A 72,089-nucleotide genomic window follows, 5' to 3' on the forward strand; every position below is an offset into this window, starting at 1 on the left:
AATACGGAGACATTAATTCTCATTTTCACGCTTGAGAAGATATAAATAAAAATTTGAAACCAACGTCATTGCATGAATATCCACCTCAAAAGTGGGTCTGACTCATTATTTTATATTTAATTTTCTGGGCTTCGTATCTCTAAGCGATATTTCGAAAACCAAAGATTCAATTCAATTTTTTAAATTATTGATGTGGCGGAAAACCCTACTAAATTTCCGCATTTCTACGCTAAAATCGGCAATTTTAACATTGATCTCTATGGGGGATCATCCCATGGAGGAAAGAGTAACAGGAGGTGACGCGACCAGCGCCTCCGTTGAGAAAGCATGGGGAATCTGAGTTGCCGGATGAAGCCTTAAAGGGACCAAGTAAGCCCAAACAAACCGTGGCTTCCCATGCTTTCCAATGAGAAACATCCCCGTTTTTAAAAATCATTTAAAAATTTACTATTCACTTTAGGAACTCGATTTTTTTCCTCAAATTCTTTGGATATATTTATACAATTGAACGAGAGCTTTTACAATTTTAGTTGTTATTTGTTTTCGAATATTAGCTTCAACAACATGGAACCTTTTACAAAAATAACCAAAATTTACCCATATCTTGTGCCCCAAAATTCCCTCTCGGCATTTTAATTTAAAAAAAATTATGCCAAAGTATGTAACACCTCAGTGCTGAGAGAAAGACAATGTTTAAAGACACTTGAACAAGCGGTGTTTGAAAAAATCTGACTTTTTTTGCGAAAAACATTATACATATATGCAAAACATTAGCATATATAATGCCTTTCAGCTGTTTATATTAAAATATTGTAGAAATATTTCTCCATTCCGACACAATTTTAGATTTCAAATTCAATTCGAAACTTTTTTGTCAAATTTTCGTACACATACCACTTTAAAAGCAAAGTAATTGGTACAAAATGAAGAGAAAAAAAAAACAGCCCAGATTATTTTTCTAAATACTATTGGCCAGAGAGATGACTTATCGCGGCTCCTAAAAAAAGTTTTTTATTTTTTAATATTTTTTTCTCAATATATCTACGTAGCGGAAAGTTCGGATGGGCGGCATATATTTTCAGTAATACGTATTCAAGAATATGAGAGTGGAACGGAAGAAGGGTGGCGAAATTTGTACAGCCTACAGGCAGCAAAACCATAAATACACTGTGGCGGAAGACGTTCGAGCACTTCCACTACTTTGAGGCATGGGGGCGGCAAAATGCTGTTTGCCCCGGGTGGAAAAAATCCTAGCTACGGCCCTGTCAGAAGGTGCTCGAGCACCTCAGAAATCAAAATTCCTCATGTAAAGTTTAAGACGAACGTCTACGGGCCTGAAAAACTTTCGAAATGTCCCGGATCTATCATAATGATGAACGAAACAAAAAGGCAAGATAAACAGTTAAAATAAAAAAATTATGAAATTGCATTTTATTGAAGCTTCATATTATTTTAATTAATCATATTCCCATAGACATTAATGTGATGCATCAAATTTTTAAAATAAATTGAAGCACTGAATTAAAAACTTATGACGAGTCGAGTGAAAAATGATCTTCCCCTTTTTCAAAAATAAATTAAAAATATAACAACCCCTTATATAAGGAGAAGATTTTGTTTTTCCCCTTTATTAGATCATGTAGATTACCTAAAGACGTATTAAATGGTCGTGGTGCTTAAATTTATTTAGGTATTAATATTTTAAGAGAATTTTCGATCCGGCAAAACACATGTTAAGTATAGGGTTAAGAGCGGTTTGTTTGGGCTTACTAGTCAGCCCATAGGGTTGCCACAACTAAGACGAGCGGAACCATCAGGCATTCTGGTCCTCGCCGCATGTTCACGATATCTACAGACAAAATGTTCGGAAGCCCGTATTCTGTTCCCTGATTGGTTAATTTAGTAGAGGGTGGTCAGGCCTGGCCATTTATCGTTGGCGACAAAATAACGTTAGCAAATATCCAGACATAAATACCACGGGAAAAAAATACTTAAAGCATAATAGCTAGGGATACGTAAATTTCGTATTTAAGAAATAACCGCGATAAATGCGAAATTTACGAAATAAATGCGGTAAATGCGAAATTTACGAAATAAACGCGGTAAATGCGAAATTTGCTAACTTTGACGAATAAATGCTGAAATTTGCTAACTTTGACGAATAAATGCTGAAATTTGCTAACTTTGACGAATAAATGCTGAAATTGATTTTTTTACTCCTTTTTCGCGAAATCTAGGTAATTTACACTTTTTGAAGTGGAAAATCGTAATTTTGCTCAGTACTTGTGAGCGTGCTTGAAAGGGAAACCACAAGCATCACTTTTTCCCTCTTTGGCGTTGTGTTAGATGTAAATACAGTCAAGTTCGGTTACAACATAGCCCTAGGTGATTCGAGAAGTGTATGTAATAACCGGCGTGTATGTTATAGAGAGGCGTTGAAATTAGATTACGTAGCACTGATATATATGCATTATTGAGATTGTCGTGGAAAAAATAAGCTTATACCTCACATAATTGAACTATAATATAGCATGAATATATAGTTTTTGATTGGTACCTGGAAATTTATTTACAAAACGAGATAATATACAACAACATGCAGATATTTTTTGAAATGTTAATGAGAGAGAGATTTTTTTGAGTTTATGCTAATGGTTTTTCCCTTCGAAGTTGACAGTATTGTACAATTAAAAAATTCAGAAAAAATAATCCCACTCTGTGATGTTCATGAATTCCCCAATTAATAATACACTTGAATTGGCCACCAATTTCAACTTGAATTGAGACCACGAATAAAAAAAGATCACAAAGTTATAAAAACAAGTAAAAATTCCATATAATTCGAAAAGCATAGACGATAAAGTCCTGCACAGCAAGATAGGATTTTATAAAATGTCAAAATTTCATTGCCAAAATAGTTACATTTATTATCGACAGATGACGCTAAAGTTTTCCAATTATAATATTCAGTGCTATCTGTTGGTTAGGAAGTATAAATATTCCATCCATGTATTTTCGCGTTTATTGAAAAAATTTAGGTCTAAGATATCACCCGTGTACAATGAATGTTGTCCATAAAAGGCTGTGTTTTTGACTATATAATAGAATATAAAGGGGGGGGGCTATGTTTTGACTATATAATTTTTTTTTTTTGCAGTATTATATCTGGAGTATTTTTTTTTTTGGTTAAATTAATAGAAAATATACTTCTTTTTTTTTTAATTGCGCAATTTTTGATTTAAACCGTTTCATTTATTCGAGTTGTTCTTCGCGTGTGTGTGTGTGAACGAAAGTGAATTTTTTTTCATTTGGAATTCGATATTGTGAATAAATGCGAAATATATATATATATTTCTGATTTCAACATTTTTTTTTTTTTGCGAAATTTACGTATCCCTAAGAATAGCAAATATTGAAAAGAAAAGCCCCCCCCCCCTGCCTTTTCATTGGATTTTTTGTGATATGAATATTAATTTCAAGAAATAATCATTTTTTTTCATTTCATCGCTTTTTCTCTCCCTTCTTTATTATGTAAACAGGAAAAAATATGTGGATATGCAAACGATGGAACAGATGCGCCAAGCTAGGAAAATACAAACACCTAGCATAATTAAGTTTTTTTACGTTTCTGCCGACCAGAAATGGTCCTATTCAGTTCACGCGGATTTATAAATGCAGATTATATAATGAAAAAAAATTCCCTTCCCCCAAGAGTTGAGGGGTGGGGGTTATTTAATGTCTGCTTTGCCCAAGGACATGGTCCTCACATCCTGCAGCAGGGCTCCCTAGGCTGGGATCTTTCACGGGCCCCTATATGATGAATTTATAACGTGAAAAATACTGAGAAGCGTCCCAAGCCATCTCGTCCATATTCCTGGGCCCCAGGGCTGGAGATCTGTCATCCCCACTCTCGTGGGGGCCATGCCCAGAGTCCCTTGCAAAAGTTGGTTCCTAAGTTGTATACCCCGAACAGGGCCGCAACTAGATACTTTGTCATCCGAAGCAAGCCGGCATTTTGGCGCCCCTTGATGTAGAAGAAACAGTTAAAAGGTGAATTCGGCGCCCCCTTCTGGTTCAGCGGCCATGGCCCCCCACATCCTGGAGCAGGGCCCCTAGGCTGGGATCTCGCCTCCTCAGTCAGACTTCCCACGGGTCCTTCTATAGTTAATTTATAGCGTGAAAAATCAAAAAATTATGAGAATTGTCTCGAGCCCCAGAGCTAGAGTCCTGTCAGCCTCGCCCATGTGGGAGCCGTGGTTGCGGCCCTGAGATCCCAGGCATATATATATAATATATGAATTGACGTCATCGTATTCCCCCAGATGTTCAAGTCTGTCTCCGCCTATGCTGGTTGACCATGTCCACCCACAATTACGGGTCTGACAGAGCTCAGGATGATTCTTTTAACTTTTTTATATTTTTCACAGAACAAATTTATTGTGGGGGATGGGACGCCAAAGATCCCAGCTGAAGGATGTGGGGTAACCTATACATATTTTGTGTAAGCTACCGTAAATGTAATAAATCCGGTGATTATGGACCATCATGGCCCCCACAGCCTGAAGCAAGGCCCCTAGGCTGCGATATTTTGTGGGCCCACAGACCAAACTTTCATGGGCCCTTCCTTCAACAGTGAATTTGTAGCATGAAGAGAAATGATTGTCCCGGGCCCTACCTAACCTTGCGGGGCCATGGCGACCATTATATATTGCATATCATCGTGCCCTTCCCCCAGAACTTCTCTATGTATGCCTTACACGGGTGGAACAGTGTCATCTTAACACAATCTCACCTGAGCCTGGAGGGACAGTCTTCAAATTTTCTTTAGTATACATGTAAATTCATAAGCAGACCATTTTTATTCAGGTAGGACCTCAGAAAAATCTTGGCCAGACATCCACCTGCGTCTCAGGTAGCTATTTAAGATCTGAAGTTCTCTTACATAGCCAGAAATTTTTTCTGCGGGGAGAGAGAAATCTACCCCTTTCAATGACCTTGCTTTGACTACACCCAGCATAATGTTAATTCTTGAAGTGGTTTCCAATTGGGCTGTTGAACAGCACTCTTGGGTACTAGCAAGCAATAGGCGAGATGAGTTTTAAATCATTAATTTATAGGGAAATTCAAAGGCATCTCGTTACAGCCTTTGCTCCTCTGGACCGGTGATTGGTTGAGAACGAGGAAAAAATTTTAAGTTTGGGAAACTGGTTTGTTCAATTCTCCATGGTGTCAGAAGTATTTCAATCATGTGGGTGATTGTCTTGAGCTTCACATAGGAAATTTTTAATTTCTGAATCGATTCTGGAATTATTTATTCTAATAATTCAGGATTCTCATCAGTTTTGGAATTATCTCTATCATTAATTCTGAATTCTCGATTAGTTTTGGAATAATTTCTTAACTAAATTTTAGATTTCTTTCATTCATTCCTAGAATTATTTCCTTCATTTATTCTAGAATTATTTCTTTTATAAATTCCGAAATTACAGTATTTATTTCTTCTTGCATAAATTCTGAAATTACTTTTTTCATTGATTTCGAAATTATTCTTCAATGAATTCTGTGGAATAAATCGTTTTTCAATGTTTTCAACTATTTTCAGAAAATGATCAGCGGACCACACGTTGAAGACAAAGCGAGAAAATTTGCCGAGAGAAATGTATAAAGAACGTGATGGCAACCTCTACTAGTAAAATTTCCCGCAAAACATTTCCCTTTTGACTAAATTTTTCCCACGCATTCCAAAAAATGAGCTGCCATCTGCCGGTGAAAATTAGTCAAGTATTTTACAATAAAAAAAGTATCGCACAACATTAATATTTTTTATTTTTATTCAAAAAATTCTTTTGCTTGATGAACTCTCAAAATTTCCCACAAATGCTAAGAAATTTCCCACTTGGCCAAATTTTCCCACGAAATTTCCCATGAGTTACTATCACATCAATTAAAGAATGACACGACATGGCCAAGCAAAGGGAAAGTAGCCAAACAGACAGCGCTCCGGCAACCTTTGTTTCGTCCAATCAGGGCGCAGAATCTGGACTCTCGAACATTTTGTCTGTGGATATGGTGAACTTGCGTCCTCGCCGAAGGGTTGCCGCACGAAATCGTCGCTTCGGAAATGACCGCCAAACAGAGGGGAAAAAAAATCGCTTCGGTAAATCTGGCATAGCAACCTAACAGAATTCCCCGCGCGCTAAAAATGCTTGGCAAATGCGTATGGAAAATTCAATTTGTGGGAGAAACGAGGAATTTCAAGGAACGGATTTACTATGGGAAATAAACCACGTTTCACGAAATTATGATTAATCACGAAATTATTGGTAAACAGGTTGAATTCGTAACAGTTCGTGTGATGACGATCAAGTGATTAATCTTAAACACAAAAGTATATAGCAAAAAAAAAAAAAATTAACTTTTTTTTCAGGTTTTTAGTGAAAATAAAATATTCCTATATATCCCTTACACCGATCCTTAATTTCAGGATAAAAGTGGCATACAAAAATATATATATATAGTCAATTTAGATTACATTAAGAACATTTCTTCTGGGTATTAAATAATTGTGTGAAGTTAAGGATTTGATAAACTACTGTCTGTAGATATTGGAAATTTAGTAAAAAAATTCTTAAATATTTTAGGAGCATTTATTTTATCAGTATTTTATTCAATAAATTACAAATTCTGAATAGCACACACAGGTTCAATAATGTAAATTGACGAGCTCAATGAGTGAATAAATTTATTTATTAAAAAAATATTCAAACATAATGTACATAACTGATGAAAGCAAGATTTTACAAATATTCACAATTTCACATATTTTTCTACACTAAGTAATTAATTACTACGCTGCTTTAGAGTACCAGTAAACTTTGGGAATTACAAAAAAAATATGCTTAAATAATAGAAATATAGTTCTTTTCTTGAAACTGCGTGACCCAACAGCAATTAATCTGAAAAAGAAAAAATATATATATTCAAAAGCAATACTTTAAGAGAGCCAAGATAAAAACTCTACTGAAAATTGAAAATTACAATTATGGCAAAAAATAGTCTACGCGTACATGGTAAATACCCATATTTCGTTATCTGTGTGACCCTAGTAATAGGTCAATACAGGGGCGCAACAAAATACTTTGTCCCCCGGGCCAGCCAGAATTTTGGTACCCCCTTACATGCAGAAACAGTTAAAGGGTGAATTCTGCATCCCTTCTGGTCCAGCACCTGGGGCACCAGACCCACATGCCGCCCCCCCCCGGGTTGCAGCCATGGGCCAATAATAAGCTAATCTTAAAATCCTAATAAATGTATAAAAACATCACATTAGGATAGATAATCACCAATAAAATGCACACATTGATTCCTTTTAATAAATATATTTGTCTGTAGCTAGTATCTTCCGAACCAAGCTTTCTCTCCTCATCTAAAAAGTAAACAAATAAGCAATGGCGAGTAAAAATGAAACACAAACTTTTCTTAAAAATATAAAGACACTGAGGCTCTATAACATTATTAGTGTAAGTGCATAATGTAATTTTTTCTGACACCACACAGTAATTCATTGTGTACAATACAAATACAAATACAAATACAACGCCACAACAGGCAAAATGCCCATAGGGCCGATACGTATAGATACGATAGATGCCGATACGTATAGCAAACTATTTTCAGAATTTTACCATTACTCATCCAATAATTTAAAAGAATAATATAGAAATTGCCGGTGACTAAAAGATGAAAAAGACAAATATTTAAGATACCAAAAAAAATACGAGAAAGACATATTTATGTAAAGATATTCAGATAAATTTCACTTAGTTTTAGAATCTTTCAAATTTCTCGTATTCAGAGGAATGAATGTGTGAAATGATGTTGGCAGAGTGATAAATAGTTACACCTGCACACTCACTAAAGTGGGGGAGCCTATTTTACAACTTCAGTACCTAGATTGAGTGTATATATATAGCTTAGTTACTATATAGCAGGTATTATATTTCTTAAGATAGTTCACTAGACCCAATAATTAAGAATCTGTCTTTCATTATATATTGGTCATTTCAACGAATTATGACAAAAATATATAAAAAAAAGTTATCCATATATAAGTTCACCAAACAATCCAAAAACGAATTCTAAGGAACACCTCCTCCTCCTTCTTGGCTAATAAATGAAATATAGTCAGCAATGAGGTTTGTTAAAAATTCATGATGGAAAAAAATTTAATTTAACCATGTTGAGGGACAGGGAAATCCAACAAGGCATTTTACCTGTTTCAGCAATTAACTTGCTATTTATGCTTCACACTCGTAACATGTCCCATATATGTACTTTGGTATTTAATTTCCAATTTGGACAAGCACATACGCTGAATTATTTTTTTATCCATTGCATTTTCATTTCTTTTGTCCTTAATCTTTTTTTTTTGTCAATTTTATGGGAGATGACAGTTTTCTAATTTGTCTCCTCTTTGCTAGAGCAGGAGTAGCATTCGCAAAAGAAAGTCGTTAGATGAAGCATTACTGCAGCTAGATGTTCCAATCAAGGAATTTGTATTTTGTTTACTTTTTTCCCAGTTGACTTATGATCAAACCTTTCTTCTTGTTCCTCATGGCAGAAGAAAGACGTTTTCACATGTTTCTCACAATACCGGTCCAAAAATATATGTGCACGTATAAAGCATGTATGTGCTTTTCAGAAATGATAGATTTCTGAATTGAAGCATGTGGTAAAGAGGAAGTAATTTTCAATTCATATTTCCAACTAAAAAAATAGCCAGGAGACAGGCATTTGATAAAAACACTCCTCTTTTTTCCTGAGAATGAACCTAGTTAGTTTCTGAATTAATTCACCATTCTAACTGATTTAAAAGGAGATTCAAGTGATGGCTATATTCGTGAAAGGATGACGTCACTCTCAGCTACCATGCGAGTTTTTCTTTTCTTTTCTTTTCTATCTGGCTGTTGTAAAGATGCATTTTTTTTTTTTTGGAAAGAGAAAATTAAACTGCCTTTGTGGGGAATCTAATGCCCTAGACCACAAAAGTAAAAAAAAAAAAAAAAATTAAAAAAAACCTTTGTATTGTAGCGGAGAGTGACATCATCCTTGCATGTCACCATCTAGTGGCAGCAGTTGTGAGCTTTGGCCTGAATTGTGTCCGACTGTCCATGTATGGTCCCGTTCAATGCACATGAGCCCCAAGGAAAGATGGAAGATATTCATTGCCTCTGTAGTACAGTGCATTCACCAGGAAAGTAAAAGGACGTGGGTTCGATTCCCTGCAAAGGCAGTTGAATTTTCTCTTTCCAAAACAAAATTCATCTTTGCAACTGCCAGTTGTTAAAAAAAAAACACCTGCATATGGCTACATTCTTTGCAACCCTCTCTACACCGAATTTGATGGGTGGCAGCTGGTATTGCAGAACTTGAACCAATCCTTCCCAAATATCACGATTGGGGGGGGGGGGGGGAAGCTGGGAAAATTTTCATTTGACTATAAACTATTGATAACAAATATTTAAAATTGTAAAAAAAATTAAACATGAAAGTACACTGGCCCAAAAATATAAATTACAGAAAAAAAATCTGTTTTAAGAGAGAAAGTTATCTTAAATTTTGAAAAATGGGTTGGTGACAGCCAAGAGAGGGCATTTCTTTAACAGATGAAAATTTGTTTCAAAAATCTATTGGTGAAATTAAAAATGGCGTGGTGGCTTTCGAATATAAATATAAAGCGATGGACAAAAAAAAGTATGGTGTCATATATACTTGATGTGAATTACTGCAGACACAATTCAGGTCAATTTCATGAGAAGCATCCATGCACTTTAAATGTAGGTGCACCATTTCTTTCATAACTGCCGTAAAATTATTCATATCAAGCAATTATTTCTGGGAGGAATCCACATTGTTCATGGGGGGGGGGGTCGGATTATGTGCAACAGAAGAGCATCTACAACATTCTAAACATGCCACAATGTCCAACTCATAACCACAATATCTAGTTATATAGACATCACTAATCATAAGTATTCAAAACAGATACACATCACCACCTGACAGATTAGATCAGGGAGTCAAATTAAATTCAACTCTCAGTTTAATTCTGAGGGATGCTTGTTGAGCTTCCGTATGTGTTACTACGGAATCGCTTCAGCATCAATTATTTGGTGAAGGAATGCAGAATGATTCCTAGTAGGCATCCATTGTTCATTGGTATTTTGATGGTATGCAACACAAGAGCATCTAAGAAAACCTCTAAACATGATGTCAAACACAGTGTCCAACTCATAACCAAATCATCTGGTAACATCACTAATCATAAGTATTCAAGACAAAATATCGGAGGTTAGATTAGGGGGGTCACACTAAATTCAGTTCTCAAAGTCATTTATTAGACATGTTTGATCAGCTTCCTTCCATAAATGGTACTACTAAACCAAACATACACCTCGCCCATATTCCTCTGCAGAACTTCGAACGAATTGGTACATGTAGGAATGAGTGTCCGTGTAGTGAATGTAATGTGAAGTTTGTTTCTGTGTAATACTTGTTATGTATAATGCTGCAATCTGCCATCAATTTTTCTAACCATGAGTGAAGTGTTTGAATGATTGAATAGTTGTAGGCCTGTTCCTTTCTTTGGCAAGACTTTTTTAACGGGGAAGATGAGCCTGCCGCAATTCAAAGTTGGAAAACACGAAAAAAAACTTCAGCTGACCACAATTGTGGCGATGGTAGGGTTCGAACCCGGGTCCTCACGATACGAGTCCGTCACAGCAGCCCCATAAGTGTTACTGCAGAATCTTTCAAGCACCAATTATTTGGTGAAGGAGGGAAAATGATTCCAGTTAGAAATCCACACAGCTGTTATAGGTGTTTTGATCATATGAAACGAAAGAGCATCAGCAACAATCTAAACATGACACAGTGTCCAACTCACACCACAACATCTAGTAATCATCACTAATCGTAACTAATCGAAACAGATGCACAACATGTGACATGTTAAATTTAGGAGGTCTTTCAGGTCTCAAAGATAATTTAAGGTATGTTTATTGAGCTTCAGCAGTGCAGGATAATGGATGTAGAGGAAACGGTTAAAGAACAGCAGTGTAGGGGAAGCTGTTCAGGATGGGTAATACTGGTGCAGTGTTGTATGATAAATGTTCAAGGAACTGAGGAGCAATTTAGAATCAGCAATGCGAACCAAGAGATTCTAGATTAGCAGTGCAAGACAAGCAATTTGAGTGTGGTTCTGGAAGAGCAGTGCAGGATGATGGATTTACAAGAAACGGTTAAACAGTGGCAAGCAGCACAGGACAAGTAATTCTGGTGCAGCATTGCATGATTAATGTTCAAGGAACTGAGGAGCAATTCAGGCTTAGCAATGCAAACCAACAGATTCTAAGTAGCAGTGCAAGTCAAGCAATTTGAGTGTGGTTCTGGAAGAGCAGTGCAGGATGCTGGATTTAGAGGAAACCGTTAAAGAGCAGCAGTGCAGGGCGAGCAGTTCAGGACGAGTAATACTGGGGCAGCGTTATATGGTGAATGTTGAACAAATTGAGGAGGCATCTAGAATAGCAGTGCAAGGCAAGCAATTCAGGTATGGTCCTGGAACAGCAGTGCAAGCCAAGTAATTCTGGTGTTCTCGAATGGCAGTGCAAGGCAAGCAGTTCAGGTGTTCTGGAACAGCAGTGCAAGGCAAGCAATTTGGGGTGGTTCTGGAAGAGCAGTGCAGGATGCTGGATTTAGAGGAAACCGTTAAAGAGCAGCAGTGCAGGGCGAACAGTTCAGGACGAGTAATACTGGGGCAGCGTTATATGATGAATGTTGAACAAATTGAGGAGGCATCTAGAATAGCAGTACAAGGCAAGCAATTCAGGTGTTCTGGAACAGCAGTGGAAGGCAAGCAGTTCAGGTGTTCTGGAACAGCAGTGCAAGGCAAGAAATTCAGGTGTTCTCGAACAAAAGTGCAAGGCAAGAAATTCAGGTGTTCTCGAACAGCAGTGCAAGGCAAGAAATTCAGGTGTTCTCGAACAGCAGTGCAAGGCAAGCAATTCAGGTGTTCTGGAACAGCAGTGCAAGGCAAGCAATTCAGGTGTTCTGGAACAGCAGTGCAAGGCAAGCAATTCAGGTGTTCTGGAACAGCAGTGCAAGGCAAGCAATTCAGGTGTTCTGGAACAGCAGTGCAAGGCAAGCAATTCAGGTGTTCTGGAACAGCAGTGCAAGGCAAGCAATTCAGGTGTTCTGGAACAGCAGTGCAAGGCAAGCAATTCAGGTGTTCTGGAACAGCAGTGCAAGGCAAGCAATTCAGGTGTTCTGGAACAGCAGTGCAAGGCAAGCAATTTGGGTGTGGTTCTGGAAGAGCAGTGCAGGATGCCGGATTTAGAGAAAACCGTTAAAGAGCAGCAATGCAGGATGATCAATATCAAAGGAATTTAGGATCAGCCATGCTCGATGACCAATTCTCGAACAGCAGTGCATATCTTTAGAGTAGCATATGGCAAGTAAATCAGGAGTGATTCCTAACGCTGTACGGATGACTTTTGGAAGGAATGGTAAAAGAGCTACAGTGTGCAGGGTGAAAAAATGAATGGGAGTGCATGGCTAGTGATTTTCATTCAGTGTAGGATGCAGAGTTTATAAGGAGCAGGAATTCGGGTTGAGCAGTCTGGAGCAGCAGTAGAGGATGATGAATTCAGAAGTAATACGAGTGGAACAACTAATTAGCTGAGGTTTTTATGGGTTAATTTTTTTTTTCCTGATTGACAGAAATGTCGGCTTTCGCTTCCTCTTACAATCTACCTGCCTTTTCATGGAATTACATTTTATTTGTATGTATTTTTTGATGACCTTCATCTTAACATCACAGCAATTTGGCAACAAGTGCTCCTCAGTTGCCTTCAATAATTTGGCAACAAATTCTTCAGTTATTTGAGCTTGGCGATTGAGTATTTTCGAATAATTTACTTTAATATTCTTTTCAACTTCTATGCAGGTTAAAAAAATTTTTGCTGATGGTTTGGTAAGGCCTCCCATATCTGCATATTCTAGAAGAAGCTTGTCATTGTCAGCAATGTGTTGTTCACCTGGAGCTTCTTTCACCGCTGTCTGGCAAATAGGGCATATGGTGTATTTGGTCAAAACACTTCTAATTGCTGCACCTGCTACATATAAAACATTATTTCTTTCACTCGATGACAGTCGAGGAATTGTGGGCTCACCTGTAGGATGGAGAAAACCATGTGGTACTACTTTCAGTGGGGAACTATTGCTTATTCCTGAAGTTGAAGGCATGCTGCCTGTCCATTTTTTATAGTCGGCATAGGAAATTAAGCTTTTATCACTATCCGTGAGGTAATTAGTTTGCTCCTTATCTGATATAAACTGAGATATTTGCAGATACACTTTATTGCCCGCCTCACCTGTAGAGCTGTAGGTTTTTGCCCTGCTTTCCTCCTGACTTGCGAAAATACATTTTCTAGTGCATCTGTGCTGACTCGCCCAGGGAGAAAGAAATCGTAGCCCTGCAGGAAGGATGCCTCTGCCAGATGAATGACGGACTGTGTGGACATTATTAGGCCAGTATTTAATGGCTTCCAGCCCTGACCAAACACAGTGCTCTGGATAATGTTAATAAAGGTTTTAAAAAAAGATATTTTGACCACATGGTTCCTAGTAGTTATGCAGCACTTACATTAGCTCGAACCACTGGCTAACAAGACCTAACCACCAAGCTGTTGTTCAAGCTTCTACTGACAATTTCTGCAGTGTTACTGCCTGTTCCAGGGCAGCAGCAGTTCTAACTGACATTAATTGCACTGCCAGAGCAACATTCATAGTGGTGAAGTGGCTGGGAAAGAGGTGGTCATAGCTTAAATGATGTAAGGATCTGAGGCATGTCATCATATCCACTTCTGCTCGCCAAAGCTCTTTGATGTAACCACCAGAGACTATATGAGTAGGGAGGCCTTCAGACTGTGTAACAAACTCTGGTAAGTGAATGCAGTGCCTCAGAGTTGCACTCCATATATTTTTTATCAAATGAGGAACATCTGCTATTACAAAAACATCTTCATTCCTCCAGCTGAAAGAATTAACCCGATTATTCCTCGATACCTGCACAGATAACGATTTCCAAAGTGAAATATTGCACAATGCCATGTCAGAGGCAATGGCTCTAACCATCAAGCCAATGGATTCGGCTGCTGAAAAAATGTTCATCACACGCCCATTCAGCTCCTCTCATTTGATTGATAGCCCAGTTACTTCATGGGCCACTACCTGTTTCCATGGCATCTGCAGGCCCCTCAAAACAAAAACAAGTGAGTGAGTGCCAACTCCAGGTGAACCAATAGTGGTTTGGCCGACAAAAACTTTTTTAGATGGATCAAAGTCAGGTGAGCCCGATATGTCCATCTCGACAATAAAAGAACACAGTCTTTTTGAGCTGGAGTCATACTGCTTGTTTTAATTTGCAGTAATTCAAAAACATCACGCAAAACTCCATGTTCAACCTGAATGCTTGCAACTTTGCGATTAATAGTGCTGTATGAGAGAGCAGGATACCCAGTTGACCTCAAGTAATTGTAGCCATGCTTGCCTAAAGCAAAACGTAATTTCAAGCCCCGAACAATCTCTGCACTAGATCACTGGGAAATGGACTTACGGTTTTGCCGCAAGACACTAACTTGCTCTGATGACAAGAATGTTCCCACTTTGTTGTTTATGCACTCCAGATTTTACCTTAATTTTTCATTTTCCTCTTGCAACTGCCTAATCTGAGCTTGAAGGTCTTCTGGGTTTTTTGAGGTTGATGGTGCTACCTCCTTAATAGGTTCCCTAGTAATGCTTTCAAAATGCTGTAAAAGAAAGAAATGAAAACATTATTCTAGAAAAGTGAAATTAATAGATCCGATAAATAATTTAATAGGGCTGAAGTTGTTTTATAAAATGTTTGTGTTTCTGAAATTAAATCATAGCTGCCAACTTTTGAAAATGAAAATTCGGGAGATTTTTGCGCAAACCCGTATTTTATGCTAAAACCACTCCCTAATAAATACAATAGGGATTTTTCCAAATAAAATAGGGATTTTCCAAACATAAAAGTTAATGCGTAGGGAATAAAATCCCTACTGAAGTCAAATTAAAATAGGGATTTTACACACATGGAAGTTAAACCCTTGGGAATAAAATTCCTACGCAAAAAACAAGTGAAATTGGAGGACAAAACTTCAATGATGTAAAAATAAATATTGTGTTCAATCAGAAACGCTGTGAACAAACATTCTGAGCGAATGACCCCAAAATCATCGGAAGATGAAGGAAAAAAGCGTCAATTTTTGAAGAACACTGATTTTTGTGACACTTGCTTGATGTTTTTTTCATTTCACATGAGTGATGATGTCAGTCTTTCCACCATGACCTATGTTTATGCCCGTAACACAACTTGTACAAAAAAAAAGTAGGCCCTCTTCTGGAACGTTTGATGAAAGGAAATTCATCGGAATAAGTATCTTTAAAATTGATTAAATATGTTTTTGCTTATCAGTATTCATGCTTTGTTATATCGCACGTACGTAACTTCAACAAAAGAAATTTTGACCATATGCGCGTCACTAGAATCTTCAATTATTATCCAGGACTATTGACTGCTAAGCCATTTCCCTGCACGATAAGACAAACAACTTTCTTGTTACCATCAGAGGGTTTGTAAAACTTCTTAAAAAGGGAATTTCCCCATTTACGACGTGTGACGTCATTTCGAAAGGGGAAAAAAAGAGGCTTCATGCCCCACAAGAAATTCCTTAGGAATTGTTTTCATAAGTGGGGATTTTTTTTAATGAAGTAGGGAATTTTTAGGGACAATTAGGGATTTTTGTGATTTTTGTAAAAATTCGGGAGATTTAAGAACTTTTCGGGAGGTCGAGCAATGAAGCTAAAATTTGGGTTCATGTTAAATAAATGGTGTGAAGGTTTGCATTCATATTTCATTTGCCACAGCCATTTGTGCAAGAGAATGCAATTCTTTAATAACTGTATCCTGATTATATTAAGTATTATACAAATTAGCAGCACCAAAAAAGTAAGAACTATTAATTCTTTTTGGCCATAAACCTTACTGAATGAAACAGTTAACTAGTGTATTTTCTGGCTTTATAATGACAATTGAGAAAATAAGGTTATTTGAGTATATCACATACATAATCATCACTCAGAACTTTTGGAAGGCCTATATTCTTCTTCCGTTAAGGAGTAAGAAGTTTCGGTAGGTTAGGAACCTGCAACAAGGTCGGCACAGCAGTTTGCTTTAACTTCTTGCAGCCATCTTGCCTTTTCAACTCAAACTGGTTTTCTTCAAAATGTACCTAATTTGAAAAGGGACAATAACAAAAAATTACCACACAGCATTTTTTATACCTTAATTCAAAGTAATGTCAGGTAAGTGCATATTGCATCACACATAAGAATGATAAAACAGCATAACATACATATTTTTAAGTGATTAATATGGTACAAATATTAACGTCCAAAACAGTCAAAATTCCTTTTAAGGGATAAACATCTGTTTTTCAAAGATGAAAAATTCTGCCCCAATTTCTCAGAATAGGAATTAAAATCTTCATTAATCATCATAATTAATCTCTAAATGCTGGACACTCATGGAATTCTTAATACCTATCCTTAAAGTATTTTCTTCAATTACAGTAATAAGGATATCTGAATCTGCTCTAAAATAACGCATCTGAATTTCCAGTAAACATAGTAAATAGCTTATTGATATCCTAACAGGATCTAAGAAGAAACCTAATCTAAAAGGATGCAAGCACCTTTACTTTATCACTAACAAACGTTGCGTAGATTTGCACCTCCCGCAGTCTTCCGTACTCTGCCACGAAGCTGGGCTAGAAGAGATCTCATCAAAAGGATAAGTCCAGTGGCAAATTTCTGGTGCTCATTCACTAACAAAACAGTGTAGATTTAAACCTTCCGCTTACGAAAATTGCCTAGATGTGTATTGAGTGAGCTGTGTAACATAGAGCTTTTCCATGAATTTGTGAAAAAAAGCTTGAGATGGACGATCTGACTGAAATCTGTAATCCCTATAAAACACTCCCTGTTAATCCCTGCCATTCACAATACTTGCTCATGAGTCTTTTTCTTCATTTAGTTGAAGGAAAAAACAGTTACTTGTAGCAGGACTTGACAAATCCCACCAGGGCGCCATGGCGATGAAATGCCATTACAGATTTTATAAAGTAAATCATGTGATAAGTAAATTTGAGTCTTTTAATTCCAAGGCAGCATGTGTCTCTTAAAGTAGGAAAAAGATATAGAAAGTTGAAAAAAAAAAAACATTATTCATTACCATTTTATTTGAGATTAAGATCACCGTTGGCTCCTAAGAAGTTTGACTGGCATTAATTTTTTTTCCCCTCTTGATTTGTCAAACCCTGACTTACATTTCTTTTTGTTTGTTTACATTTTATATTTCGTATATCATTGAATCTATTGTGTACTTTTGTTTTACACATTACTAGTTTATTATTACTTCCATAATTTTTTTCATGCATGGTTATTTGTTTCTTGTTCAACGAAATTATCCTTTAATTAATCAAATTAGCAGTACATCTAAATGGCATGAACAGAGTTTTTGGAACATAACCAAGGTTGTGTGATGATAAAGGAAAAATATCAATGGAGATGTATTCCACATACTAGAAAGATAGGATGTAACAGTTCATATCTTTATCTTTAGTATATATTATCAGTGTGCTTACAATCTGGTCAACGAACTTAAAACCATTTTCATGAAATGGGGAAAATTCCACAGATGAATAAATAATTATAATAATACCACTTAAAACAATGGAGGCAGCACAAAATTTATATTGACGTGCAGTGTTTTGTGTGAATTTGTGTATTGTGATAACGGACATCAGAAATAAGTGTATAGGTAGTGAATGAAAAAAAAAACTGATTTTCAAAAAGGTTTTTCTTGCTATCATTATAACGTGTTTCGCAATTGCATATCTATGCAATGAGATATGGTGGTGACAGTTGACGAAACTTCGTCTACTAAAAATTATGCACACATTGTTGAGCTTAATACTCATTTAAAAAAGTAATTGTTACACGTCTTTTGTATCACACTTACCAGAAAATCTGTTCATGCCAATGTCAATGTAAAAAAATATTAACATTTATAATGCGTTTTGACGGTTATAATGTCAATTTCTATTTTTTTATCTTTCTCATAGTAATTGCTAATTTGCCTCAAATATTACTCTCAGAACATATTAAATAGATAACAGACTGCAAAATAAATTCAATTGAATTTTTACCTCATCAGTTTTTTAATCTATGGCTTTTTTTAATTTGATGAGCATCAAGTGTTTGAAGCGGCAGGCTTTTCAAAGCATTAAAGGGATAAATAAAAGTAAGATAGCAATATAAAAAAAACAGTACGTTATTGAACATTGAAGTTATTTTCATGTGTCTGTATGGTGTTGGGTCTGAGAAAATAATTTCAACATTTCTGCTTCACAATACTTAAACGCGTTTTTCTCAAATTAATTACTGGTGAATGATTTGACATTGTTATGCAATTTTTCACACTTACTAAGCTATTATAGGGATATAGATAGAATTTTTGAGATTCATTGGAAATTTTAAAAATGTTTAAATTTAAGAAAAATTATAAAAATGTCTAAAATTTAAAAAAAATAATAGAAATTTTAAATTCCGAATTTGAAAAAATTACTTTCCATCATACTTTCTTGAAACCCCAAAGAAATTGGAATGTATTATTCTTGAGAAAGAAGAAAAAACCAGGGGGGTGTACCACCTTCTGATTCTTAATAACCAATCATCCATACGTAAGAATTGGTTCGTAAGAATCACGTTAAGAATCAAGCTCCGAATGCAACCACGATGTGATTGTTAAAAGTTATTCTTAAGGTCACGTGACGATGGACAGGCCGATAAATTTCCCTTTTGGGGAATTTCGCCATTGGCCAATCAGCGCCCAGCTAAAAATTAACAACAGCTTGTTGTTGACAAGATAAGGAGGAAAAGAAATTTTAGAGCGACGCTAGCCTGAAAAAATGGCGGAGATTATTTCAGCAAATGTGAATTGCAACGTCCCTTATGGGAGTTGCTTGCCCGGTTCGAAATATCCAGCAATAAAGTGGCAAACGACAAGTGGAAAATGATTAGAAACAAACTTTCGCATGAAATATTATTATTTATTCAATTATATGGGTTAGTTAATTTTAACAATGGATTAGTATATCTTGGAGCCCTCTATTTGACGTTAGCAGTAAAGATACTGGCTCACCAATTGATGATCAACAACAGTCAACCTGTGCAGCGATCGGACATCCGATGTTGTTAGCTTTTCCGTAAATACCAGAGGAGTTTTCTCAGTTGAGAACCGGAACACCTTGATCAGTTCCTGGGGGCCTCTCGGTTGAGGGCCGAACCACCTTGACCAGCTCCAGGGGGCCTCTCGGTTGAGGGCCGAACCACCTTGATCAGCTCCGGGGGCCTCTCGGTTGAGGGCCGAACCACCTTGATCAGCTCCGGGGGCCTCTCGGTTGAGGGCCGAACCACCTTGATCAGCTCCGGGGGCCTCTCGGTTGAGGGCCGGACCACCTCGATCAGCAATGAAGAACTTTGACTGTGAAGATTGTTTTATATTTTGATTCCGGACCTGCCGGAAAACGGATTCAAATAATGTAGATTATTGCATTTTAACAATTCAGCCTAAGGCCAATAGATACGGTAGTAAGACGGTGAACCGTCCTACTAGAGGGCTTCAGTTGAACAGAACAAGATTAGACGAACGCAATGTGAGAGACAAAGAGGGAGGAATTTATACTCCCCTTTTACAAGAAGTTTGGGATCACATGTCCTCGCATGGCCTTTTCGCCTCAACAAATTTATCGAATTTGCATATTCATGCGTCACTATTATAAACATTACAATTTAATTACATTGGAATCTGGCAACATGACATAATCCGGAGAGCTGATCAGACTCTCCCGATTATGTAAACATTACTAACATAACAATATGAAATGAATTGTTCCGACGGAGGTCTGCAGCCCCCCGCCGAAAATAAGTGAGTACAACACTATATTTTCGTATCCGCACAACGAGACTTGCAACAACTCCCCCGGGAAGTTCTTCGATAAAAATAATTTAAACTGGGCTAAGCCTCGCCCAACTATACATATATTGGATCAAACCCCTCCACGAAAATAGCGGCATCGTCGTCATGAGGGAAATTAATTTATGTGGGACATCAGTAGCCCGACCTCTGGCCCGTTCTCGTTCGACAGCCGAAAGACCCCACCCGCCGACTGCCGAACTAATCGAACACTCTGGCCCTTACCGGTTCGCCAGTGGGTCCTCGGGTGGTTTCCGGTAACTGAGAGGTCCCTGGGGTCTAAAATAAGAAGGAATTTCCCACATAACGACAAGACCACCATTAACGTAGAGGGATCGGATCCCGATACGTTACATTCCCCCTCACCACGGAAGAATTTTTCCCAAAAAAAAAATTCTATAGGTTAAAAAAAGTTAATTTACAGAAATACTTGCAAAAACTATGTTAACATATCACCTGATATATTAAACTTCCCACTAAAGGAAAAGTTATCGACAGCCAAATCAGTATCCCGATTTTGTAAGTATCGCGAAATTTCAACACTGCTTCTGAATTTTGTCCCTTCGGGAGAGTAATAATAGACGTCAATACGAGGTTCTTTTTTCCTCTTAACGAGAACCCTTTGTCACCCTCTCTGAATCGGAACCAAAAACTTAGAGTAACCTACGGAAGATTTAATGAAATTCGTTTTCACCATCTTAGGAGTGGTGTCCTCCTCGGGATTTTGCCGGTTAAAGGACGTACTAGAGTTATTGCAATTAGCACTATTTAAGGGCGTTTGTGAAACATGATGTCGACTCGGATTACTGGAAGTGTGTTGTACAAGGACCTCTCTACTCTCAGGTGACTGCGGGACAGGCTCAAGAACGATTTGGTCACTACTAACGAATTTTTTCAAGTCACAAGCATTGACTTTATAGACATTATCATTGGATAAATCCACTATCAGGTAGACAATAGGTGAAATTTTTTCCAGGACTCTACACGGGCCGTCCCATCGTGGTTTCAACTTCGCCATAACATTGCCTTGCGCACTAGAACGGAAATGCGTTCTCCTTAATACCAAATCATCCTGATTAAAGGTGTGCAATAATCTTTTTTTGTCATAATATCTTTTTTGTCTCCTTTGTTGTTTTTTGACATTTTCCTTAACTTGCTTAAGTAAGTTTTCGGGCAAACTCACCCTTTCCCAAACCGGTATGTCCATAGCCCAGTCAAATGGTAAAACTAATTCTCTACCAAGAAACAATTTAGCTGGCGACTGACCCGTAGTTTCCGAGGGAACCGACCTAATAGCAAGACCAAAAAAGGTTAAATTTTTGTCCCAGTCTTTATGTTTATCACCAACATAACAGGAGATCATCTGTTTAATTGTCTTATTAAATCTCTCGGTAAGGTTTGATTGAGGATGATAGGGGGTTGTGAACCTTTGCTTGACCTGGAGAACTTTACAAGTTTCCCTCATAAGGTTTGATATAAAACAAGAACCATTATCGGAAACTAATCTTTTTGGAAAGCCATATCTCATACAGTACTCATGAACAAACTTTTTAGCAACTGCACTTGTCGTAATTCGTCTTAGTGGAAATAACTCTACCCACTTTGTGAAATAATCGACGACGACTAACAGATGCACGTTCCCTCTGGAAGAAACGGGAAAGGGACCCATGGTGTCAATCCCAACCATTTCTCCTGGATGATCAACAGAGGTTGACACCATGCCTCCCCATCGCCTCGTATTGTCGAATTTGCATGTTTGGCATTTTTTACAGGACAGGACAAATTTTTTTATATCTTTACGCATACCGGGCCAGAACGCGCGTTGTCGGCATCGCTGAAGAGTTTTATTGACTCCCATGTGACCTGAAATGGGATGCATGTGCATTTCAGTCAAAAATTTCTCTCTACATGGTGGAGGAATTACTAGCAATTTTTTATTCCTGAATCTAGAAAACAATTTTTGATTTTCGAAAAGGTAATACTTTTCAATTTTTTCATCAATTTTTTGTCTTCCGACAGATTTATCATTAAAATACTGTATAATATCTTGGTAATTTTTTTTCTGTTGAACAATTAACTCAGGTAAATCCAAAAACGAGAACAAATATAATTTATTATCAATTTTTTCCTCGAAATCAGTTTCGGCGGTGACAACAGCGGGCATTCTGGACAGGGCATCAGGGGCCTGCATGGTCGAACCTTTTCTATATTCAAACTTTAAAGGATATTCCTGTAGTAATTGAGCCCATCGGCTTAACCTCCCCTTCAATTGTTTAGCCTCAAAATACCAGGCGACTGCCCTGTGATCCGTTACTATAGTAACAGGTTCTCCTGAAAACCAGGCTCGAAATTTATTACACGCCCATATAACAGCGAGTCCCTCCTGTTCTGTTACCGAATAATTTTTTTCTGCTGAATTCAAGGTACGACTGGCATAGGCTAACGGCTTTTCCCCGTCAGGCTCAACTTGCTGCAAAATGGCTCCAAGCCCAATTCCTGAGGCATCTGTGTAAATTTTTAAGGCACAATCTTTTTTTCTTGTGGTTAGAACGGGAGCACAAGACAAGAGATGTTTCAATTTTTCGAACGCCTGTTGGTGTATTTTGTCCCATTTGAACCTTTGCCCTTTTTTTGTCAGGCCGTAAAGGGGGTTAGCGACATCACCAAAATGGGGAACAAATTGCCGGTACCACCCGCAGAGTCCCAGAAAACGTTGCACCTGTTTTACTGTTTTAGGCCTAGAAAAACTCAAAATGGCGTCGGTTTGGTCCTGTTTTACGTGCCATCCTTCTTTGGTCAAACAGAGACCTAGATATTCCAAATTTTTTTTATAGAGATTACATTTGTCTGGCTTAAGAGTTAAGCCTGCTTTTTCCAAACACGAAAATACTGTTTTCAAGTTTTGTAAATGTTCCTCAAAATTCGAACTGTAAACGACAATGTCATCCAAATAAAAATCGGCACACTTACCGACTAAGTGGCCCAGGATTGTAGTCATCATGCGTTGGAACGTGGCCGGGGCATTGTTGAGTCCAAAGGGCATTACCTTAAATCGGTACATTCCAGAATCGGTTATGAATGCCGTTTTGTCCCGATCCTCTAGCCGCACTGGAACTTGCCAATACCCTGAGGCCAGATCGAACGTAGAGACGAATCGTGCGTCACCCACTCGTTGTAGAATTTGATCGATGAAAGGCAAAGGGTACCGATCGGGTGCCGTAATTTTATTCACCTTTTTATAGTCGACGACAAATCGCCAATCACCAGTTTTCTTTTTGATTAAAAAACACGGGGAAGCCCAGTTTGTGGAGGCAGGCTCAATGACGTCATCACAGAGCATCTGTTGCACCTGCTCTTCTACTAATTGTTTTTTCCATCGCGGAAGAGAAAAAGGGGATCGAAAAACCGGTTTTCCGTCAGTCACGATCTTAGGCCCCTTTCACACGGAGCGGATGCGGATGCGGACGCGGATGCGGGTCCGCATACCCTTTCACACGAGCACTGAAGATGCGGGTGTTTCGCCCGCATCTTTAGGTTGAAATTCGTGCATAAAAACTATTTTTTCGCAATTTTTGTAACTGTTTTTCTCCTTCACCCCTGATTCAGTGCCCATATGCAGCCTAGAGGTATTCTTTGGTGGTTTAGTCTAGAGCCACATAGAATATGGGAATAAAGATATCTTCATTCCGATCCTCACAAGTAGTCGATGGGAGAAAATGTCTTAAAATATTTTCAAAAGATTTTGAAAACAAATCTGTCTTTCCGGAAAAATATGAAAGAAAAATTCCGAAAACATCCAATGTTCGAAAAATCCAATCCAAAAACATCCGAAACTAATATGTTCCTAAAAAAAAAATTCAGGAGATATCAAAGAATTTGCAAGTAGAAAAAAAGGGGAGGGGTGGGGACGTTCAAAATGTCTGTGCTTAGAAATATTCACATCACAATTCTGTCTTAGGCCGGGATTACAGTATAAAAGTTTTATAAAAGTTAGTTTATAAAACTTGAAAAATGCAACCGATAGGCCGATCAGTTAAGTTCGCTCGAATGTAACAGATGTGTTTATTGATTACATTTTTCAAGTTTTATAGTGTAATACCAGCCTTAGGCCGGGATTACACTATAAAAGTTTTGTAAAAGCTCTTTGATAAAACGTGAAAAATTCAACCAATATTATCTTATTGGTTGAATTTTTTGAATACAAAATGTGTGTGTGTGTGTGCACCGGTTGCATTTTCTTGAATGCAACCGATGCGCCTATTGGTTGAATTTTTCAACTTTCATAAAAGTTCTTTTATAAAACTTTATAGTATAATCCCGGCCGGATTACACTATAAAAATTTTATAACAATTATTAAAAAAAAGCAACTAATAAATTTATCGGTTGCATTTGCTCTAATGCAACCGATAAATTTATTAGTTGCTTTTTTCAAGTTTTATAAAATAACTTTCATAAACCTTTTAGAGTGAAATCCCATCCTTAGATTAGTCACTTCTGAAATATAAAATTTAATTTCTTCAGTTTATAGGCTGAATATCGAGTAAAATATACTTGTAGGTATTCGGGGGGAACCACCAAAAATATTCAAGCGCTAGGGTCTTCAAACGACTTAATCCGGCCCTGAGTGAATGTCGTACGTAGATAACGTTGTTTAATAAAAGTATTTTTTTTAAAGTTTAAAAAAATTAACAGATTAAAAATTTAAAAAAATAACAAATATTTAAAATAATATTTCAGATATTTATATTTTTTAAATAATTTAAAAAATTTAAAAAGAAAAAAATTAAAATTTTTAAATTAAATTTAAAAGTTATTAAAGTATGTAGTCAATTAAATATTCGTAATGCACAGAACGGCTTATCATTTTTGTTCCGTCAGTGGCCGTTGTTGGCAGGTTTTATTGTATAAAATTGTAAAGTATGGACAAAAGGCAGTTAAAGTTGCTATATCTCAATCTCAGAACGAAACAAAGGGATAGACGTATGTAGGTACATTATATTAATGAGCAGGGACCATCATATGGTGTTTTATGATGGTCATTTTATCATTATGGCAAATAATTAAAAAAAATTCCATGAAAAATCACCTTCAAAAAGTACCCAAAGATGCGGACGAATTCGCTCCGCATCCGCATCGTCTGAATAGCCCCGAATAAACCTATTGTCAAAACTTCTATGTGCGGATGCGGAGCCCGCACTTAGGTTTTGACACATGCGGACGACGTCCGGACCCGCATGAACATTTCCTAGGTGCGGAGATTTTTCGGCTCGTCTGAAAGGCGCAGTATATTCCAATTGTTAAAACTTCTTCCGGACCCGCATCCGCATCCGCTCCGTGTGAAAGGGCCCTTATGCTCAGCAACGTGAGTTCTACCGGGAGTGTTTCTGAACAAATTCGGAAATTGTTTTAACAATTCAAACAACCTTTTTTTCTGATCGGAATCAAATTCCGATTTACTTACTAAATTTTGCATTTTTTCCTGATCAACATCTCCTTTATATGACAACAATCCTCCTTTAAGTTCAAAGTTTTTGAAGTCAACTATAATTTCAGTTTTACTCAAAATATCACTGCCGATCAAGATCCCAAATGGGACCCTGGCGAGCACTATCAGATCTGTGTGCACGACACTGTTTCGTATCTCCACTTGGGCCCGAAGAATCCCCACAGGCTGACAGTACTCACCGGATGCCAACTGAAATCTATCACCGTGATAGGGTCTAACTTGATTAGTGGGTGAACCAACCTGCCGAGCCAGATCGAAACTGATCGCTGAACAATCGGCACCGGTATCAATTTTTGCTGTCAAAATCTTGTTGTTAACTCTCACAACTGGATTAAGAAAACTAAATTTTTTACTAGGGGTCTTTTTACCCATGGATACACTACCCCTTCTCATGTATCCCAGGTCTAGTTTCCCTGATTCCCATTTGATTTACAATTTTTTACAATATGGCCGATTTGACCACAACCAAAACAGGTAACTTGTCGAAAAAATTTATTTGTCCTAAAAGGCCGTCTTGAAGGTTGTACTACATTTTGTGTAGGTCCCACACAATTTTTTCTAACTTCAGGTTGAAATTTCTCAACACAATTTTCACAAGATTCAAAATTTTTACGAGATTCAATTTGAACATTTTCACGCGTTGCAAGAAATTGATCTAACATTACAAATAATTGTTGCAAAGAATTAGGCTTCCTAACTTCCAAAAATGTTCTCACATTATAGGGTAATTGTGACATTATAAGTTCAATTTTGTCCGACTCCGGAACGGTTAAATCGAACGACTGAAAAAGATCTAACTTATGTAATACGAAATCAAGGTACGAGCCCATCGAAAACTTTTCAGAGAATAAAGCACGAGCTAATTCAACCCTGGTATGATACCTTGAAAAGGTTTGTAATAACAAGCCCTTGAAACTTTCCCACGATTTATGGGGGCCCCATTTTTCCCATTCGTGCCTGCCTATCGTTTGCCACCAGGCCTGAGCACGACCTTCAAACGTGCTTGCAACTAACTCGATCTTATTAGGAACACTGTAAAGATTAAAATACGATTCACATTTTAATAAAAAGCTTCTAACGTCTTCTCCACTACCTGAAAATATAAGACTACCAACACTGCGTTGGGTCAATGGAACCAAAGCATTTGCGGGATTTAAAGGTAATGCCGGGGGAAGTATTACATGCGTCTCGTTATAAGGATTTGACATTGTTGGATAAGTAAAGTTCATTTGTGAACCATTATTCGATTGTGAACCACTTGGTTCCGGTTCAATTTGTACACGAACATCATCACCTAAATTTCTAGGCGTACTATGATTATTAGAATTCATCTCTAAAATCAATGTTAAATATCAAAAAAATTTTTTTTTTTTTTTTTTTTTTTTAGCGAAAGTACTTTCCACCCGCGGTTTGCCACACTTACTGAGAACCGGTCGAGCCCCCAAAATTGCAACGTCCCTTATGGGAGTTGCTTGCCCGGTTCGAAATATCCAGCAATAAAGTGGCAAACGACAAGTGGAAAATGATTAGAAACAAACTTTCGCATGAAATATTATTATTTATTCAATTATATGGGTTAGTTAATTTTAACAATGGATTAGTATATCTTGGAGCCCTCTATTTGACGTTAGCAGTAAAGATACTGGCTCACCAATTGATGATCAACAACAGTCAACCTGTGCAGCGATCGGACATCCGATGTTGTTAGCTTTTCCGTAAATACCAGAGGAGTTTTCTCAGTTGAGAACCGGAACACCTTGATCAGTTCCTGGGGGCCTCTCGGTTGAGGGCCGAACCACCTTGACCAGCTCCAGGGGGCCTCTCGGTTGAGGGCCGAACCACCTTGATCAGCTCCGGGGGCCTCTCGGTTGAGGGCCGAACCACCTTGATCAGCTCCGGGGGCCTCTCGGTTGAGGGCCGAACCACCTTGATCAGCTCCGGGGGCCTCTCGGTTGAGGGCCGGACCACCTCGATCAGCAATGAAGAACTTTGACTGTGAAGATTGTTTTATATTTTGATTCCGGACCTGCCGGAAAACGGATTCAAATAATGTAGATTATTGCATTTTAACAATTCAGCCTAAGGCCAATAGATACGGTAGTAAGACGGTGAACCGTCCTACTAGAGGGCTTCAGTTGAACAGAACAAGATTAGACGAACGCAATGTGAGAGACAAAGAGGGAGGAATTTATACTCCCCTTTTACAAGAAGTTTGGGACCACATGTCCTCGCATGGCCTTTTCGCCTCAACAAATTTATCGAATTTGCATATTCATGCGTCACTATTATAAACATTACAATTTAATTACATTGGAATCTGGCAACATGACATAATCCGGAGAGCTGATCAGACTCTCCCGATTATGTAAACATTACTAACATAACAATATGAAATGAATTGTTCCGACGGAGGTCTGCAGCCCCCCGCCGAAAATAAGTGAGTACAACACTATATTTTCGTATCCGCACAACGAGACTTGCAACAACTCCCCCGGGAAGTTCTTCGATAAAAATAATTTAAACTGGGCTAAGCCTCGCCCAACTATACATATATTGGATCAAACCCCTCCACGAAAATAGCGGCATCGTCGTCATGAGGGAAATTAATTTATGTGGGACATCAGTAGCCCGACCTCTGGCCCGTTCTCGTTCGACAGCCGAAAGACCCCACCCGCCGACTGCCGAACTAATCGAACACTCTGGCCCTTACCGGTTCGCCAGTGGGTCCTCGGGTGGTTTCCGGTAACTGAGAGGTCCCTGGGGTCTAAAATAAGAAGGAATTTCCCACATAACGACAAGACCACCATTAACGTAGAGGGATCGGATCCCGATACGTTACAGAATACGGTTTTGAAGAAATGATAAATACATAATATTTTTTTAACATGTTGCAGTAAAAAACAAACATATCCATACTTAATCATCCGATGTGATTCGAATCAAAGATTCATCCCACGTTCACTGGGATGGATCCCTGCCACCCTCCATGAAGAGGGGCTATGCTATATATGTTATGGTGAAAGTGATAAAGAGCTGCGGTTATTATATAAATAATCACCGGCCATTTCGGTAAGTTTGATAAATTTTGCTCATATACCGTGAATCTATCACATTTGTAGGTCATTATGCATAATTGTCAAACCATGGTTAATGCGATAAATGAATCATCGTTGTGTTTACATTATGTATGTAAGTGAAGCTAACATTACAAGACTAATAATAATTTTTATAATATGCTTCATGTTTCTTTAAATTAATTGTCATGGCGAAATGAACGTGGTACTGTACATGTATTGCATAGCTGCTTCGTGGCCAAATAAAAATAATATATAGTGATCAGATAATACATCAATATTAAAAATGGTCATCTCTTCTGTAATGTTGGCTTTTTCACGTACACCGAAGTATGTGGAAAAAAACAAACGCAGCAGTAGGTTAATAATGATTTTTAATTTATGTACAATTATATATTTCGGCCGATTAAAGCTTTATCTCACATATTTTGTGGGCGAAATTCAATTTTCTCTCAAGTTTTAAACTAATAAAAAATTTCAAATCATATATGATTTGAATTTAATAATTCCATAATATGAGTTATATTAAGTTCCCATAATATGAAAAAAATTGCGTTTACGACTCATCGATCATGATATTTATGGATTGAAAATTTGAGAATTATGCATAATCACTGGTAAATGTGATAAATGTAGCAAAATTTATCAAACTTTATTGAAATAATCCGATATTTTATCACTATTATCAACATATATGTGCTGTATATAGACTCTAACGCTGTTTTCAACTCCCACACAACCTTCAGATAACTTTTCGATAACTTAAAGAGTCTGACGAATTCCTTATTTTGAAATAAAAATGCATTGTTAATTTTTTTTTCCATTTTTTAAAATATGAATCATAGAAAACTTCTATTAAAGAAATAATTTAATTTATCTCGCATAGAAGAAAAAAAATGTTTACTAAGAATCAAGCTAAGAAGTGGGTAGCCTTGGTTCTTATCTCGATTCTTAACTATGGAACAAAAACGATTCTTAGTTAAGAATGTGGTAGCAAAGTTCTCTCTCGATTCTTAACTAAAGATCAAATCCATAGTTAAGAAGCGGATTCTTATTAAGAATCAGAAGGTGGTACATTCCCAGTTTTTGCATGGGCAAAATTTAATCCATGAGGTATTTGTTTCAAAACTCATGCATGTAGTGCGAGTGAAAAAATTTAAAAACCTTTTTCCAAGCAAGATAATGATTTAAGCTGAACATGCAATTAATTTTAAAATAGTAAGATTAAATTAATTCTTTGTAATTAATTTGCAAAGTAGTCACTGCATGTGCCTTGCAGGAAAGAGAGTGCTCACCAGTCCAGTAACACAAACTAATGATACCAATCACAATTTTGTAGTCTGTTAAAAGAATTATAGGGGACAGAAAATGAAATCAATTGAAAAAAGACGTCTATCACATTAATTTTTAATCCCATTAAATTTGATTTTCAGTGAAGATACAATTTTAGCTAATTACTCCCAATCTGCAAGCGATAAGTCGCCAAACCAGCAGAGCTCACTACAGCAAGCCAGGATGATTGAAGAACCGATTTCCCAACTGATTTGAAATCACCACCTTCTCTTAGTTGAAAATGCCAAAATTAAAACATTTCTATTTTCCACAGAAATATCGCATGAAATTTTGCCTCGAAACAAAATAAGTTAAAATTCACTATAACAGTAATTCGTCGTAGTAGCGATAAATCGCCAAACTAAGAGCCGAGAAAGTGAGCATTCCACGATAAATTCATAAATAATTTGAATTTAAATTAGTTCTCTTGGTCAAAATTATGTACCTATGCATCTTTTCTCTTAAATCAAACGGAACAAAAAACCGGGAAAATGATTGAAAATCACCATAACTTTTATATCTAAACACAACAAGTGAGCAATGGCGCCAAATATCGTCTGCTACCTCCAAACGATTTATTTTTTCATATAGTTCTCATTTAAAATCATTATCACAAATACGATTTTGAAAAAATAAAATTCACACAGAATAATTAAATTTAACTCACTTCACACAGGCGAGCTCCGTTTCCTGGTATGAAATCGTCTCTCCTGGAGTTCACGATCCACTTCTCACGTCGTTCGTTTTCCGCCGGAAATCTAAACATTCTAAAACCTTTTTTGTCGGAATTGGAACACTGGAGCCGAACAACAAGGCATTTCTGAAGTTATTTCACGAATAAAAATCGATAAAAACAACTAAAAACACAATAAATTTAACTAATATATAGGAGCGTTGAAAGGACCCTACAATGCGATGATAGTAAGCAGTGCTACAAAAAGGACCAGAATGCCGCATGCGCCAGCCCAAGGTTTCTAGAATATTAGCACAGGCGCCAGCCTGTGAAGGAGTTCTAGCTAAGACGCCTTCATATACTATGTAATACTTTGTATTAAGGAGTTCTAGTTCTAGCCACAACGGCTTCAATTTTCGTTCCTGATGTCACCTCCTGTTATTCTTTCCTCCATGGGATCATCCAGTGTATGTCCCTCAGGAGTGATGCTGATGATGATTATGACGTCAAACCGCATTGATTCACATTTATTTTTTCCATTCCCTAACCAACCTGAAAAAAACTTCTAATAAAAAAATAGGCTTTATAAATAGCAAAAGGTGGCCAAAAATTCAATAATTATTCTCATTTTTCTAGAGAAATTTCTTTTTTTATTCTTTGTCGTCTGCGCAATCAAATCTGCGGCGGAAGGAAAGTATTCCACGTGATCCTCATCCGAAACCCATCGAAATATTTTGACGCCAAATCCAAACAATGGATGATGTTATTCGCGCTCGTATTTGCCTCGATGATGCCGGGCAGGTATTTGTTCCATTTCCCTGTTAAAAAGCTTTTATTTATTCACAATTATTAAAGTGTTTTATAATAATAACAACTTAATGTTCTATAATAATGAGAACTTATATTGTTTGGGATAAAAATCTCGAAAAAAACCCCCCCCACAATATTTTGAGATATTTCATTGAAGATTGAATCACTTTGAGAAACTCATTTTGACGAATCTTGAAACCTTAAAAGCCATTCAATGCGTTATCATAATTGTAAACATTCCCTTGGCGCATGTATTGTATGTTTCAGAGCAGTTTTTGATGTTAGAAAAATTTTCTTAGACGTTAATAATAATTGATTTGAGGCATGTATTCCATTTGTAAACATGTGTACGGGGCTCCAATGCACACACCGTGCAAAGCTGATGACAACCCATGCAAAGGGTTATAAAACGCTTTCCTAGGTACATGTCCACTTCATTTATTGCAGTTTCCCAAAGCACCGAGACGAGGTCATAAAATGCAGTCAGACCTCACCCTATCAATTTTAACGCCAGTTTTCAAAGCCCCCTGATAGCATAAATAGTCAACTTCGCGTGCTCATTATTGAGTTGCCTTCCTGCTTACGATGCCATTCTCGAATGATTTCCAACACTGAAATTGTGGCAACATGAACCCAGGACACATTTTTACCTCCTGAAGAGAGGTTAGTGCACTAACATCTCTCTGACATGTACGAGACATTATAATAGTATTGAACGTTGCTCTTCAAATTTGACAATGAACCATAGACCTTTGTGTGCAAAAAAGGATCTATTTCTAAAACGCAACGTTATACTGAGATACTGTTTAAGTTACCCTGTTGAACTTACAAGTGTAAAATTCAGAACTGATTTTTGTTTTCATGTGAGCATGATTATTGGTCATTTCAGTGAAGAAATATCGCAGTTTATTCCATCTTCCGGCATGAAATCACAAGGAAAAAGTCAAAGTTTTCACCTGTTGCACGTTCATGTAAAATACATTGAAAGTCCATAGATTTCAGGTGAAGGAGGCAGACTTATTTATAACCACATCACATCCTGTAAAAGTGTTGGATACACACCATAAAAGCAGGGTTGGGTTTTTGCCAGGACATGGTAAAAACTAGGTATTTACTGGTAAATACCATGGTAAAAATGGTAGCCTTGTATATACAATTACCCTTTCAGTATTGATCATTAGTATACAGAGTAACAGTTGTTTTTGTTAACAGCTGATTAATAGCTGTTTAAATATTAATTATCATAAAAAGATTCAAATGGAATTAAGCCTTAATTAAAAAAAGAAAAATAAGAATTGTTGAAACAGAAACTGTTGTAACACGATCAATGCTTGAGTCTTGCAACACGCTTTGAATTAGGTTTATGTAAAAACCTATTTTTTTCCCTTGCACCCTTCTTTCTATGCATAAATTCTAATAACTTTTAACATGAATTCTAATAACTAGCATTTTGTACAATTTATAACTTAACATGCTACATTAAAAAGCCTACATAATAATAATCAAAAGGGCCATAGAAACATATCGTTATAAGGGAGTTATCATTAGAAATAGAGTATATCAAAACACTATAAATCAGGACCAGATAGTAATATCGATGTAGAGGCAATCGTTATATAAGATTATTGTACAGTGGAACCTTGTTACTATGACATTCGATAGAACGATAAATTCCTCTGCAGTGTTATATTTTCTTGGTACACAGAGTATTGCTATATCAAGGTTTCACTGTATGTTACTTTCAGTATAGAGATACTATAAAAACTATTTGTTAATACAGGTGCAAGTTAATTTTTTTTTACAAACAAATTTTAATTTTATGATAAATGATGTAAAATCAAGATTTTGGTTCTTTTCCCATTATCACTAAGAGCTTGTACAATTATTTTTCACACGTCTATTTATCAGAGGCGTTATTTACATAGGAGGGGGGGGAAGTCCCCAAGTGGTCTGTAGCAAATGCTGGTGTAATTTTATAGTCTAAAGCAAGTGTCGGCAAACCACGGCTCACGAGCCACATGCGGCTTTTTGGCCCATTGAGTGTGGCTCTTCCACAAAATACCACGCGCATAAAAATTCCAGATTTTTGCAAAATCATGTTTAGACAGCCATTTTGTTCTCTCTCCCTCCCCTCCCAAGGGAGTCATATTTTTCACAGGTTTTTACCGAAAAAAGAGTGAAAGCCTGACACTGGTCACGCAAGACCAAGACGTGACAACAATCGTGTGGATCGAAGCTTGGAAGTTTGAGAAAAAGTTGTCGAAAACTAGGCTTTTTTCATGAGGTACTTGGGGTAGATAGATGCAAAAGACGAGTCTCCTCTCAGAATGGGGGGGGGGGCGGGGCAGCATACAATGTTTTCCATACTAAGGAACGTCAACCTCTACCCAGCCAGATCATAGAAGACAATGCTCCTGGACCACCACCCTCTCATGACGGCTCTCCAGAGGCCTCTCTCTATCCAACATCGGTCAACACTGCTAGAAGAGATCCACCAGGGGCCACACATCTGAAGACGATGTTCCTGGACTCTCCATGGCAATAGATGAAATGGCCTTCTTTAGTGACGTCACAAGCTTCATGCGGAGACCTTGTTCTGTAGGTGGTGTTGGGCCACGTCTCTCCATCTGCATCCCACATCGATCATCGCTGCTGAGGCAATCCATCAGGGGCGATCATTCGAAGACGATGCTCCTGGAGCCTCTGTCCCACAAGACTTGGGTTTTCATCGATGACGCCCTCCGGCTAACATCTCATTAGGCGAGCTTAGAATGAACCCGTCTTCCGCAAATTTTCAAGAGAAGGGAGCCAGATATCCATAAGTTAATTTTAGGAAGCGTTGTGAAGTGAAAGAAGATGTCGTGTCGAGGATTGAGAAAGGTATGTTGAGATGATTTGAATGTATAGAGAGGATGAACGAAAGGAGATAGATGAAACAAGTATACAAGACGAGTGTGGACGGGAGAGTTGGAAGAGGTCCACCTTAGCGAACATACCTCAATCGGATCGAGGACGTTTTTAGCAAAGGTCAGCTGAGGAGTACCTTAATTAAGTTAATAACAATGTACCTACCTACCCACCCACCCTAAAGCAGAATGTTTAGCACTGTTCTGCGACGAGCCTTCAGCTGACTGGAAATGTTCTGCGGTAAAAATCCCCATACATGTAATAATGTTTTTTTGCACTTTTTCTTAAAATTCTTCAAAATTGTTCTGCAGTAGCACTAATTGTTCTGTGACGTACGTCACAGATTTTGGCACATTCTGCTTTGTGGCCTACCTATATAGTTTCAGTTTGAAAAATTTGGCTCTCAAAAGAAATTTCAATTGTTGTTACTGTTGATATTTGGCTCTGTTCACTGATGAGTTTGCTGACCACTGGTCTAAAACATCAAATTGAAACAGAAGGGTGGAAATATTTTAATAGCAGGCGACGAAGTCATAAACCAACCTTTGCTATTTATAAATATATACTTTTACTAAAATTTATAGGGTGTATACTTTTCTCTTTCAATCCATGATAACAGTGAGAGACTCTTTATAGCAGGTCTTGACAAATCAAAAAATATTTATGACTAGCCATACTGCTTAGGAGCCGAGCATAATTTTTTTCTCAAGAGAAAAATGGTCCTAAATAGTGTGTTTTTCCCGACATTCCTCTTTCCCTTCCCTTGCTAAAAAAGCACACTGCCATGAAATCAGAAAGTTTTGTGTCATTCATAGACGTCAATTGAATAAATATGAAGAAAATTTTGGGTGCCAATGTAGATTTTCTAGTCGCCATAGCGACCTAACACCCAGGATTTGTCAAGCCTGCTTTATGGCAAGAAAATTTATAAGAAAAAGATCAAATGAGCATATTATACTTTGATATGCATGCTATTAAGAATATAATAAATTTAGTATTCCGTATATTCGTGCAACATTGTATCAAAATTATGCATTTCTTTAGGAAAAATGAAAGTATTGAATTTTTTTTTTAAATAATGGCAGAAACAGTGATTTTTCTTGCCTTGAAGGTGGTAAAAACCATGGGGTTTTTCTCTAGGCGTTAAAAACTGTAGGAAAAACATGTTTTTACCAGGAGGGTAAAATCCATCAACGGTAAATGTCATGCCAACCCTGCATAAAAGTCTTATAATGATAGCTCACAATCACTGCAAAAATTCTCGTCATAAGCAATTTTTTTTTTGCTTATAAATTTATAATTTATAACCTCTGTGAATCTTATAACTTCAGTTATAAATTATTGGACCCAGTTGGTCATGCGATCATTGTTTCTGCTCCGAGTGCCATAGCCATCGTGCTTATATTACTGGAGAGAGTATGACATCAGCGGTGTGCCCGAGTGGCATGGTGGTAAGATGTTCGTCTACCATCATGAAGGTTGTTGTCAGGGTCCCGGGTTCGAACCCAAGGGAGGATATAGATAAGATATTTTCCCTAACGAACTCGAGGTAACCACGGATAGACAGCGCCTTCACTTCGAACCCATCTCACTAATGGCAGTAAATTGCAATATAGCAATATGGCCAGAGTTGGTGTTTGGTGAAGTAGTAGTATGACATCAGCGGTCTCCGCCTTGGCAGTGCTGAGAACGGTGTCCCCAACATCTTTTGTTGGAAGATTACGTGACGCGGTGAAAACACACACTATTCCCCTGTTGTTTTCTCATGATATCCATAGGAACTTAAAACAATAAATGACAGAATTAATTTCAGCATCGATGAGATAATCCCAAAATTAATGAAAGAGTTAATTCCAGAATTAAGGAAAAAATATAATTCATAAATTAATGAAAGAAAAATTCTAGAATTAATGTAAGAGATAATTCAAAAATCAGTGAAAGAGGTAATTTCAGCATTAATGAAGTGATAATTGCAAAATAATTGATGGCGATAATTCCAGCATTAATGAAAGATAATTTCAGCATTAATGAAAGATAATTTCAGCATTGATGAAAGTGATATTTATGAATTAATGATATATAATTTCAGAATCAATGAAAGAAATAATTTCAGAATCAATGAAAGAAATAATTTCAGAATCAATGAAAGAAATAATTTCAGAATCAATGAAAGAAATAATTTCAGAATCAATGAAAGAAATAATTTCAGAATCAATGAAAGAAATAATTTCAGAATCAATGAAAGAAATAATTTCAGTATTAATTAAAGAAACAAATCCAGAATTGATGAAAGAAATTATTCCAGAAGCAATGAAGGAAAATTCCAGAATTAATGAACAAAAATTCAAGAATTGATGAAAGAAATTTTACAGCATTAACGAAAGAAATTATTCCAGCATTAATGAAATAAATAATTTAATCATTAGATGACTTCTCTGTCCATTTTTTTAATTTTTAAAACCCAATATTTGGAGACCGAACTGTACATTTCAATGGGGAAATTGCCAGGCGCGAACTTTGTTTTCACCGAGTCACGTGATTTCCTTGCATTTGATGTCTATGCGGCGGCTGAATGCTCCTTCCAGTAATATAAGCTTGATGGCCATAGCCATCACCTTCTATAGCAGCGGTTCTCAACCTTTTTTGACTCGCGGAGCCCTTTTGGGCAAATAATTTCTATGGCGGAGCCCCGTAGACGTATTTTTTACTTATTCAGCAAAATTACATATTCATTTTTATTTTAATTATAATTATTTTTTTCAAATGACTTTTTTATTTTATTTTTCTCGAGCTGCCGTGGAGCCCCTGACAAGCGCACAAGGAGTCCCAAGGGCTCCGCGGAGCACCGGTTGAGAACCGCTGTTCTGGAGCAAGCTTTAGAAGGTATTGCCATAGCCCTGTTTTTCTCGTTAGCCCGGCCGTTAAAGTATTACGTCAGCAGATTTTTAGCCATTTTTGACCCCCCCCCCTCCACCTTGTCAGCAAAATTTCGTCAGCTCTGCCTCCTAACGCATGTTGAGATATGAGACGTACGCGGAGGGGGGGGGCGCATAGGGGCACGTGCCCCTCCCAGATGATCAAAAATGTATTTTTATGCAAAAAATATTAAAAAAAATTAAAATATCGGGAGATAATACCTTTATGTGTTTTTATAATCAATTTTTTAATTTTAATGCTATTTGAAGGCTAATAATTCAAAATTTTTTTAAAGAAATTCATTGCGACCCAACCTGAGCCATATATGCTTACCTCGTGGTCCTCTGGATTATCTGATGTGACCAGCCACCCCGAACCTAATTTTGTAAAAAATGAACTAGGTGGCACATTTTCAGATCTCTCAATTAGACTCGTGGCACATTCACATCGTTTTAGTCACCCATGGCACATTCACAGATCACTTGATCGGTCCGTGGTACATTTAGAGATCCCTTAAATGACATGTTGTAGTTTTAGAGCACTTTAGCGGCCCGCAGTGCATTTCTACATCACTCAAGTTACCCGCAGCATATTTACGGATCATTTGAGAGACGCGCGGCACGGGTCCAGAGCGCTTAAGCGACCCGCGACACATTTCTAGAGCAGTGGCTCGGACACATTTCCAGATCACTTGATGAACCATGGAACATTTCGAGAACATCAAAGTGGCTGTTTAGAGAACTTATCAAAAGTGGGGAATATTAGTTCAGGTTCCCACAAACTAGGGAAAGTCTTTTCTGGTTTTTGGCATTCCCAGTAAAGATGCCATCAAGAATATTTAATATTTTTATAAAGGGTGGTTGACGGACGTAAGAACCATTCAACCCCCCCCCCCCCTCACCGTCATCATAAGTTAGCAAATCCGAACCCCTCCCCCCATCTATGCCGACGTAATACTTGAATGACCTTCATGCATGTATGTAGGCTATGTATATTTTTCTCCCCTCCCAATACTGCAGTGCGGGGCCCGAGGCTCTGGGTCGCTGAATATATAGTTAGGACTAAAATGGCTACGAAATTGTTAAGACACTCGTGGGTCCGGTGAAAGCGACCCCAATATAAATTGAGGATGTTTCTTTCATTAATTTGCTAAAATTAAAAAAAAAAAGAAATCTTTAATTGATTTTAATGTTTCATGAAATATGCTTCTATATTAAGCTGAGTGCCCTCCCCCCTTTTTCCTCCCCTCCTCCTGCTCTTTGGTATAAACAAATTTTCAAAATCCCTCGAAACAGCAATCCACCAATCATGGGCTTGGCCCGGTCAGAGAGAGAGAGAGCAGACGACTTTTGCTCCCTCTGTTTGTCTTTCATAGCAGTATAAACAAATTAGTAAGAGCTCCCGGATGTGAAAGATGGCCCAGTGACCAATGAGAAGGCTTGAAGTTTCCCGCCAAATTGAAGAGCGAGAACAGACGATCGCAAAAATTCTACTGCGCAGTTGAATTCAGAAGCGTCATCAGTGACGTTGCTGCCTCCCGCATTTCCCTTGTCGTTATTTGCCCGAGAAAGGATTTATTCAGAGGAAAAATTAATTTTAGAAATCGGATTTTTTGTTCAATATCTGGTGAGTTTTACGGTTGATTTCTAAATTTATTTTGTAAATCCGTGAAATTTATAGAAAACAGTGCTCTGAATATGCAGGCGGGGCTCAATACGCGAATAAAACGGGATCAGGGCGTCTTGACATTTTCGGGGCCCCAGAAAATCTTGGGGGGGGGGCTTCGCCGTTTTATCCCCAATGTTATATACATTTTGGGAACGTTATGTACATTTCTTTTATTACTTTGGAAGTAATAAAAGAAATGTAGTAAAAACGCCCCCTCAGATGCGGTCACCCCTCTTTTACGGCGAAATAATAATCCCCCCCCCCCCCAGTGTATAATAAAAGTATGCATTTCAAACCGCTGATTAACGGTCACCACTTTTGCGGACGAACTTTTTTTTTTTGTACCGCTGGTGTCCGCAAAAGAGGTTTTACTGTAATTCAAAAATTAATGAAAAACAAATAGTTCCAGAATTTGATGAAAATTCAGAATTATTGAGCAGAATAATTGAAAGAAATAATTCCAGAATTAAAATGATATAATTCACAATGAATGAAGAAAATTGAGAATCAATGAAAGAAAGAAACAATTCCAAAATTTATGGAAATTCAGAATTAATGAAAGAAACAATTCCAGAATAATTTGTGAACGTTTTCAGGCATCCCTAATTGATTCGGGATATTTGGCCCTTCCAGCCCGCAACTAGAAACAAAATGAATTTAATCACCATGGGCAAACATCAATTTTTATGTGGTCTCGAGTTAAAAAAGGGTTAATTTGGTGATTATGTTTTTCACTTCTATTATCAGGAGTTCTGGGCCTTAAAGCGCGGGATTAGGCGCAACTGCACCTATCACAGTAAGGGCGGCTCTGATAATATGACCCTTAAATTGTAAAATTACGGACGTATTCGTAAGTAATAATTTCAAGTATTTACAAATACTTTTTGTTAGTTAATTTCTTAAGTATGTGTTTTGTAAAATTGAGGAAAGTATTTAGTTAATGAAAATATAACTCTTTTGCACATGCTCAGGATATTCCTTTATAGAATATATTAGAAATATTCTAATATTTTTCCTTCTAAATGCTTGATGTCTCTTCTATGTTATTCTAATTAGAATAGCAGTGTCTTTTTCTCGCATAAAAGAATGAGGCCCTAAAGCCTTTAGGGGGCTTCCCTCAAAACTGCTGAACATACTTGCTAAGAACATGTTGAACATGCTTTCTAATCCTACAATTTTTTCTGAATGATGGTTTTGTGAAAGTAATCATCATAAGTGTTGACAACAGTACTTTGTAACAATTCCTTGAACCCTGCATGTGGGGGGGTCCCCTGAAAAAATTAAGGTTTGAGGTGTTTAATTTTCCCCCTCCCGAGTGTTCAACTATCACCAGTTATAATAGACCAGTCTCCCAAACTTTTTGTTCCTTTCCCCCCCCCCTCCCCCCCCCCCACTCTTTAGAAAGTTTTTATTCCCATCGTCCCCAACTCAAGTCAGCTCATAGGATCCTATGCTAAACTCGTAGCATTTACTGCCCCCCCCCCCAGGGGGTGATATTGGCCACTTTGAGACCCTCTGTAATAGACTAATATAGCGATGTTGGTTAAAGGAGTTATTCTGAAATTATTTCTTTCATTAAATATGAGTTTACTTTAATTTGAAAATGATTTTTTCACATTAAATTTAAATCATTTTTAATTGTAGAATAAAATTTCATTAAATATGAATTTTCATCAATTCTGCGCCAATTTCAATTAAATACTAATTTGCACTAATTTTGGAATTTATTTCAGTAAATATCAAATGATATTTTTTTCATTAAAGTATATATTCTTATCAATTATGAAGTATTATTTTTCATTGAATATGAATTCACAGCGGTTCTGAAATTATTTATTTCATTATATATATCAATTTAAGTTGATTCTGAAATTTCCTTTGATAAATAATCAATTTTCATTAGCTCTGATGAGTGATTTCTCTCATTAAATATCCATTTTCCTCATTGAATATCAATTCACATAAGTTTAAAATGATTTCTTTTATTAAATATTATTACTTATTCTGGAATCATTGTTTTCATTAAATGGTGGATTTTCATTAATTGTGATATCATTTCTTCCATTCAATTTGCTTTAATTTTGAAGTTTCATTTACTATGAATTTGCAGTAGTTCTGGCATTATTTCTCTCATTAAATGTAAATTTTTATAATTATTTTTTTTTGTTTGACAATAACACTGCTAGTACGTATAATTTGATGCAAAAGGCAGAAACAAAAAACCGCATATAAAAGACATCGATTAGAAACATTCGCTCTGTGACGCCAAGGGACTAAGCTGTCCTTCCAGTAGGTCTATGAAAATAATCTATTGTCTGCACATGCCAACCGTCATTTATTTTTCAAGGACTTTTTAATTTATGTTTTATCTTTTTTATTTTAATATAAAGAGCACAAAGAATTATTTAATATGGAATATGCTGTAAGGTTTTGGAGACCATACCTACAGAGGGACTTCATTGAAGGGGTGCAGAGAGCAGCTACACGTGTCCTTATTAGCACACTGGTCTTGAGTTATGAAGAAAGACTTCATTTTTTGAATATGTTTACATTGGGTGAACGCAGGTGTCGAGGAGATATGATCAAAGTGTTCTAAATTTGCAACGAGATGGATAGGATCCCCAAAGCAGAATGTTTAGCACTGTTCTGTGACGAGCCCTCAGCTGACTGGAAATTTTCTGCGGTAAAAATCCCCATACATGTAATAATGTTTTTTTGCACTTTTTCTTAAAATTCTTCCAAATTGTTCTGCAGTAGCTCTAATTGTTCTGTGGTGTACGTCGCAGATTTTGGCACATTCTGCTTTGGGGGGTAAGATAGACCATGAATTATTAGTACACCGTCAATCGACTGCTTTTACAAGGGAACACCAGTATTGATTAGTAAGGGACAATTCTAGGTTATGGTGTCTCTGAATTTTTCTCTGATAGGGTTGTTAATAAATAGAATATCTTACCCCTGGGGTAGTAAATTGTAACACAATAGACACGTTCAAAAAGAAATATGATAAATATGTTGGGGGTAAATCTAGAAACATTTTATGGACATTGTATAACATTTTGCCATGTATATATATTGTTTATAATTTTTTTGATTGAATAAAAAAGGATAGATAAGAAATGTGACTAACCTTTGAAAAAAAATAAATAAACCACACAAATATCCAATAAATTGAAACAGATGGTAACCCTCCAGTTATATTTACTGTTAACCACATTCAGGTAATATAGACGTTTTAATGTATGGGGAAACACCTTACCTGGGCCCCAGAATTGTGTTTCTAAAGAAGTATACAGAAGCACGTATACAATAGAACCTCCCATAAAGAACACTCGTTTGAATATTATGTCAACAGAACTCAATGTATTTTACTGTTGCTTAACAGACACTTCTTGTTAGCGGACAAAATTTTTGGATGTCCGGTTATTGAGAGGTTCTACTGTAACAAGATATGACACCAATTTGTTTCCTGTGAGGAGGAGAGGAAGCTCAGACTGAAAAGATACCCCTGGTTTAAATGAAGAAGTATCAGCCACAACGCAAATACATTTTTTGCACGTATCTCATTGCATCGCAATACACTCGAACCTACTTATAATGAGGAGCTCGTTTTCAGCAAAAATACTTATTTTACCCAGTCACTCCTTAAATCTGTTTTTGAGTGAAAACAATGAAATTCTGGAAATTAAGTGCGGAAATTAGTTGCAGCAAGCATGAATAATGTTATATCAGATATTTGATGGATTGTTTTTCCCCAATTTTTTCTAGCAACTTCATGATTTACTATGGAGCTGAGATTGCATAGAAAGAAATCTACTTCTGTTGTTCATTCAATCTCCATGGTGATTTACAGTTAAATTTGAAATTCTAATTAGTCATTTTGGGTTTCTTATCTTCATTTTCTATGCTAATTTCTCTTGCTGTTTCTGCATATTAACAACAAACTGTAAAGGGGGCGATAGCCTGATAGGCCTTTTGCTGAATCATTTGATTGACAGTCATTCCTCGTCAAAATGCATTATTTCTATGTTACCAGAACTCAATTTTGTTGTTTTTTCATTTACGTACGTTTCACTTTAATTTTTGTATTTTTTTTCAAGTTTCAATTTGTAATATCTCGTTCTGTGAAGAAAACCCCCCCCCCCCTGCTTTCTCTATAAATAACAGAATTGCTATACAATTAGCATTGTACCAAAGAAAATACATTTATTTGCTCATTGAATTCAAACTTGCAGGGGTGGGAACTCTGCGCCGAAACTAATATCTTGCGCCATCCTGCTCCAATAGCGTATTTTCACATTTTTCTGCACCAAATAGCGAATTTTGCTTCAGTATGCCCGGAATTTCAGAAAGGACGCCAAAAATTTTTTGTTCCTGTTAGCCACAAAACGTTTCTTTAGAGAGTGTGTTTTATTCCACTATACTTAAACTATCGGCCCCTGATCGGGCTTTCCATCGCGAAACCCCGATATTGTCCGTGATCGTGGAACTGAAGATGGTTTGCAATGCCTTTCAGCTTTAAAGTGCAAATTCGAGTGCTTCCGTTAAAAAAAAAAAAGTCGTCACTGGAAGCAGCAGAAATCACTGTAGTCGATTGTCATTGTGTTAAATCCCGATGTTTCGTGAAAAAAAAAAATTCATTCCGGAAGTAAAAAGCGCATGTCCGCCGAATTACGAATGTTAGTTTAGAAACTTTGCCGAATAACGAGCGTTAAATCGTCAATCTCGCCGAATAGCGAGTGCCAGATCGCGAATCTCGCCAGATAATGAGTGCTGAATCGCCAAACATTGAGTTGATTCTTCCGAAATTCTCTCCCCCATTTTGCAACAATTTCTTTCCAAGTATAAAAAAATTAAAAACTTATAAAAATTTTTTTAGCTAATTTGAAGTGCTGCTGTTCAAGGCAGCAAATAGTGCCGTCAGTAAGCAAAAATCATCTTAAATAGACGGGTGCAAAAAATTTTATGACAGCCGCTCTTTCAAACAAGGTGTCAAAAGCCTAAAACCACAAAAAAATTCAAGCTGATGAAGCGATGTTTGATAACAAAAGACAGTGCAGTTTTATTTTGAAAAGAGTTGAGGGTTAACGAAAATATTCTTGTTAATTTCACTGCTCCAATTTATAAATATCTGCTCCGAATCCCATATTTTGCTGCTCCAAACAGCTGCTCCGAAATGGGTTTAGTCACTTCCCACCCCTGAACTTGTGTTAAAAGTGGGCTTTTTATAAGTGGGTCCGACTGTATTACTTATTTGGTTTGGTAAACAAAACTGGAGATGCGTTCACATAAATAGTTTATAATCTGATTTGTCTGGATAAAATCTTTTCCCCTGCATAGCACCTGATTTGTAAAATTTAGCATAAACAAATCTATTGTAGCATCTATACTGTATTTTACTTTTCATTTTCAGATCATTCAAATTCTCAAACCGGCTATAAATTTCCCATCTGAAGATGCGTTGGGATACGTAAGTACCAAATAAATTTCAGAGTTTTTGTTTCAAATCGATTTCAAATTCCCCATTAAAAATATATATGTACAGTCGAATCCCATTATAACGAACACCAAGAGACGGGAGGAATCGCTTCGTTAAAAAAAAATTTCATTATGAAGAAATTTCGGGTAATCTAGAATTGTTCCTATGTAAACTTATTTGGGGGATTAGAAAAGTGTTCGTTAGAACGAGATTTTCGCTATTATATCAATGCATGCATATATAAGCAGTTGAAGAAACTTTGGAAGGTCAAGAATTATCTTGAATCAGAGAATGTCAAATCATTCCATAGTTTTCCCTTCAGTGTTTATGCTATGCTTTATTCAAATTGTATATTTTATAAGTATCACAAAATAATTCTGTGGAGAGTAGAAAATTATTTTGGGATCATATTAAATATTTATTCTTTGTATAACATAGTCACTTTAAACGTTACATGCAATTAATGTTTGTATTTCCAATGGGAATTTTTATATTTAAAAGCAATATTTGAGGTTTTTGACGTGACAGTTTAAACCGCGGTTCAAACCGTCAAAACCTGCCATGTGTCAAAAACCTGTCAACCCTGAATTAAATACATTCAATTTAAGTCAAATTAAATTCTTCGTCCCTTCATAGCCAACCAGGAAGGAGGGGAGGCTGGCATGGATCCAGACAAAGGTGATGGGGGATGATGTCCCAACCAAAGCATTTGAAGCAGTGAGTGAAAGAATGAGTGAGTGCAGCAGAGAATGAAAAAATTAGAGTAATGTCGAGCAATAAATCACCTCTTCTGACACATTACCTTAGATCTGTGCCGGTAAAGGGGAAACGCCACTTTATCCAAGACTGGGCCCAGGTTAATGAACATGATTTTTTGTGTTTTTTCATGCTATAAATTCATTATAGAAGGGTCCTTTGAAAAGTCTGGCTTGGACCTATTAAAGATCCCGGTTTAGGGTCACTGCTCCAGAATGTGGGGACATTGCCCTAGGGTATAGCCTGATTAGCTCCCCCCCCCCCCCATGAACATGTCACTGGTTGCCAGGGTGTAAGGGAGCACATGTCCAGCGTCTAGTAAGAGCAGCCCTTCTTCTAAGGAGGAAATTCAAATGAAAAATTAAACATGTCAAATACAAACGCTTTGATGGTATGGAGTGGTGTTATCCCCATCCCAGCTGGAGGGACTGAGTATATAATTTTTTTTTTGTTCATTATCAACAGCAGTTGGCACATGCACAGGTTCCCTTCTCTTTCTTCGTCGCACCAATACAGATTTCTTCTTTCTTAGTCATTGATTCATTTTTGCACTTTTGTATCAGATCTATGGATCAATGAATGTGGTTTTGCTACATGTTGGACATCTTTTCGGGTTGCTATTGTATGCTTCAAGACTTTTTTTTTCTTTCTTCAACTGATAAATCATGGAATGTTTCAGACTAGTAATTTGGGTACCAACAGGCCCGTCATTTGCTGCTGCCTCTCCCCCCCCCCCCCGGCTTTTGAAAATACACTAAAAATGGTGTGTATATACATATATGTATACATACATTGAGTACATGTTGTTTTTAAGTATTTTTTGTATTTTTCTAAACAATATTCACAATGCTCAGCAAAGAGCTAGAAATGGAAGTGGTCATTTGTCAAAAATTATTACACTGGCATTGAACAATAAAACGTGAGCAAATCCCTTTAAAAAATGATGGTCAATGCAGTAAAACTACCTGGTTGACCTTGCCTTATTTACATCAGATCTTGTAATTTACACATTTTGCATTGTACTTTTGAAAGTGGTCTCAAAGGAGCGTCATTCTTAATAAATGTACGCCTTCAAAATTTGCTGTGCATTGTCGAAGAGAATTGACAAACTCTGCACTTTGGAAGACTCCAAAAAATTTAATATGAGAGACAGAACAGAGTTTCTAGCTCACTGTTTTGGCCATAAATTGATTTTGTAACTAAGTCATTTGTCATTTTGCTTTGGCTTGAGAGTCAATCTTACAGGATGCTGAAATAGTGCTACAAAGTTAATTCAGAATTTAAATTTTTTTTTAATTATTTTTCGCAAAAAAATTTTTTTAGAGATGTTTTTTTTATTATGCTATGATTGTTATCTAAGGGGGTTACCCTCCCCCGTCCTACTTTTCAGTCCTGCGTTTTCCTATTTTTTCTCATTTTTTGAGTGGGAGCCCTGTAAATTGAAAAACTACACCCGCCGGAAGATATAGGGTGACAATATGGTCTGTATTTTAAAGGACATTTCCATAATTTTGACCACCATAATAGTTTTCTGTCCCGTTTTTTCATTTTATTTTCAATGAGGCTTACTTGAATTTTCATTTTTTTTTCATTGAAATGAAAAATTCATATTATTTTCATGACTTATAAACCATATTATGATTATCATGACTATTAAAATTAATTTTATTGTATGAATATATTCATTGTATATATTTGTCAAATATATTGCTTTTTTTTTGGCGAGATATTTTCACCCAGTGCGACTTGCTGTAACCCTCTGTTTCCCTCCATTGGCGGTTTTTCTGCAATTGTAGTGACCTTTGACAATATTTTCGCCTGTAATTGTCAATTTTACTTGCATTTGAGCATTTTTGCTGTAATTGGCAGATTTACTTGCATTTGACTATTTTTTTTTTATGACTGTTGTTATTTCATTAGGATCCCGATTTTCTGTATATATAGGGTTCTTATTTCCTTCAGCTGAGAATAAATTCTCAGCCACCTCGTTGGGCATTTTGCCTGTTATGGCGTTGTATTTGTACATAGCCATTCTTTGTGTTTATAAATACATTTTTACCAGAACACCTTTTGCGGGTTGGAATGGAACACTTTAGCAGACTGCGTTTGTCCCGCTGGCAGGAGGTTGTGCCCACATGATGTAGTGGGTCACATGTTTCACTCCCTATCTTGTTTTGCAAAAGAATTTCATAGGCCTAACTTACTTAGTTCACACTGTCCTAATCGGGTTGTAATGATAGATTCTTCAATGATTCCATGTAGGCTTATGTATAGTGCTGCTTTTGCAATGGCTTACCTTTAGTGAAAACGTGTGTGTTAATTGTCTTTATCTTCAATTCCCAGCCAGGTTTTTTTTTTTTCCAACTGACCACAATTTTATCTGAAAAACAACAAAGGATCTATGGGACTTAACATGCATTATATATATATAACAAAAGTATCAAATTTGTGATAAATTAATTTCATTCTTACTCCTTAAAATTTCTGAACCAAAGGAAAAGGATTTTAGCTTGAAGGGGAAAATATTCTGTACAAAGGTTTTAACAGCTGGCTGATGTAAAGATATTTTTTTGAAAGAAAGAATTCAATTGCCCTGCAGGGAATTGAACCCACGTCCTTTCACTTTCCGGCTGAACACACTAGACTACAGAGGCAACAAACATCTCAACCATTCCTTGGAGCTCGAGCTTTGGCCTTAGTTAGGTCCAACCATCCCATTCAGTGCACACAAGCTCCAAGAAAAGATTAAGATGTTTGTTGCCTCTGTAGTCTAGTCCCCAAAGCAGAATGTTTAACACTGTTCTGTTAACACGGGCTTTCGGAGCCTTCGGCTCCGAAAGCCCATATTGATGATGTTTTGTTGAATGGTTCGCACGCTGACACTTGTTGATGACCCAGCATTGAAATCTGCAGCAATTTGCGGAAGGGTTGCACGTCTGTCACGTTTAATGATTCTCGTCAGTCGTCGTTGGTCCCATTCTTGCATGATCTTTTTCCAGCCGCAGCGATGTCATAGATTTAATTTTTTACCGGATTCCCGATATTCACGGTACACTCGTGAAATGGTTGTACGTGAAAATCCAAATTTCATCGCTACCTCGAAGATGCTATGTCCCATCTCTCGTGCGCCAACTATAACACCACGTTCAAACTCAGTTAAATCTCGATAACCTGTCATTGTAGCAGCAGTAACTGATCTAACAACTATGCCAGACACTTGTTGTGTTATATAGGCGTTGCCGACCGCAGCGCTGTACTCTGATTGGTTCCATATCTCTTTATTTGCATTTGCATGCCTGTATCAGTTTTTTTGGCTCCTCAGTTTATTAGTCCTAGCAGAGAATATTCTCCGAAAGATTATTCTCGAGAATTTTACACCTCTGATCTACACTTTATCTTCCGTTCTGTACACACATTCTTTCATTTTTCATGACAGTAGTGAACAAATAAAAATGTGTATTTCAAATTCTTTTCGGAACAAACAACTCGTGTGCATTGAGGAGGTTCTAGCCGAGAAGACACTCATCTATTATGACAAAGGATTGTCAAAAGCATAATGAGCTTGATACCATTTTCAATCCTTTGAAGCGTGAGCTTACAAGACCTAGAACAGAGTTATAGAAAGAAAAACTGTAGAGAAAATCAGTTGTATACCATAGTTAGGCCTATCGGTCTAATTTGTCCTCCTATGCATCAAATGACCATGACGATACTGAGATGCGATTCCATGTATTTAGTTATTTGCTGTAACACTTATTTTATTTTCAGGTTTTTCGAATCCACAAACCAGCTGTGAATTGTCATCCAAAAGATGAGAGGAGATCATATCTCATTACAATTATGTATGTGCTATATACTGAATTTATGATTTTGTGTTACATCTCATGTTTTGTGAAAGGAATAGATGTGTGCATGATCTTATTCTTGTGGAGGTTTTTTTTGTGCAGTCGTGTGCGAAAGAGATGGATGTGTGTGTTGTTTTGTGTTGAAGTCTTGTGTTGTATAAAAGGAATGAATGTGTGTTGTCCTTGTCATGTGTTGTGTGAAAGAGATGGATGCATGTGTTGTCCTTGTCTTGTGATTTGTTTTTTGTGTTGTGATGTCTTGTGTTGTATGAAAGGGATGGATGTGTGTGTTGTCCTTGTCTTGTGATTTGTGTTTTCTGTGTTGTAATGTCTTGTGTTGTGTGAAAGAGATGGATGCATGTGTTGTCCTTGTCTTGTGATTTGTTTTTTGTGTTGTGATGTCTTGTGTTGTATGAAAGGGATGGATGTGTGTGTTGTCCTTGTCTTGTGATTTGTGTTTTTTGTGTTGTAATATCTTGTGTTGTGTGAAAGAGATGGATGCATGTGTTGTCCTTGTCTTTTGTGTTGTATGAAAGGGATGGATGTGTGTGTTGTCCTTGTCTTGTGATTTGTGTTTTCTGTGTTGTAATGTCTTGTGTTGTGTGAAAGAGATGGATGCATGTGTTGTCCTTGTGTTGTGATTTGTTTTTTGTGTTGTGATGTCTTGTGTTGTATGAAAGGGATGGATGTGTGTGTTGTCCTTGTCTTGTGATTTGTGTTTTTTGTGTTGTAATGTCTTGTGTTGTGTGAAAGAGATGGATGCATGTGTTGTCCTTGTCTTGTGATTTGTTTTTTGTGTTGTGATGTCTTGTGTTGTATGAAAGGGATGGATGTGTGTGTTGTCCTTGTCTTGTGATTTGTGTTTTCTGTGTTGTAATGTCTTGTGTTGTGTGAAAGAGATGGATGCATGTGTTGTCCTTGTGTTGTGATTTGTTTTTTGTGTTGTGATGTCTTGTGTTGTATGAAAGGGATGGATGTGTGTGTTGTCCTTGTCTTGTGATTTGTGTTTTCTGTGTTGTAATGTCTTGTGTTGTGTGAAAGAGATGGATGCATGTGTTGTCCTTGTGTTGTGATTTGTTTTTTGTGTTGTGATGTCTTGTGTTGTATGAAAGGGATGGATGTGTGTGTTGTCCTTGTCTTGTGATTTGTTTTTTGTGTTGTGATGTCTTGTGTTGTATGAAAGAGATGGATGTGTGTGTTGTCCTTGTCTTGTGATTTGTGTTTTCTGTGTTGTAATGTCTTGCGTTGTGTGAAAGGGATGGATGCATGTGTTGTGATGTCTTGTGTTGTATGAAAGGGATGGATGTGTGTGTTGTCCTTGTCTTGTGATTTGTGTTTTTTGTGTTGTAATGTCTTGTGTTGTGTGAAAGAGATGGATGCATGTGTTGTCCTTGTGTTGTGATTTGTTTTTTGTGTTGTGATGTCTTGTGTTGTATGAAAGGGATGAATGTGTGTGTTGTCCTGGTCTTGTGATTTGTGTTTTTTGTGTTGTAATATCTTGTGTTGTGTGAAAGAGATGGATGCATGTGTTGTCCTTGTCTTTTGTGTTGTATGAAAGGGATGGATGTGTGTGTTGTCCTTGTCTTGTGATTTGTGTTTTCTGTGTTGTAATGTCTTGTGTTGTGTGAAAGAGATGGATGCATGTGTTGTGATGTCTTGTGATTTGTTTTTTGTGTTGTGATGTCTTGTGTTGTATGAAAGGGATGGATGTGTGTGTTGTCCTTGTCTTGTGATTTGTGTTTTCTGTGTTGTAATGTCTTGCGTTGTGTGAAAGGGATGGATGCATGTGTTGTGATGTCTTGTGTTGTATGAAAGGGATGGATGTGTGTGTTGTCCTTGTCTTGTGATTTGTGTTTTCTGTGTTGTAATGTCTTGCGTTGTGTGAAAGGGATGGATGCATGTGTTGTGATGTCTTGTGTTGTATGAAAGGGATGGATGTGTGTGTTGTCCTTGTCTTGTGATTTGTGTTTTCTGTGTTGTAATGTCTTGCGTTGTGTGAAAGGGATGGATGCATGTGTTGTGATGTCTTGTGTTGTATGAAAGGGATGGATGTGTGTGTTGTCCTTGTCTTGTGATTTGTGTTTTCTGTGTTGTAATGTCTTGCGTTGTGTGAAAGGGATGGATGCATGTGTTGTGATGTCTTGTGTTGTATGAAAGGGATGGATGTGTGTGTTGTCCTTGTCTTGTGATTTGTGTTTTTTGTGTTGTAATGTCTTGTGTTGTGTGAAAGAGATGGATGCATGTGTTGTCCTTGTGTTGTGATTTGTTTTTTGTGTTGTGATGTCTTGTGTTGTATGAAAGGGATGAATGTGTGTGTTGTCCTGGTCTTGTGATTTGTGTTTTTTGTGTTGTGTGAAAGGGATGGATGCCTGTGTTCTTTTCTTGTGATTTTGTTGTGTTGTCTCCTGTTGTATGAAGGAGATGGATAAAAGCTTTCTTTTCATCTTTCTATATGTTTTTTGGTGGTGCCATGTCTCATTGTTTTTTTTTTCTTTCCATTTGTCAAATACCACCATTGAGTTGCTATTCATGAGAGTTGAAGATATTTGATGATCGCAAAGTGGTAGCATATCATTCTAATTTCATCACTGTGGTTCTAAAAATATCTCAATTATTAGGATATTTGCAATGGCTGGGTAAGTATTTGAAATCTGATATCATTATTTATTTATTTTTTGCTCTTTTCTCTGGCTCTTTGTAGTTTTAAATGTCCTGGAATTCTGTGATTTCTTTTTCTTAGTTATGAGTAGAGCCCGGGTTATATGCATTTGCATATTTCGGCCTTTTTAGCATTAATGCATATAAATGCTTAAAATTAAAAAATTTTCAGAATAAGTATATTTTTGGAGGTTTCTTGAAGCTCAATCAGTTTTTTTAAAATAATTTTTCAAAATAAAGTATTGCTCATAACATTTACTTAATATTGTTTATTTTCCCCTGCAGGTGGAAATAAAATGATTGTTATTTACAACATATTGCAAAAATCTGTATTCGCTAAATCCCACCTGCAGGGAAAAAAAGGATGTTATGAAAATATTATGAGCAATATTATTTTGAAAACCTATAAAAAACAAGTGAGCTTCAATAAACCTTGAAACATATGCAATTATTCTGAGAATTCTTTGATTTTATGCATTTATGTGCATTAATGCTAAAAAAGCAGGGTCATAACTAGGACTTTTGCCACCTAGGGCAAATTACATGATTTCTACATGATTCTAGTTGCGGCCCTCGTGGCCGCAACTAGATATTTTGTCACCCGAGGCAAGCCAGCATTTTGGCACCACTTGTAATGTAGAAGAAGCAGTTCAGGGGTGAATTCAGCTCCCAGGGCACCAGAACTGCCTGCTCCACCCTAGGTGTGGTCCTGTTTGCCACTGCCCTCAACTTTAAAATTCAACAATTTTATGATGGGTTTTATTTGTTTCCACCTACAATTGCCACACCCTAAATTTTGTTACCTTGTACAGTTGCCCTCGCCCTGCCCCCTCTAGTTTCAGCCCTGGTAAAAAGTCAAATATTTTCTATAGATACCATCAAAAGGATTAATTTTTTTTTTTTACAAATAGCATCGAAATTCTTTAGTTATTGGTATTTTGTTTCTGAGCAGTTACAACTAACTAGAAATTAAAAATGCCTAAATAAAAAATATTTAAAAGTTATTTGTGTGCTTATGCAATATATACATATGTGGGAATATTTGTTTTAAATGAATGCGCTCTAAGAAATGCATTTTAAAACTTTTTTTTTTTGCATGGTGATTTTTTTATGTATATTTTCTCCTTTTTAGGTACATATTTTGGAATTTTTAACTTCTTCAGGATTTAGTGCATATTTTGGCACTTTTAAGGGGTAGTTTTAGAGCATCTTTCACAACTTTTTTAGTACATATAATCTGGGCTGTAGTTATGGGCCAATGTTCCTCAATCTGTTTCAAGTAGTAAACACGATATGTCATGCAGTTCTGAAATTCTAATTGTAGCGGCCCTGAGTTTTTGCATATTATTGAGTAGGACATCTTTTTTCAAAATCACCAGGCATGGGTAATTTTCAGTCTTGTCTGTACCATACTTTTAAATAAACGAAATGTCCAATTTTTTCAAAACATCATATATAGGGCATCCCATAAATGTTATAAAATATTCTTCAATTTGAAGGAATTGGTGATTTGCATGGGGTTTGGGAAATTATTCTCACTTAGAGGGCGCTGTATGAAAGAAAATCACTGAAAATATGCAAATCAGAGTACTATTAACAGCTCATTTCTGAATTTTCTTGTTACTGGGCCTTGCATAAGGTTTACGTTTTCATTGTGATGTTGACCATTAGGGAATTAAATACTATAGGTGAAGTTGTTTTATCTCTGCCACGATTATCCATCTGAAGCTATACAAATGTTTGGGAGCAGAAGAAGAAAGGGCCATTCAAGTATTACGTCAGAAAATTTTTAGCCATTTTTCACCCCACCACCGTCAGCAAAACTGACCTTCCCCCCTCCTTTTCAGCAAAATATCGTCATCTCTGCCCCATCTCCCCCAGAAGCCATTTTACGGGATCATTTTTGGAACGTTCTGCACTCTTGTTGATTTTCAGAAACACTTTTTTTTGAAAAAAAATTATTTAACATGATGAAATAATACATAATGAAACAAATTCATCAAAAGATCCCGTGGATCTGTACTGATGAATACGGAGTATCGATGAGTAATTACAATGCAATTTCAAGGACACAACAAACAAACAAAAAAAAAAGGTTGATAAATATATCAATAATTCTGCATCTGTGAGCAAGTATACAATTAAAATACAATGCAGCATTTCAGATATACAATATGCACTTTCATACACATTATAAACGAAGAATATGAAATGCTAGAATAATGCGATAATTGTTTAGCCTCTTTGACAATTGGACGCAAACAGCAGGAAGTGTACTTAGACATTAATAAAATTTGATTTAGCACTGACCGATAGAGCTCTGCTTTTTTTTCTTGTAACATAAACTACCATTTTTGAAAAACAATAAGAAAAAAAAGCAGAGCTCTATCGGTCAGTGCTAAATCAAATTTTATTAATGTCTAAGTACACTTCCTGCTGTTTGCGTCCAATTGTCAAAGAGGCTAAACAATTATCGCATTATTCTATATACTACTATTATATATATATAGCTATTGAGAAAAGATAATTTTTTAAACATTTTTTCAGTAACTTTGAATTCGTTATAACAGATTTTTCTTTTCGCGAAATTCGCAAGACATTGTTCCTATTTAAATTTGAGGATTAGAAAAGCTTTTGTTACAATGAGATTTCCATTATATCAGTATTCGTTAAAACAGGATTTGTGTTTAGAATTATACTTTTCCTACTCGCAGACACTATTAACAAAGTTTACATTCCTAGATGCATACCAGGTATATTAGAGGAATTACAAAAAATTATGCAAGCATTTACAGGAGTGGGAGTCTAATGGGCTATAACCTGAAGGGTGAATTTGAGAAATGAGTGTAGTGAAGAAAATTAGACGAGAATAATAGAAGGGTTGCACACTGATGGTAAAACCATAAATCCAACTCTGATCAGGCCCCCACTTGGCTGGCACAGCTAGGACACTGCACTAGGGCACAGAGTAAAATGCCCCCCCCTTCCCCCCCCCCCCCACTAGAAAATTGACACTTTCACATAATATTCCTTTCAATGGTGCTCCAAGAAAAAGTCTGCCCCGAGGAGACATGCTATCGCCCTGCCTGATTAGAATACGATGGTTGCATGATTTACACTACGAGCAACGAAAGTTGTACCCGCAGGAAACCTCCAACCAGCCGTTACATTGGAGAGACTTGTGTTAAGCCTCTTGAATTTTGTATAGCTGAACTGTGAGTTGCTGTCGTCCCAGCTAGTTTTTGCGTGGGAGAAAAGAGGAGCAAAGAAGACTAGCAAGTTTCAAGCGTATTTACACATTTCCTCGTGAAGGAACCGGATAAGCATATGTAGAAGTGATTTAAAAGGCACTCGTTACATACAGTACCTTAGAAATGCGTTGGATGTGGCCCTAGTTAACAATGATCTGCGCCTCCCCAGAATAGTATAAGAACCACTTTAAATCGTCAAAGCAGCACAGATTAATATCGCAAAGTACAGGGTGCTTCAAAAAGAATTGCCCAATTTGAAATGCATATACTACGAAAAATATTGAACGTAACACTTAAGAATATTTTTAGATATGCACACAATATTTTAAGAATATTTTATATTACATGGCTAATCAAAGTTTTTACTAAAAAATTAAAGATGCTCAATATGTCTATACGGTAGTCAAATTCCTCCCAAACTTTTGAGAGCATGTTTGCATCCACAGCTGCTGTTATGCATATTTTCAGTTCAGCTAATGTACCTGGAAGGGGAAGGCACATGAATGTATTCTTTTATAAATCCCCACAAGAAATCACACACTGTTAGGCCCAGCGATCTTGGAGGCCAGTGATGTTTAACTGAATCGCCAGGTCCCACACAGCCAATCCATCGTATAATGTGATTGTTCAAAATTTTTCAAATGTCCAAGCTGTCCAGGGTGGTGGTTCCCTGTCCTGCTGGAAAATAAAGTTATCCGAATCGGTTTTTTAATTGTGGGGAAAGCCAATCTGGACAAACACTGAAGTGGTGATCGAAGGAAGAGTGTTTGTGCTACCTGTTAGCAACTGTGTGAAACTCAAGATTTCCCTCTTTCTACCTAATTATTCGATCAAAACGGATCAAAAGCTGAATAGTTATATTTTTAAATCGGATGATTCTTTTTGAAACACTTTGCATATTCATTTCTATGTTTCTTTAAATCTAGATGTGTTTCTTTCATGAGTCGCGCAGGAAGGTACCATATTGGTTAACTTAGACACGATTTGTATGTCCCTCAAAGACAGAGGGAGATATCACGTGATCCAAAAATCTCAACATTGAAGAAAACCTGTGGAGCACTGAGTATATATATATACTGCTGGCCACCCAAATTGCAACACCAAGAAAGACAAGAGATATCGCAACAATATTTATTTTGTAGATAACATGTTGACCAAGCATCAAATGATTAAATTTATAGACTTCTGTGAAGTGTGGTTCCTGCCAAAATCAGTAGCCAGAGTAGCCGCCATTGTTGGAGATCACCGCTGCCACACGCCTCGGCATTGATTCAAAGAGACTTTGGGTGTGTTCTTGGGGTACAGCAGACCAAGCAGCTTCCACGTGTTGCCAAAGTTGATCTGGTGTGGCAGCTGGGGATGTAATCTGGGTCAATCGTTGAGCAACCATGGACCACATGTTTTCTCTCGGCGAAAGATCCGGAGAGCGAGCTGGCCAGGGAAGCAATTCAATCTGGCGATTGACGAAGAACCTTTGGACAATGCGTGCCACGTGTGGTCGCGCATTATCCTGTTGAAATATGGCTGTGGGCAAGCCCTGAAGGTAAGGAAGGACAACTGGCTCCAACACCTCGGAGATGTAGCGCTGGCTTTTTAAAGTACCGGCAATGCGTACTAGAGGAGTGTGAGAGTGATATCCAATACCGCCCCATACCATAATACCCGGTGCAGGACCAGTGTGGCGGTGCATAACGCAGCTGTTCAGCATCCTCTCTCCACGGTGTCTCCAGACTCGAATCCAACCGTCGTGGTGTTGCAGACAGAAGCGTGACTCGTCAGTAAAGACAATTTCATTCCATTGTGCCATCCACATCCTTCTTTCATCGCACCATTGGCGGCGGAGACGTCTGTGGTTCTGCGTCAAGGGTAGACCACTCTGCTGTAAACGGCGTCGAATGGTACGCGCAGACACTGGATGATGCGGTACAGACTGAATGCGCTGTGCTATGGTTCGTGATGTGGCTGAGCGATCCGTCACTGCCATACGCACAATACGCCTGTCATCACGTGAAGTGGTGCACTGAGGTGGATGCGATCGAACACGTCGGTCCGTCGTACCCTCCTGCATCCAACGATCACATATCCGCATTACAGTTGTTTGGTTTCGTCCAACACGACTACCGATTTCCCTGAAAGATAATCCACAATCTCGGTAGGCCACTATCCTTCCTCTGTCGAACTCGGATACTTGATCAAAAGATGATCGCTGTTTTCTACGAGGCATAATTGATCGTTTTTTTGAAAAAACCACAAGAAAAACACAATTGCCGTACTTCAAATCGTCGAAATCTCCAAGCCTTAAATAGCGCTTTGAAGTGGCGCCACAGGCGCGCGTGATGTGCGTCTGCGCTGAAATTCTAATCATTTGCATATCTCACCTCCGCTAATGCATGTTGTAAATTTCATATTATTTGCATGCTTCCTTCAGGTTGTTGCATTTACGGTGGCCAGCAGTAGTGTGTGTGTGTATATATATATATATGTAATTTTCTGGGCTTCTCTCTCGTATCTCTAAGCAAACTCAATATTTTAAAAATCGAGTATTTAATACGATTTTTAAAATTATTGAGGTAGCAGAAAACCTTATTAAATTTCCACATTTCTACAGTAAAATCGGCAATTTTAACACTTTCTATGGGGATGTTCCTTCGCTGATGATGATTCTGACATCTATTCGAAAAGCCTCATTACTGGGAGGAATGAAAATGCGGCAAAGACATATACAATATATATAAAGGCGTATGCACGTTTGAAACTCATTGCTAGGGAACTACTGCAACTAAAATAAATATTCTGAAAGTGATTGTTGAGGCCCAGAAACCATTGTTGCTCGATAGTTTTTGCCCATTTCGGGCATTTTCCCCTGCTCTGACAAACTTTTAAAGCCCATCGTTCAAGTCGGGTCCCATTTGGTATGTATGCAAAATTTGGTGACGATCAATCTGAAATTGTAGATTTGTATAGAGAACATATACACACAGAGAAAAGCAATTTTATGTCCACTCATGTCCATAAATTAAGGATAATGCCAGCTCCGGCAAATAAAGGTTCAGAAACAAAACAAACGTTACTTATTCATAAAGCCCATTTATTAAACAAAAGATAAAGAACAAAAACGATGGTGTATGTATGATACCATTCATAAAAACTAATTTTTTACAATTGCTCCAGGGAGCAAAAATCGATCTCCTTTACAAAAACTTACTATTACAGTTGGTATGATGGTTAATACATTGTACGTCTCCCATGCGGTGAAATACAGTCCGTACAACGCCTAGGCATGCTGAGTATCAAATTATCGATCTGATCTTGGGGAAGATCACTTCACTCCGGTACACATGTAGGAGGTGGTTGATGGGCTGCAACTCGTCGGCCAAGCATGTCCCACACATGCTCTATTGGATTCAAGTCAGGTAAGAATGCTGGCCATTCCATACGGGTTATATCCTCAGATTCAAGGCATTCGTTTACGATGTTTGCTCGGTGAGGACGGGCGTTGTCATCCGTAAACACAAATTCTGCGCCCATGGCACCCCTAAACAAACGTACATGTTGTTCCAGAATGATGTGCCGATAAATTTGGGCTTTCATGGTTCCGGTTCGAACATGCAGATCTGTTCTGGAACCCAGTATAATTCCACCCCAAACAAGCAATGCTGCACCACCGTAACGGTGTCGTTCAATGATGTTGTCTTGGTGTTAATGGGTACCTGGTGTTCTCCATTTGAAAGTCCGACGCGAATCGGACTGCAAGCTAAACCTGGACTCGTCGGAAAACATCACACAAACCCACTGTGACGATGTCCACATTGCATGTTCTCTACTCCAGGCTAATCGCTGCCAACAGTGAGTTGCCGTGAGCGGAACACATCTGACAGGCCTGCGAGCATATAGACCAATATCTCCCAAACGTCTGTACACGGTTTGCCTTGAAACTGTGATACCCGTGGCTGCAGATATCTGACGAGACAGGTCGGATGCTGTGCTCCGTCTGCTTCTTTTGGCAGTTACTGCCAAATACCGGTCTTCATTCTGCGTTGTAACTCGGGGGCGACCTGTACTGTAATGTCTACTGACATTTCCGTTATCTTGGAATCATTGCCAAAGCCTAGAGATGATACTTTGGGCAATTCCAAGTTCCTCGGATACTTCCATCTGAGTACGTCCACATTGCAGGCGGCCGATAATTCTACCACGTAAAAAATCATCCACATTCGTCCTCTGTGTCATAACTATTCGCTTATGGCACTGAGCGCCTTACAGAACTCTTGTGAACAATTTTACTTCTTTGCACCATTCCTTATATACCCCGCTCTTACACTCTCGTCATTGTGATGTACTATCGGCATCATCTGGTGGCTTCCTGAAATTTGCATATCATTCTTGCAGATGTGTGTGATAATTCTACAGGTGAAAGTTTTACTTTAGATTTCGATTTCCGTGTGATTCTGAATTATCCTTAATTTATGGACATGAGTGTATATATAGATTAATATAATAGTTTATTATTCTTTTTTTAAATCTTTTTCTTGATCAGGAGCATGATGGACAAGACAAGTAAACGACTACCCTCAACTTTGGTTCATAGACTTATATCCATGATGTTTTTCGAGGGTTGCACCACATCTCTAGGAACTGTTTTTTGGAACCAAACTGGTACTGTTTTGTGTCTGTTATCAAATTCATATTTTCTCACCCGTGTTTTGAACATTGTGTGATAGCGTTATTTTGGTATCACCACTGGATAAATTTTTGATGGAACAATACAGTACCCTTCTCTTGGGTGTGTTTGCATTTTGTGACGCCATCAGCTGTGTAAATACTTGTGATTGTTATATATTTTTTGTGATTGTATAGCATAAAACAGAATCCGCCCAGCCGCCAAGAGAATCGGAGGCATTGGTCGCTCTTAGTCTTTTGTGTTGTTTTGAGTTATAATTTACTGGTGACCTATACCAACAGGACTTCAAGGTAAACAATACAATTGCATTAGGAAAATAGAGGAAACTGTTTTGGAGGATCTGACCGAAAAATGAATATAATCATTTATTACATTATACCTTTGTTGAACAATGAATGTTAACAAAAGTTTTTTCTTTGTTTCTAATATGGTAGAATCATGTTACCTGCGGTAGGAAAGGATTCACGTTCAATGTGAAAATGATATACTGATTTGTTTGTGTTGCACTGTGGGGTATTGTCATAATTCATTTTTATAATTTTTTTTAGTGTGTAATAGTTTTATAATTTGTGATAATTTCTCATATTTTGGGTTGTAGTTTTGTTATATTTGACATTAAGGGCATCTTTTTTCGGTGACCTAGTTGAGCGTTTTGCTTGTTGTGGCCTTTGTGTTGGTATCGCGTATTGGGCGATATTGTGGAAATTTTTTTTGCATCGCGTATTGCTCTTTATTACAGATTGTTACATGTCTTGGTTCATTACATATTAGAACTCGTGTTGAGGATGCATCTTGTATTGGGTGGTATTCCACTTTATTACTTATTTTAACTCGTATCCTGTGTTGGGGGGGGGGGTGGTGTAGCGTATTATGCAGTACTAGGGATTTTTTTTGCATTATGTATTGCTCTGTATTAAGTATTGTTAGATGTCTTGGTGTGGGTGGAACTCGTATTCGACAGTATTGTGGAACTTTTTTGTGCATTGCGTATTGTGTTTCATAACTCTTAGCATATATTGAAACTCATTTCACTTTCACATGTTGGGCGTGTATTGAATGGTATTGCAAATTTTTTTGCATCGCGTATTACACTTTATTATGCATTGTTAGATGTCTTGGTTTGCATGTTGGGGGCATATTGTATTCAGCGGTATTGTGGAATTTTTGCTTATTGCGCTCTATTATGTACTGTATCGCGTGTTGGGGATGATTGTATTGGGCAGCATTGTGGAATTTTTGTGTATTGCATATTGCATTTTATTGCGTATTGTTAAATGCATTGGTTCATCACGTATTTGAACTCTTCTTGCGGGTGTTTCTCATTAGAAGGGGTTGTGCATCGCAATTGCTCTCTATTACGTATTGTATCCCGTGTTGGGGGGGGGGGATATTGTGGAATTTCGTTTGCAACATGTATTGCGCTATATTACATATTGTAACTCGTATCGCACGTTGGGTGCGTATTGTATAGGGTTGTACTGTGGAATTATTGCACTCTATTATATATTGTATTGACACAGGGCCGTCATTTCAATTTTTTCCAGTGGGGGGGCAAAGCACATGTACTCAATGTATGTATATATATACCATTTTTAGTGTATTTTCAAAAGCCCGGGGGGGGGGGGGGGCCTAAATGACGGGCCTCGGTATTGAGGAATTTTTGTGCATCATATATTGCGCTTTATTAGGTATGATGTCTCGGTTCATTACGTAATTCGGGTTGCAGGGTGTATCTCGTATTGGATAGTAATGTGTAGCTTTTTATGCATTGCATATTATGCTTTATTAACACGTGTCACATGTTGGGGTGTATTGTATTACGTAATTATTTGCGAATGGCACATTGTGCTTTATTATATATTGTATCTCATATTGCACGATATTGTGGAATTCTTTTGCATCGCGTATTATTAAATGCATTGGTTCATCACGTATTTGAACTCGTGTGGTGGGTGTTTATCATTGGACGGGGTTGTGGAATTTTTATGCATCGCATATTGCTCTCTATTCCGTATTGTGGGTGTATTGGATGGTATTATTGATTTATTGTGTATTTTTATGCGTCACGTCTTGCGCTCTATTTCGTATTGTATCGTGTGTTGGGGGGTATTGTGGAAATGTTTTTTTTGCATCACGTGTATTGCGCTTTATTACATATTTCAACTCGTGTTGCGGGTATATCCAACACCCCCTATAGATAAGGAAGCCTCCACACTGAAGTCGTGACGTCACGGAGTGGAGGCTGATCGCGGGGACGATCGTTTTTCTTCCTTCATAATATCTTGCCTTTCAAGCCCAACTGAATCAATTTTCTTTTACAGATTTCTTAAGTTCTATATAAACAAACTATGAAAAATCGGTTGCTTGCATTGATTTTTTTTAAATTAAAAAAAATATTTCCTCTTAATTCCAACTTACCTTAATTATGAAGAAAAAAAATTAAACTTTTGCAATATATATATCTTCCGTTCTCTTACTCTGTTCAGAAAATATTTTAAAAATAAATACAAAATAATCATTTGCAAAGCTAGACAAATTAATATAAATCAGCATAAGATGAATTATAAACATCCCTTTTTCTACAGCTCTTATAGTTGAACTGATAACTTCAAAATAAAACGAGGAAGCAAAGAAAACACACAACTTCAAATTACAAAAATTCCAATATTTATTCAAAAAAAATTGATAGAAAATTGCCACAAGCAACATATTAGAAATAAATTTTTGCACAGATAATAGTAAAACTTATAAAAAATTCCCATTTAATGTATGGAAGTTAGTGTATGGCAATATTTAATTGTGCTTCTTGATTCATCATACAATTTTCTCAATGTTGCAACTGAAACACATTTGAGATTCTTCTATGCCCCCTCCGAAAAATATGGATAATATAAAGAAATTTTACAATTGTTCTGATTGATTCAGTCATTTCAGACACAGTTCAAAATATCTGTCACTCTCATAGAAACCCCCCCCCCTAAAATCAAGGAATGGTTTGAGATTAATTTCCATCCATAAGAAGCTTCACTTTTTGTCTGATTCATTCAAGTAATAAACTTCTACATACAGTAGTGATTGGTCATCAGATTGCTCTGCACTAGGAGATTGAAGACTTTATCAACTTTATTTAGATAAAAACAGACTAGATATAAGAGTGTACCAAACAGTCTATGATATTTTATTACAGGGCTGGACAAATCACAGGTGACCATGGTGACTAAAAAATTGGTATTGGCACTTAAAATTTTTTTTGTGTAGTTACTAAATTGCAGCATAAAATTTTGGAATTTATAGCAGTATATTTGCAACATCAAAGGTCACTATGCCCTGGAAAGTTAAAAAAAAAAAATTATTTGGACCTTTTTCGTCGGGTAAAGTTTTTTTAGCAAATTAAAAAATTGTTGGGGGTGCCTAGATTTTTTTGCAGTTTGTCCAGCCCTGTCCTATTATTTGATAGTATAAATTATTTTCTTATTTATTTGATAACAGTTTGCAGAAAATTGTCTCTGTGTATATTCATCTACATTAACCATACATTTTAAAATAATTGAGGTAATTTATATTACTGACTTGAAATGAAAACTTACCCAGTTTTGAATCACAAATCCTGACAAAAAACATGCAACATTAAGTTAGCTTTCAAATTATCGTCAAAATTTTTGTGTTGATAATATGAATGAAAAAAAAAGTTCTTGGTCATGTCTTTCATTTTTTTTTACACTGACAGCATATCCAAAGACGAAAAATAGAACTTTTTCTAGTAGGCTACTGTCGTTAGGGGTTGAAGCTTTTAACTATAGCTGTAGAAATGCACTTCAAAAATAGCACACTAGTAAAGAATATTTGAGTCGCCACAAGAATCTGCAGGCAGTTATATACTGGAGTGTGAACAAAATCCTGAAAGAAAATATAGTAAAAAATATTAGTCATAAATAGGATTACATATTTTTCAATTATCTGCATGACTAAACACTAATTCATTTATATGAAATAAATTTTTCCCTTTATTAGATTAAAGGCAGTTACTCTAACCCTAGTCCTTAGGTATAAAGATAATAATTGTTTAGAATAAGCTGATGAAAACCAAAAATTAAAAAAAAAAAAAACCCTAACACAATATTCAATACTGTTGCTAGGTGATTATCTTTCTAGCCAACTTACCCGAATTTTATATATACAATGTACTTTGGAATCGTAGTTGTTTTGAAAAATTAATTAGTGAAATTTCGTTATAACGATGAATTCCTCTACAACGATGTTTTTCAAGTCTACTCTAGTGCTAAGCTGATGTCTCTCGATATAATGATAATCTCTCTGCAACAATATATATACATTTTTTTTGGTTCACAGATTATCGTTATATCGAGGTCTTACCGTATTTTAAAACAATTATTTCTTTGCAGCATGAATGTAGTTTTGCTAGGATAGATTTAGGCAAAATATACATACAAATGTATTGTATAATCCTATTCCGCAAATTATATAAAATACTAGCTGTAATGCCCGGGTTTTCTTCAATGAGGCTTTTTTGGATCACGTGATATCTCCCACTCTTTTTCTTGAGGGACATATAAACCGTGTCCAAGTTAACCAATATAGTGACTTCGAGATTCATGAAATAATTAAATCTAGATTTACAGAAACGTAGAAATGAATATATATTTTTTCCTTATTTAAGGGGTGCTAGGTATTTCGATAAACCTCCACCCCCTGAACTTCAAGTTACCCATATGCCTATTTCAGCTTTCAAAAAATGCCTAATTAAAGCTGTGGAATTTATTCCGATCCACTTTTTACGGGCTCGTAACTAATTTTAAGATATCCTAATCTACACGAATTCATGCAAATATCAAAAGAGACAATATGGAGACATTAATTTTCATGCTTGAGAAGATATAAATAAAAAGTTGAAATCAATGTTATTGCATGGATATCCAAATCGAAAGTAGGTCCGGCTAATTACTTCATATTTAATCTCCTGGGCTTCGTATATCTCTAAGCGAACTGAATATTTTAAAAATCGAGAATTCAATACAATTTTTAAAATTATTGATGGGACGGAAAATCCCACTAATTTCTACAGTAAAATCGACAATTTTAGCACTGATTTTTATGAGGATTATGACGTCTATTCAAAAAGCCTCATTACTGAGAGTATATTGAAAATGTGGCAAACCATTATAAAGGCATATACTAACAGGATTAAAGAAGTGACAAACCGTTGTAAAGGCATATACACGTCTGAAACGCATTGCTAGGGAACCACGGTAACCAAAGTAAACGTTCGGAAAGTGATTGTTGAGGCCCAAAAGCCATTGTTACCGGACAGTTTTTTTGGGGCATTTGCCCTGCTCTGACGAAATTTAAAAGTAGCCTATCGTTCAAGTCGGGTCCCATTTGGTATATATGCAAAATTTGGCGACGATCGATCTAAAATTGTAGATTTGTATAGAGAACACACAGACAAAAAAATCAATTTTATTTATATAGATCATAATATATACACTATTTAAAAGATAGATATAAATTCTTTTGTTTTATTCATTGTAAATGTCGTCATAATTTTCGCTGGTAGGGATAAAAATAAATCCAATAAAAATACTTTCTCAAAAACTTTCGGCACTGAGGTCCTTCCTTGATTGTAGAAGCCAACCTTTGATGTAATCGATCTTATTCTTCAGTAAATTAAAATAAGAGAAACCTCTGTCTCTTGGCATCCACGAGAAATGATTAATTAAAAAGGAATATAACAAAAATAAATTGTAAAACGTCTAACAAACTTAAAAACACTAACACCAACGAATGAAAAACAAGTACAAACATGGTTGCTTCGTCTCCCTTCAACCTCCACCTGGCTACGTCAGCAGTGTGAGGCTTTTTTTTATCTATAGGGGGTGTTGGTATATCTCGGTAAACGAGAACGATGAGGCTCCTCTACAGTGACGGGCTCAATTCGGGATTTTATTTTGCATCACTTGCAGGGCTTTCATATTTAGCTTGTGGGCGTGTAGTTTCTCCTTACAGCGCGAGGCATGAACGAGGTTACTTTAAAATTGGCACTTAGCATTGGTGAAGAGAAGTATGAGTAGGCTGACCATATTTCCTCGAGAGAAATACGGGACATCGCCAATTTTCACCAAAAACAACGCTAAATTCAAAGTTGCCAAATATTGTTGAAATTACGGAAAAATTACAATGGCGGAAAATGATGCAAATTGCAGTGAATTACAATGTATTCCATGAAAGACGAACGTTCAAGGCAAATGTGGGAGATTAATATTCTCATATATAGTTGTAATTATCGTAAAATAATTTATGAGTTGAAAAATAATAATCTTTGACTTCAATAAAGAATAAAAATTCAAGTTGGCTTCGTGTAAAAACCGGGACACTTTTTCCCAAACAGAAAATACGGGACGTATGGTCACCCTAAGTATGAGGCTTTTTGGATCTCTCACGTGTTATTTCCCTCTTTCTTGAGGGACATACAAAGCAACCAATATGTGTGTGTGGCGACTCATGAAAGAAAGAACCTTTTTTACTTCAATGGGAGTTAGATATTTCGAAATTTGTTTTTCACTTCAAGTTATCGATCTGCCTGTTTTTCCTTCAAAAAAAAAAAAAATGGTCGATTAAAGCTGCGAAATTTCTTCAATGTAATTTATATGGGCCCACACATAATTTCAAAGCATCCGAAATTATATTATGGCTGCCAAGTCTCCTGAATTTTTACGAAAATCCCTAATTGTCCCAAAAAATTCCCTACTTCATAAACAAAAATCTCCGCTTATGAAAACGATCCCTAAGGCCGGTATTACACTATAAAAGTTTGATAAAATCCCTTGTATAAAACTCAAATTCAACCAATAACGCTCATAGGTTATATTCGAGCAAATGAAACTGATAATCTTATTGGTGGCATTTTTCAAGTTTTATAAAATTACTTTTATAGTGTAATCCCGGCCTAAGGAATTTCTTGTGGAGCATGAAGCCTCTTTTTTTTTTCCCCCCTTTCGAAATGTCACACGTCGTAAATGGGGGAAATTCCCTTTTTAAGGAAGTTTTACAAACCCTCTGATAAAAAAGATGTTCATCTTATCGTGCAGGGAAATAATCAAAGATTATAGTGACGCTCATATGGTCAAAATTTCTTTTGTTGAAGTTACGTACGTGCGATATAACAAAACTAAACATGAGTACTGATAAGCAAAAACACATTTTATCAATTTTAAAGAAACTTATTCCGAAGAATTTCCTTTCATCAAACGTTCTAGAAGAGGGCAGGGCCTACTTTTCCTTTTTGTACAAGTTGTGTTACGGACACGAACATCGGTCATGAAAAGACTGCCATCATCACTCGTGAAATGAAAAAAAAAAAAAGTATGTTCTTTGAAAAGCTGACGCTTTTTCCCATCTTCCGGTGATTTTGGGTTCATTCGCGCAGAATGTTTGTTCACAGCGTTTCTGATTGAACACACTATTTTTACACCATTGAAGTTTTGGCCTCCAATTTCACTTGTTTTTCTCGAAGGAATTTTATTCCCAAGGGTTTAACTACATGTGTGTAAAGTCCCTATTTTAATTTGACTTCAGTTTTTGAGTAAGGGGTTTTATTAACTACGCTTTAACTTTTATGTTTGGAAAATCCCTGTTATATTTATTAGGGAGTGATTTGCGCGGAAATCTCCCGAATTTTAAAAAGTGGCAGCTATACTATATGGATTGATGCAATTGGATAATGAGACAATACGGAGACATTAATTCTCATTTTCGCGCTTGAGAAGATATAAATAAGAAGCTGAAATCAATGTTATTTGCATGGATATCCATCTCAATTGTGGGTCTGGCTCATTATTTCATATTTATTTTTTTGGGCGTCGTATCTCTAAGCGAACTCGATATTTCGAAAATCAAAAAATTCAGTTTTTAAAATTATTGATGTGGCGGATAACCCCACTAATTTTCCGCATTTCTACGCTAAAATCGGCAATTTCAACATTGATCTCTTTCGGGATCATTCAATGTTTGTTCCTCAGAGTGATGATTATGACCTCTATACGAAAAGCCTCATTCTGCTTGGGCGATTGTTGGTTGGCAGGCACCAACATATTACCTGCAGAATTTTGAGACGATGCGGGCCATCTGTCACCGTATAGGCTGGGGTCCTTTGCGTACCCCTGGTGAAGGAAAAGACGAGTAATGTATGTGTAATTATGAAACGTATTACCTGGCTACGTTAGCTATAACTGCTTAATTTACATAGAACTGCAATTGGTGCAGTGGTAAACGTAAAACATCGAAGGTTGTTGATTCGAATCCAACTCATATCAGCGCTATCGCTTTTTTCCTCCACCCTTCCATGTTCATTTCAAATTAATTTCAATTGTTCTGGTTCTGATCTTTTTAGTAAAAATTGGAACTTCGGGAAATTTCCGGCCGTGGTATAGTATTGTCCGTGGTCGGTTTTTTTGGAACATTCTGTTTGAACTTCCCAGTTTTGCTATGTTTCTGGTTGTGGTGAAAACAGTTGATATTTCAGTCCGGAGGCCCGCCTACATACAGGTAATAAATTAGTCGAAAACTATTTTTTTCGCGTTGCGTTATTATATATATATTATCATCGTGGTCCCCACATGGGGAGTGCGCGCTCAAACGAGAACAGGAGATTGAAAGTTTCAAGAATTTTTCCAGGTAGGGCTTCAGAAAAAAAAAATCACATGGTCCAAGCCCCCCTCCCCCAAATCATGATGCTTTCAAGATGGCCTTGCCCGTGGGAAAGTCTTTTCGATTTTCCCACCCATCGGAAAATAGGACACTAATATCAATTTGGACTAGTACCTTCTATTCTCATTGCAATTTTTTTTTCACAATACACATGTACAAGTAAACGAGAAACAAACTGTGCAATAGGCCCCGCTTTCTTTAGGAAGGATGAAAAGAAAAGACATTGTAATAGTTATGACTACTGATGTATAAGGACACCAGCATTTTGTGTCTCTCCTCGGGGCTACCATGCGACCCCTGCTGTTTCAGTTCGTAGGTGGCCATAGTGTCTGGATGGAAGTAAATTTGGCATAAACAGATGTAACATTCTGAAGTGAAATTGCCTTTAGATGCAGATAAAGCACATGACCCCCAACATCCTGGAAGAGTAGGCTGCGCTCTATAGTGAACTAATAGTGCGAAAAAATTATGACTAGAATATTCCATGGGCGGGCCATGATATTAAGTCAACTTTTGCCGCAAGCTTTTGTATATGATACAGTTGATCTTATAACGTTTTCCTCCTTGGTGACTCATTTCTAATATTCATCGAGATTTCTCGTTTAAAGTGTTTTCCCGCAAAAAGTATTGTGCGAAATGGTGAATGATGTGATTTCGCTCACTGCCCCAGTCTGAACAAATCAAGGGTTCCCCCCACCTTGCTTCTGGAAAAAAAGGCTACATTCCGCATCAGCTATTTTTATTCGCTCTACTGTCTTGACACACATCTCCTCTTCAAACTTCTATGGGGTCATTCAAGTATTACGTCAGCATCGATGGGGGAAAGGGGGGTGTGTTTGGATGATGTCATCAACCACCCCTCATGAAGATGCGAAATAATCTAATGGCATCTTATTCGGTGCGACAAAAACGAAAGAACTTGTCGATAGTTAATGGGCACCTAAACTAATTCTCCCTATTGATAAGTCTCCTACATAGCCACTTCAATGATCTCTAAGGGCGGTATTCATCAAAATGGTTTACACTATAGTCAAAATTTTTGATGAGATCGACACGGATATTGGTTAAATTCAAGTTTTTAACCTATCTACGTTGACCTCATCCAAAAATTGTGACTACAGTTTAAATCATTTCAGTGAATACGGCCCTTAATGTTTCACAGATCACTTAAGTTATCTTGGAATGTTCCGCGGGTAACTTGATGTGGGACGGGTTACTTAGATTATGTTTGAGGCCTACTTCAGTGATCTGAAGATGCGCCGCTTAGTTCATTTTTACAAAATTGTGTTTGGGGAGCACATTTAGTCTGTGGGTCGCAATGAATTTCTTAAAGAGAAATTGCGAGTTCTTCACCATTGAAATTAACAGAAATTGGCTATAACAACATATAAAGGTATTTTCTTTCGAAATTTTAATTTCTAAAAAATATTTTTGCATTAAAAAAAAAAATTATTCATTCGGTTCTAGCCCAAAAGAACGGTAAGCAAAGCTAAAAGTGAATTTTTATATTTTGAGCATCTCGAGTTAACTACACTCATGTCCATAAATTAAGGATAATTCAGAATCACACGGAAATCTAAAGTAAAAATTTCACCTGTAGAATTATCACACACATCTGCAAGAATAATATGCAAATTTCAGGAAGCCACCAGATGATGCCGATAGTACGTCACAATGACGAGAGTGTAAGGGGGGGGGGTGTATATAAGGAATGGTGGCAAAGAAGTGAAATTGTTCACAAGAGTTCTGTAAGGCGCTCAGTGCCATAAGCGAATAGTTATGACACAGAGGACGAATGTGGATGATTTTTTACTTGGTAGAATTATCGGCCGCCTGGAATGTGGGCGTACTCAGATGGAAGTATCCGAGGAACTTGGAATTGCCCAAAGTGTCATCTCTAGGCTTTGGCAACGATTCCAAGATAACGGAAATGTCAGTAGACGTTACAGTACAGGTCGCCCCCGAGTTACAACGCAGAATGAAGACCGGTATTTGGCAGTAACTGCCAAAAGAAGCAGACGGAGCACAGCATCCGACCTGTCTCGTCAGCTATCTGCAGCCACGGGTACCACAGTTTCAAGGCAAATCGTGTACAGACGTTTGGAAGATATTGGTCTATATGCTCGCAGGCCTGTCAGATGTGTTCCGCTCACAGCAACTCACTGTCGGCAGCGATTAGCTTGGAGTAGAGAACATGCAATGTGGACATCGTCACAGTGGGTTTGTGTGATGTTTTCCGACGAGTCCAGGTTTAGCTTGCAGTCCGATTCACGTCGGACTTTCAAATGGAGAACGCCAGGTACCCGTTAACACCAAGACAACATCATTGAACGACACCGTTACGGTGGTGCAGCATTGCTTGTTTGGGGTGGAATTATACTGGGTTCCAGAACAGATCTGCATGTTCGAACCGGAACCATGAAAGCCCAAATTTATCGGGACATCATTCTGGAACAACATGTATGTTTGTTTAGGGGTGCCATGGGCGCATAATTTGTGTTTATGGATGACAACGCCCGTCCTCACCGAGCAAACATCGTAAACGAATGCCTTGAATCTGAGGATATAACCCGTATGGAATGGCCAGCATTCTCACCTGACTTGAATCCGATAGAGCAGTGGTTCTCAACCGGGGGCCATATGACCTCAGGGGGGCCCTAGGATATTCCACGGATGAAAATGTGGCAAAAAGGGAGCTACTGATACGGGGGCCACGAAGAAGTTTGTGGAATTAAATTTTTTTAGTCACTCTGACTAAAAAAAGTTTAATTTCGAACAAAAAAATGCATAGAATATATTTTTCGCAATTTTTTCCGCTATTCAAGTAACATTAACATGAGGAAGGAAATAAAAAAAAACTGTTGCATGTAATCCCGGTGGGTTTACGACTTGGGGGTGACAGTAGGCTCTGACACAAACTATAGAAGAGGTTTAAGCAAAATGGAGTAACTGTAAAGACAAAGTTGTGTGTGTTCGAAGACTTTTCATTCAAAGAGGGCTGCCATAAAGAAAGCAGACAAAGATTTGTTGACCATTCATTGACATTTTTTTGAGTGCTGGTAGTAAATGCAATCAAAGAAGTAGATGGGTGAGAAATGAAAGCTTGTGTGTAAAAAAAAACCCATCGTTTTCATGCAATTACAGACGGATAGCCATCTAGTTTAGCTCAAAGCTATCTTCAACCGGCACTGAGTGGTCTGATCATTTTTGTCGCACCACGGTCATTTTCTGCACGCGAGGGCTAATTAGACCCCGGGACCTACAATTTATTGCCGATTCCGAAAGGCAGGCTTTTTTCTTATACTCACCGAGAGGTTGGTGCGCTAACCCCTCGGTGGGGGACTCCGAGCGGTAGCAATTTTTTGTTGTACCCCTGTGTCAGGAAAGTTTTCTGACAAGGACGAACCGGGTAACGAACTCGCGACACCTCTAAACCTGAGTGGTCCGATGGGGAATATATTTATAAAAATCGAATAAAGAACGATTGCTCTGGGGTATTTTTTCAATGAATTTTTGGGGAGGGGGTGTGCCAACACCCATTGCCTCCACTGAAAAGAAATAAAGTCGAATTCAGTTATAACGAACTCCAAGAGACCAAATCATACACGAGAAAAATTACCCGCGAAATG

General features: G+C 37.2%; 2 protein-coding genes across 2 annotated transcripts; one reads left to right on the plus strand and one right to left on the minus strand.

The window, feature by feature from the left end:
• Positions 1–16,224: 16,224 nt before the first annotated feature.
• LOC149080738 (THAP domain-containing protein 2-like) lies at positions 16,225–31,103 on the minus strand. The gene is made up of 2 exons (XM_089237286.1): positions 30,760–31,103; positions 16,225–16,373 (listed from the first exon to the last, which is right to left on the minus strand). The coding sequence occupies exons 1-2, from the start codon at positions 30,856–30,858 to the stop codon at positions 16,254–16,256; spliced, it is 219 nt and encodes a 72-aa protein (XP_089093412.1). The 5' UTR covers positions 30,859–31,103; the 3' UTR covers positions 16,225–16,253.
• A 406-nt stretch (positions 31,104–31,509) lies between these two features.
• On the plus strand, positions 31,510–60,567 carry LOC149080739 (uncharacterized). The gene is made up of 5 exons (XM_089237420.1): positions 31,510–31,566; positions 44,480–44,536; positions 49,070–49,143; positions 51,765–51,782; positions 59,593–60,567. Exons 1-5 carry the CDS (start codon positions 31,519–31,521, stop codon positions 59,771–59,773), a joined length of 378 nt encoding a protein of 125 aa, XP_089093546.1. The 5' UTR covers positions 31,510–31,518; the 3' UTR covers positions 59,774–60,567.
• The last annotated feature ends 11,522 nt before the right edge of the window (positions 60,568–72,089 follow it).

This window comes from Pholcus phalangioides, unplaced genomic scaffold, assembly GCF_987345545.1.
Source record: "Pholcus phalangioides strain wild (caught in Gottingen) unplaced genomic scaffold, Ppha-v1.0 ptg000010l_1, whole genome shotgun sequence".
NCBI classification, from domain to species: domain Eukaryota; kingdom Metazoa; phylum Arthropoda; class Arachnida; order Araneae; family Pholcidae; genus Pholcus; species Pholcus phalangioides.

Excerpts from the sequence above, each read along its gene's own strand:
- LOC149080738 (XM_089237286.1), bottom strand. The coding sequence starts at position 30,858 with ATGTTTAGATTTCCGGCGGAAAACGAACGACGTGAGAAGTGGATCGTG. Across the intron at positions 16,374-30,759 it reads ACGGAGCTCGCCTGTGTGAA|GTACATTTTGAAGAAAACCA; the intron begins GTGAGTTAAATT and ends TTTTCAAATTAG.
- LOC149080739 (XM_089237420.1), top strand. The coding sequence starts at position 31,519 with ATGGATGATGTTATTCGCGCTCGTATTTGCCTCGATGATGCCGGGCAG. Across the intron at positions 31,567-44,479 it reads GCCTCGATGATGCCGGGCAG|ATCATTCAAATTCTCAAACC; the intron begins GTATTTGTTCCA and ends TTTCATTTTCAG. Across the intron at positions 44,537-49,069 it reads CTGAAGATGCGTTGGGATAC|GTTTTTCGAATCCACAAACC; the intron begins GTAAGTACCAAA and ends TTTTATTTTCAG.